The following is a 55,169-nucleotide window of genomic DNA, read 5'->3' on the forward strand; positions in this document are numbered from 1 at the left end:
CAGAGTAGTGATGAGGAATGGAAGTTTTCCCAGAATGTCTGCTTTTTGTACATTATTTACACAGTGGGCCCCACGTGATTGGCTAATTCCGGGATTCTCCTGTAGGCCAATCAGGTTGCGGATTCACTTCCACCTGGAGCTGGATTGGGTGGCTCCTGTGAACCAATCAGACTGCTGCATTCTGAATTCTATTGTTCTCGGACCAATCAGACTGCTGCCTTTTGGATCCTATTCAACTCAGTACATAACACCCTGGAAGCCAATCTTTTCTAAAAGTCAAAATTTCCTAAACATGTGTCGCATGGTTAACCCGTGGAACTCCTTCCCACAGGAGCAAGTGAGGGCCACCAACCTTCAAAAGAGGATGGGGCAAATTCGTGGAGGAGGAGAGCATCTGTGAGCTTTTATTTTTAGGAACATCTCCCCCAAAATTACATTTTTTCTTAGATTTTTAAAGCCTTCTCCCCCCCCCCAAATAAATCGCTCTACTTGCAATATGTCCAGGTTTTCCCAACCGACATCCACACAGCAAAATGCTCCCCTCGTTTTAATGCAGTTTAATGAAAAGCTCGTGATTCATAGACTCATAGAACTATAGAGCTGGAAGGGACCCAAAGGTCATCTAGTCCAACCCACGGCAGTGCAAGAATCACAGCTAATAATGGTTCCAGAAAAAAGCATCGTTGGACTGGTGTAGCATCCAGACCAGAATTGCCCACTCCAGTCTGTTAACGGAGAAATCCGAGGGCTCCCTTGGACAAAAAAAAAACACAAGGACACCAGCCAGGAATACCAGAGCAAAACAGCAGCCAGTAGGCTTGGTCTTTATTGAAGGCTGTCGTGACAGGACTCCCACCTGCCACAAGGTGGAAGAAGACAGAAGCCCAGAACAAAAGAAGACCCCAACTTTTATTAGTTGCTAATCCCCCAAACTACACCCCTAAGACTACATCACAAAAAAGGCTGAGGGAGGAGTTGTGGTGGTAACCTGAGTGTCTTGTCACCTGGTTGGTTCCTCCTTTCCCCCTCCACATGAGTCATTTCCAGAGGACAAAGGGGGGTTGGCAGTTTCCTGCCCCCAGAGGGAAGATCTGATCATTGTCCTTTGTTCCAGTCCGTGTTGAATCCACTCCCATATGCAAGTCCTTTGTGACCCTGATGGTCTTCGGTCTGGGACCATCACGGTTGGCATGCCAACTGGGTAGGGCTCCTGCGTATGTGTTGGTATGCTCAAGGGATTATGGCCGCCCTGTATCAAAGCTTCCCCCTTTGATAGTCCTTTCTTCATGGAGCAAAATAAAAGTGGACCGGTGTAAATCCGATGTACGGTTGATTTTCTATAAATTTATAACAGAAACGTCACGTATGTCATGTGTGAGTGTGTGTGTATGTGTCGTGTTTGTACAAACTGAATGATTGGGGGGGGGGTTTCTTGCAACAAGTTTTACCCAACCTTGGTGACACCCAGACATTGTTGGACCCCCAACTCCCAACACCCAGCATGACCAGAAATTATGGGAGTTGTAGTATGACAAAAAGCGGAGGGCGCCAAGTTGGGTAAGCCTGACCTGCTCTGACTGGCAGTATCCAGAAAGGTTTCCTGCTGCAATGAAAATTCAGACAGATATCTTCTCTGTGACCTGTGGTCCTTTCCCTCAGGGGTGGTAAATGGGGTTTTTTTTTCCCTAGCAGAAGGGCCACACTCCCTCCTGGGCAACTTTTGGGGGTCCACATGCTCGTGGAAGCAAAAGCAGGAAGAGCAAACCAATGTAAATCAGAGGCTGGTGGGAAACCCGCCATCAGGATTCGAACACAAGACCGCTCTCCTCTCCTGTGGTTTCCAGTAACCGGTAATTTCAGAAGCATTTCTGCCTCCCAACTGTGGAGGCAAAGCATAATAACAATAATAATAATAATATAATTTATTATTTATACCCCACCCATCTGGCTGGGCTTTCCCAGCCACTCTGGGCGGCTTCCAACAAACACTAAAATTAGTAACCTATTAAACATTAAAAGCTTCCCTAAACAGGGCTGCCTTCAGATGTCTTCTAAAAGTTTGGTAGTTATTTTTCTCTTTGACATCTGCTGGGAGGGCATTCCACAGGGAGGGCGCCACTACCGAGAAGGCCCTCTGCCTGGTTCCCTGTAACTTGGCTTCTTGCAGTGAGGGAACCGCCGGAAGGCCCTCGGCGATGGACCTCAGTGTCCGGGCTGAACAATGGGGGTGGAGATGCTCCTTCAGATACAGTGGTGCCCCGCAAGACGAACGCCTCGCAAGACGGAAAACCCGCTAGACGAAAGGGTTTTCCGTTTTGGAGGCGCTTCGCAAGACGAATTTCCCTATGGGCTTGCTTCGCAAGACGACAGCCCATAGGGAAATCTCCGGGACAGTGGGGAAGCGCAGCTCGTCTTCCCCGCTGTCCTCGGACCTCCTCCGAAGCCTGGCGGCGGGGCGGGGACACCTCCTCCCGCCGCCGGGCTTCGGAAGGATGCCCCGATGCCGGGCGGCGAGGCGGGAACGCCTCCCCCCGCCGCCCGGCATCGGAACGATGTCCCGAAGCCGAGCGGCGGGGCGGGAACGCCTCCCCCCGCCGCCCGGCTTCGGGGCATCGTCCCGATGCCGGGCGGCGGGGCAGGAACGCCTCCCCCCGCCGCCCGGCTTCGGGGCATCTTCCCGATGCCGGGCGGCGGGGCAGGAACGCCTCCCCCCGCCGCCCGGCTTCGGGGGATCGTCCCGATGCCGGGCGGCGGGGCAGGAACGCCTCCCCCCCGCCGCCCGGCTTCGGGGCATCTTCCCGATGCCGGGCGGCGGGGCAGGAACGCCTCCCCCCGCTGCCCGGCTTCGGGGGATCGTCCCGATGCCGGGCGGCGGGGCAGGAACGCCTCCCCCCCGCCGCCCGGCTTCGGGGGATCGTCCCGATGCCGGGCGGCGGGGCGAGAAAGCCTCCCCCCGCCGCCTGGCATCGGAACGATGTCCCGAAGCCGGGCGGCGGGGCCGCGAAGCCTGGGCGCGCTGGCAACTCTCCGCAAGGAGCGCTCCCGCTGCTTGCGGAGAGGTCCGCGAAGCCTGTCCTGGACCTCTTCTGAAGGCAGGCGGGGGGCAAAAGTCTTTGTCCCCCCTGCTTGCCTTCCCAGGGGCTTTTAAATCGCCCGGACAGAAGAGGTCGGGGGAAGGCGGTTTCCATAGGAACGCATTAATTGATTTTCAATGCATTCCTATGGAAAACCGTGCATCGCAAGACGAAAAACTCGCAAGACGAAGAGACTTGCGGAACGAATTAATTTCGTCTTGCGAGGCACCACTGTATACTGGACAGAGGCTGTTTAGGGCTTTCAAGGTCAGCACCAACACTTTGAATTGTGCTCGGAAACGTACTGGGAGCCAATGTAGGTCTTTCAAGACTGGTGTTATGTGGTCTCGGCGGCCACTCCCAGTCACCAGTCTAGCTGCCGCATTCTGGATTAGTTGTAGTTTCCGGGTCACCTTCAAAAGTAGCCCCACATGCAGCGCATTGCAGTAGTCCAAGCGGGAGATAACCAGAGCATGCACCACTCTGGCGAGACAGTCTGCGGGCAGGTAGCCTGAGCCTCTATTATTTGTCTAATCCAATATTCAAGATACTGGATTTTAAATCAGGCATGGCCAAACTTGGCCCTCCAGATGTTTTTTTGAGACTACAATTCCCATCATCCCTGACCACTGGTCCTGCTAGCTAGGGATGATGGGAGTTGTAGTCCCGAAACATCTGGAGGGCCAGGTTTGGCCATGACTGTTTTAAATTGTAGCAATCTGCTCCTGGGACCTGGTGTCAAAGGACCAATAATAAATCCAGTGTTGAATTGGCAAGATTTGAACTGGGGTCTTCTCGATCTGTAGCTCAGTCTCGTCTAAAGAGAGCCCCATCCTTACACGGGAGTAAATAATTGCCACAGATCAGGATAGGAAAGATGGCCACGAAAACATGCCCATGGCAAGACGACAGCCACAGCGGATATTTTATGTGAATTAGTTAGCAAAAAATCCAGATAATTTCCCCCAGGTTAGAAATATTGTGTTATTATCCAGGCCTCCTGCATGTTCGCTACAAATTCTTATTTGTTGCAAGGAAGTTTGATTCCACATGTGATTCCACACGTCTCGACGCATCTTCCTGTCACTTTCCTTTATGCAAAAAAAACCAACCTCTTAATCTTTCTAATTAGAATGCAATCTAATCAAAATCTCAAACAGGAATGGAAAGGTGTAGAAGAATACATAGCCAAAAGATGCTCCAACAAGAATTTATTGCTATGCATAGACTGATTTCACAAAGTTAAGTTAAGCTCAGCAGATATATAAGATTGAACGTTTAATTATTAAGATGCAAAAATTACAATCTCAATAATAAAGTTACAAAATAATAACAAGGAAGTCACGCACAGGGCAAGGAATAAGAAATGGATCAATGTTAGTACATAATGAAATGTTAAATTTACGAATATAATGTAGATGTATCATTATGTAAAGATTTCATATATTGCATTGCAACATTAAAAATAAATAAATAAACTCTTAATCTTTTGGAGAAGCGGGTTTGTTGCACAAGCCTCCCTAATCAACTTTAATTGCACAACCTGAATTTGCCGGCAAGCGATTGGATCGTGGCCAAAAGGGGAGGCCGGCCATAAATGATTGCCCCCGGGTGATCTGCACTGGTAAATCTGGATTTTCAGAAAAGGTAATTGCATTTGTGGTTTCAACTTGTCTTCTCCTTTGCCTAGTCGGAGTTCAAAAAGTAGGGCTCGTCCGGGATTTGAACCCGGGACCTCTCGCACCCTAAGCGAGAATCATACCCCTAGACCAACGAGCCAGTTGCTTGCAGTCCTTCCAGATGTTCTTTTCAGGCCGGCTGGTAATTTGCAGGCTCAAATTACCTTCTCTCTGCATGTGGCAGGCAAGGAACAGGGTGATGCGCCACATTCCCATATGGCACTCACATGCTCATGTCCACGTTGCTCAGGAGCAAAGCTCTTAACCCCTTTGGCGCCGGGGAGAATTGGGCAGACTGGATTCTGCGAAGTAAATGGGAATTTAACACGCAGAGGAGCATCTTAAGCTACATTTACTCCTCTGCCCTTAAAGGGGGAAAAGTCCAATATATTCGGGGTGGGGAAAAGGGGTGGAGGAATAAGCAGAGCATGAGGCCAAAATCCCAAGCAAGCTTGCTACCACTTGGGTTGCCAACTTTCTAACCAGCCTCTGTTGCTGTGCTTTTAATGAGGCAGTTTAGTACGCCAACATTCATTTGGTTCACAGTGGTACCTCGGTTCTCAAACTTAATCCGTTCCGAAACCAAAGCTTTCCAAAACCTAGGCACGCTTTCCCACAGAAAGTAATGCAAGACGGATTAATCCATTCCGGACTTTTAAAAACAACCCCTAAAACAGCAATTAAACATGGATTTTACTTTCTAACGAGACCACTGATCCATAAAATGAAAGCGATAAATGATGTACTGCAGTCACACAATCAATCTGTCAGAAGCTGAACTGGGTTCCACACAGTCACAAAAAGAGAAAAAAAGAGCCGCAAAAACAAAAATGCAAAATAAATAGCAAAAACAGACAGACTTTAGCATAACACTCAAACAGAAGTGTGGCACTCAAAACGGAAGCATAACACTCAAAAAAGAGCGTGTTCAGCTTCTGAAAAAAAGTTCACAAACCAGAACACTTACTTCCAGGTTTGCAGTGTTTGGGTTCCAAGTTGTTTGAGTACCAAGGCATTTGAGAACCAGGGTACCACTGTAATAATAATAATAATAATAATAATAATAATAATAATAATAATAATTTATTTATACCCCACCCATCTGACTGGGTTTCCCCAGCCACTCTGGGTGGCTCCCAACAGAATAAAAAAGCGATAAAATATCAAGCATTAAAAACTTCCCTAAACACTTTATAAAATTATTCCACTTTATTTGTAGTTCTGCAGTGCTACCCCCAATGTTAACTCGTTCTTGCCGTCTAGAGGGACTCTCATGAGCTACAGAGAATCTAAAGGGGAACAGGGGAAAACATTTGTGGTAGAAATAGCTACAGGATTTCAACAGGAAACTGCAGGTCATGGACTGGTTGAATCTAAAGCAGTCTGCCTGCCCTGAAATTTTCGCAGGTACAAACTGTATTAAAAGTGGAGTCGCGTATAACCAGCCCAGTTGCATCCTGGGCACAAATCGTCATAGAATCATAGAATCCTAGAGTTGGAAGAGACCACAAGGGCCATCGAGTCCAACCCCCTGCCAAGCAGGAAACACCATCAGAGCACTCCTGACATATGGTTGTCAAGCCTCTGCTTAAAGACCTCCAAAGAAGGAGACTCCACCACACTCCTTGGCAGCAAATTCCACTGTCGAACAGCTCTTACTGTGAGGAAGTTCTTCCTAATGTTTAGGTGGAATCTTCTTTCTTGTAGTTTGGAACCATTGCTCCGTGTCCGCTTCTCTGGAGCAGCAGAAAACAACCTTTCTCCCTCCTCTATGTGACATCCTTTTATATATTTGAACATGGCTATCATATCACCCCTTATCATATCACCCCTTATGAAGCACACCATTCCCTGCAAAGAATGCTGGGAACTGTAGTCCGCCTGAGCTACAGTTCCCAGCACCCTTAGGCAACTACACTTCCTGGGATTACAGTGGATGCTTGGGTCGTGAACGTGATCTGTGCGGGAGGCACATTCGCAACCCGCAGCGTTCGCAACCTGCGAGCCATGCGTCTGCGCACACGCAGGTTGCAATTCGGCACTTCTGCGCATGAATAAAGCACAATTCGGCACTTCTGTGCATACGCAAAGCGCGATTTAGCGCTTCTGCAAATGCACAAACGCCCAAACCCGGAAGTAACCATTCCAGTACTTCCGGGTTCGGCATGGTGCGCAACCCAAAATCACACAACGCAAAGCGTCTGTAACCCGAGGTATGACTGTACTCGGAGGGAAATAATGTGTGCTTCAAATGTACGACGTGTGCATTGATAAAGTCGAGGGAATTCAGTTTCCAGTAGTGGAGTGGAGAGTGAATGGGGAGAGAGAGCAAGGACCGTTGAGGGAGTTGGGTTTATTTGGCCTGGAGAAGAGAAGGGGATACGAAAGCAAAAAACACAACTGTCCCGTTTTGAGCGGGACACCCCAAATTTACAGAAGCCGCCCCAGCTTCTGATCCCAATTCTGGATGTCCCATTTGGGTTCCTATGCTATAGCTGCTATTCTCTCTCTCTCTCTCTCTCTCAAATTCAGATTTACATATAACAATTAAAATCACATGTAAATCATAATAAAATATACATAGGATTCTCTGAATCCCTTGACTTCCCTCCATGGGCTCCATAGTTATTTTTTGCCAACTGCATCGTATAACATTCTCCATATTTCCTGAACGCTCAGTTCTCACCATAGTTCTTGTCACACTGCAAGCGGTTTTTTAAAAAATCCTGCCAACGTTTTTAATTGTTTACAGTGTTCTTTTTTTAGTTAGAACCATCCTTTACTAAATTTATTATCGTCTTGGTTTCTGATTTTCCCGGTCATTGCTGCTACAGCTGCGATTCTCCACATCGCAAGGGGGTTGGGATAGATGACTGCTGAGTGTCCCCGACTCTACGATTCTACAAAGTGCTTTTGAGAGAGGCTTCCTGGGAAGCGAACGGGGGAAATACGGCTCTGCGTCGCCTTGCCCTCTGCCATCCCGAAGAGTCCCTCGCAATCGGCTCCGATCTGGACAGCAAACGAGATTATCCCCTGAGAGGGGCTTAAGGGACAGCAGGTAAGAGTCTTAGATGCCCTCAATCCTCCAGTTTGCCTCTGGGATGATCAGGATTAGTGCCTGATCCCAGGCCGAGCCTCTAAGTGGATTGCCCCCTCTGTCCTCCTATAACAGGAGGGCAGGGGCCCCTCGGGCAGATCTCGGTCCCCGCGGCGCCACCAGGGACGATGTCCGGCGAAGAAGACTTCTACCTCTTTGAGAACATCTCCAAGGTGGGTCCTTGGGATGGTCCCCAGTACCACATCGCCCCAATGTGGGCCTTCTACTTCCAGACGGCCTTCATGGGCTTCGTCTTCTTCGCCGGGACGCCCCTCAACGCCATCATCCTGGTTGTCACCGTCAAATACAAGAAGCTCCGCCAGCCGCTGAACTACATCCTAGTCAACATCTCCTTTGCCGGGTTCCTCTTCTGTGTCTTCTCTGTCTTCACCGTCTTCCTGGCCAGCTCGCAGGGCTACTTCTTCTTCGGCAGGCACATCTGCGCCCTGGAGGCCTTCCTGGGCTCGGTGGCAGGTAAAAGCCCCGGAGGAGGAGCGGAGTAGAATACAGTTGCAGTGTCGGGTGGGTCCCCCTAAGGTCATCCAGCCTAACCTGCAGGGAATGGCAGCGGAAGAACGCCTGGCCTTTGTTGGGGATTCTGGTTCACGTCTCCTCTTCCTTGCCTTTTCAGTACACTTAAAGGACTCCCAATCGCAGAATAATAATAATAATAATAATAATAATAATAATAATAATAATAATTTATTGTTCATACCCTGTCCATCTGGCTGGGTTTAGCCAGCCACTCTGGGCAGCTCCCAACAAAAGATTAAAAATACATTAAAACATCAGACATTAAAAACTGCCTTCAGATGTCTTCTAAATGTCAGATAGTTGTTTATTTCCCATCTGCTGGGAGGGCGTTCCACAGGGTGGGCCCCACCACCGAGAAGGCCCTCTGCCTGGTTCCCTGTAACTTGGCTTCTCGCAGTAAGGGAACCACCAGAAGGCCCTCGGAGCTGGATCTCAGTGTCCAGGCTGAATGATGGGGGTGGAGACGCTCCTTCAGGTATATCAGAATAATAGACTTGGAGACTTGTGAGGGAACTCCAAGGTTCATCTAGTCCAGCCCAGAGAATCCCCGAATAACCCCTGACAGCACTACGCTGCAACCAACTGGAATGCACAAGGACTGTAATTCCTCCCCTTACATTTCTCCTTCTCCCTCCCCATCCCTTTTTCCTTGCGTGTCGTGCCCTTGGGGGCCTGGCTGGCTGCCGATCTTCGCCAACCCTTGTCCGTTTCTGTCTCCCCACCCACCCCAGGGCTGGTCACCGGCTGGTCCTTGGCCTTCCTCGCGTTCGAACGCTACATCGTCATCTGCAAGCCCTTCGGGAATTTCCGCTTCAACTCCAAGCATGCCCTTCTGGTGGTGGCAGCGACTTGGTTCATTGGCATTGGAGTCTCAATCCCACCCTTTTTTGGGTGGAGCAGGTGAGGTGGAAAAGGAGGGAGTCTTCCGAAGCCCAGATTGGGGGGAAGGTCCATAGACTGGAAACCTGTGTGTGTGTGTGTGTGTGTGTGTGTGTGTGTGTGTGTGTGTGTGTGATTTTTATTGGTTTTACATATAACCACATTCAAAATAAATTATAATATTTTAAAAAATTGTAAAGTAATAATGATAAATAATAATAATTTATTATTTCTACCCCGACAATCTGGCTGGGTTTCCCCAGCCACTCTTGGCGGCTTCTAACAGAACACTAAAATACAGTAACCTATTATACATTAAAAGCTTCCCTAAATAGGGCTGCCTTCAGATGTCTTCTAAAAGTATGGTAGTTGTTTTTCTCTTTGACATCTGGTGGGAGGGCGTTCCACAGGGGAGGCGCCACCACCGAGAAGGCCCTCTGCCTGGTTCCCTGTAACTTGGCTTCTCGCATGAGGGAACCGCCAGAAGGCCCTCAACGCTGGACCTCAGTGTCCAGGCTGAACGATGGGGGTGGAGACGCTCCTTCAGGTATACTGGGCTGAGACCGTTTAGGGCTTTAAAGGTCAGCACCAACACTTTGAATTGTGCTCGGAAACGGAGCCAATGTAGGTCTTTCAAGACCGGTGTTATATGGTCTCGGCGGCCGCTCCCAGTCACCTGTCTAGCTGCCACATTCTGGATTAGTTGTAGTTTCTGGGTCACCTTCAAAGGTAGCCCCACGTAGAGCACGTTGCAGTAGTCCAAGCCGGAGATAACCAGAGCATGCACCACTCTGGCCAGACAGTCCGCGGGCAGGTAGGGTCTCATCCTGCGTACCAGATGGAGCTGGTAGACAGCTGCCCTGGACACAGAATTGACCTGCGCCTCCATGGACAGCTGTGAGTCCAGAATGACTCCCAGGCTGCGCACCTGGTCCTTCAGGGGCACAGTTACCCCATTCAGGACCAGGGAGTCCCCCACACCCACCTGTCTCCTGTCCCCCAAAAACTGTACCCCCAAAAACAGTACCAGCTAAGTTTGCTACTGGACAGTTTTTTGATTTATTTATTTATTTCGACTGCATCAGACCAACACGGCTACCTACCTGAATATAATCACATTGCGTAACATCGTACCCTATTATTTTCTCTCTTTGGCTCTTCTTAGCCTAATGACTTCCGTCCCTCCCATCTGACGGTTCACAAAACTAAACTTTGCATCTTTACATTTTGCTTCATTTCCTACCCTTGTTACACCATTGCCTTTAAACACTATATTACTCCACCTGAATAGGTAGCAATTTCATCTCACAAATCTTCAGATCACCCTGCTAATGATGTTAATTGCTTACAGTTGTCTTTCAAATATAATATAAATTTGTTCCAGTCCTTTTGGATTGCTTGATATCGCTGGTTCCAGATTCTTCCTGTCAGTTTTGCCAGTTCTGCAAAATCCATCAGCCTCATCTGCCTCTCTTCTTTTGCTGGTAACTCCTGTCGTTTCCATCTTTGGGCTAACAAAATTCTTGCTGCAGTTGTTGCACATAAGAACAATTTTTTATCTTGTCTCAGTATCTCTCTACCCACTATCCCCAATAAAAAACACTTCTGGTTTTTTAACAAAAGTGTTTTTGAACATTTTCTTTAGCTCATTATATATCATTTCCCAGAAAGCTTTTACCTCTTTACATATCCACCACATATGGTAAAAAGTACCCTCCTTTTCTTTTATCAGATCTAAATGATCACACAACAGCAAAGGTTGCTAGGTTTATCGAGGGTGCAATGAGATTAAGGGCCACTATCTGAACAATAATATTGGTCATTTGATTGCCCTTTTTACCCATTTCTGTCTTTTTATTTGTATATATTGCTTGTTTTATGTTGCCATGGCCGTTGGCTAATGCGAATAAAGTCTATTATTATTAAAATTACCCTCCTTTTCCTTACATTTCCAACATGTTGTTGTTGTTGTTTAGTCATTTGGTCGTATCCAACTCTTTGTGACCCCCTGGACCAGAGCACTCCTGTCTTCCACTGCCTCCTGCAGTTTGGTCAAACTCATGCTGGTAGCTCCTTTAACACTGTCCTACCATCTCGTCCTCTGTCGCCCCCTTCTCCTTGTGCCCTCCATCTTTCCCAACATCAGGGTCTTTTCTAGGGAGTCTTCTCTTCTCGTGAGGTGGCCAAAGTCTTGGAGCCTCAGCTTCAGGATCTGTCCTTCCAGTGAGCACTCAGGGCTGATTTCCTTCAGAATGGAGAGGTTGGATCTTCTTGCAGTCCATGGGGCTCTCAAGAGTCTCCTCCAGCACCAGAATTCAAAAGCATCCATTCTTCGGCGATCAGCCTTCTTTATGGTCCAGCTCTCACTTCCATACAGCACTACTGGGAAAACCATATTTTGGAAATATGCTCCTACAGAGCCAATGTCCTCCTCTGACCCCTTCTCCTCTGCCTTTCAGGTTCATCCCCGAAGGCCTGCAGTGCTCCTGTGGCCCCGACTGGTACACAGTTGGCACCAAGTACAAGAGCGAATACTACACCTGGTTCCTCTTCATCTTCTGCTTCATCGTGCCCCTCACCCTCATCGTCTTCTCCTACTCGCAGCTCCTGGGCGCCCTCCGTGCCGTAAGTACCTCCTGCCCAGCTCCTCTGACCCCTTTCACAACAACCTTGTGAGGTAGGGTAAGGTGGACAGGGAGCGGCGAGCGCCCGAGGTCGCCTAGGGAGCTGGCCGTGTCGAGATTCGAACCCCGGTCTCTCTCAGGTCCTAGTCCGGAACTTTAACCACTATACCCCACTTCCCCAGAGTTGCCAGATATATCAGGAAAGCCCTGCTGGACCTCAAGTTGATGTTGGCATCCCAGGGGCGCCATTTCTTAAGAGACGCTAAAAAGACAAGGGTCCCTGCGGCTGGATCAAACCCAGTACAGTGGTACCTCGGGTTACAGACGATTCAGGTTACAGACTCTCCTAACCCAGAAATAGTACCTTGGGTTAAGAACTTTGCTTCAGGATGAGAACAGAAATCGTGCGGCGGCGGCAGCAGGAGGCCCCATTAGCTAAAGTGGTGCTTCAGGTTAAGAACAGTTTCAGGTTAAGAACGGACCTCCAGAACGAATTAAGTTCTTAACCCGAGTTACCACTGTTCTCGCTGTGTGCAAACAACCATCTAAATGGGAAGCCTGTAAGTAATAATAATAATAATAATAATAATAATAATAATAATAATAATTTATTATTTATACCCAGCCCATCTGGCTGAGTTTCCCCAGCCACCCTGGGCGGCTCCCAATCGAGTGTTAAAAACAGTACAGCGTTAAATATTAAAAACGTCCCTGAAGAGGGCTGCCTTCAGATGTCTTTTAAAGATAGGATAGCTGCTTATTTCCTTAACATCTGAAGGGAGGGCGTTCCTCAGGGCAGGGGCCACCACCGAGAAGGCCCTCCGCCTGGTTCCCTGTAACTTGGCTTCTCGCAGGGAGGGAACCACCAGAAGGCCCTCGGAGCTGGACCTCAGTGTCTGAGCTGAACGATGGGGGTGGAGACGCTCCTTCTGGTATACTGGACCGAGGCCATTTAGGGCTTTAAAGGTTAGCACCAACACTTTGAATTGTGCTCGGAAACGTACTGGGAGCCAATGTAGGTCTTTCAAGAGTTATGTGGTCTCGGAGGCCACTCCCAGTCACCAGTCTAGCTGCCACATTCTGGATTAATTGCAGTTTCCGGGTCACCTTCAAAGGTAGCCCCACGTAGAGCGCATGACAGTAGTCTAAGCGGGAGATAACTAGCAAGCAAATGATGAAATTGTATAAATGCATGGGGAATAGAAATTTTTTCGGGATGAGCATTGCAGATACGTTTCCTCAAGTCTCCAATTCACCCAGCCTCTGTTGGCATCATGCTTTCAGCTGATTAGGAAATCAAACTAATCCCGTTTTGACAACACACCAGTAACTACCAGGATAGCTTTTTTTTTTGCCGCCATTTCCAGAAGCCCTCTACTCTTCCCGAATATCTAATCCTCTTTCAAAGCCAGATAGGTTGGTGGCCACTCCTGTGGCAGGGAGTTCCGCCGTCAGCTGTGCTGATGGAACCACCCCCACGGCGCTAGGCCACACCCCACCCTACAGTGCTCCCACCCGGCCACCGATAGCCGCCGAGTGAACGCCTCTGCGTAGTTCTGGGGGCATCGGTCACTCATTCACTGCCGAGCGAGCATTACAGCGGGTCAGGCTGGATGGCCTTTGGGGAGCCCCCTTCCAATTGCTACAGTGCTACAGCTCTGGGAAAACGACACGTTCCGGGCCCCTGCCCTCCTTCTCCAGGTAGCCGCTCAGCAGCAGGAGTCAGCCACGACCCAGAAGGCCGAGCGGGAGGTCTCTCGGATGGTGGTGGTGATGGTGGGGTCGTTCTGCCTCTGCTATGTCCCCTACGCCGCGCTCGCCATGTACATGGTCAACAACCGGGACCACGGCCTGGACCTGCGATTGGTCACCATCCCCGCCTTCTTCTCCAAGTCCGCCTGTGTCTACAACCCCATCATTTATTGCTTCATGAACAAGCAGGTGAGTCGACAGCCAGCCGCTCTGCAGGCGGGGAAAGGGGCGCAAAACGTGGTGGGGCTACAAGATTGCGATTCACTGCCGGCATCCCATTTGTCTCGAGAGGCAATGGAGTGGGCTTTCAGGGGTCAAACCGCTGGGGAATCACAGCTCTGTTTATACCCCATCCATCTGACTGGCTTGCCCCAGCCACTCTGGGAAGCTTCCAACATTAATAGTAATATTTATTTATTTATTTATTTGTTTGTTTGTTTATTTGTTTATTTATTTATTTATTTATACCCCGCCCATCTGGCTGGGTTTCCCCAGCCACTCTGGGCAGCTTCCAACATATATAAGAATAAGAATAAGAATAAGAATAAGAATAAGAATAAGAATAAGAATAAGAATAAGAATAAGAATAATTTATTATTTATACCCAGCCCATCTGGCTGGGTTTCCCCAGCCACTCTGGGTGGCTTCCAACATATATAAGAATCAGAATCAGAATCAGAATCAGAATCAGAATCAGAATCAGAATCAGAATCAGAATCAGAATCAGAATCAGAATCAGAATCAGAATCAGAATCATTTGTTATTTATACCCCGCCCATCTGGCTGGGCTTCCCCAGCCACTCTGGGTGGCTTCCAACAGAACACTAAAATACAATAACCTATTAAACATTAAAAGCTTCCCTAAACAGGGCTGCCTTCAGATGTCTTCTAAAAGTCAGATAGTTGATTATTTCCTTGACATCTGATGGGAGGGCGTTCCACAGGGCGGGGGCCACTACCGAGAAGGCCCTCTGCCTGGTTCCCTGTAACCTCACTTCTTGCAGGGAGGGAACCGCCAGAAGGCCCTCAGCGCTGGACCTCAGTGTCCGGGCTGAACTATGGGGGTGGAGATGCTCCTTGAGGTTTCCTGGTCTGAGACCATTTAGGGCTTTAAAGGTCAGCACCAACACTTTGAATGGTGCTCGGAAACGTACTGGGAGCCAATATAGGTCTTTCAGGACCGGTGTTATGTGTTCCCGGCGGCCGCTCGCAGTCCCCAGTCTAGCTGCCGCATTCTGGATTAATTGCAGTTTCCGCGTCACCTTCAAAGGTAGCCCCACGTAGAGCGCATGGCAGTAGTCCAAGCGGGAGATAGCCAGAGCATGCACCACTCTGGCCAGACAGTCTGCAGGCAGATGGGGTCTCAGCCTGCGTACCAGATGGAGCTGGCATAAAAACACAATAAAATGTTAAACATTAAAAAAAAAAAAACTTCACAGTTCAGGACTGCTTTCAGATGTCTTCTAAGTTGTCTCTTTGACTTGGGGATCGCATAACTCCATACCCTCCAATATTTTCTGATATTTCCCACTTAAGGAAAAGTGGGACATTCCAGGATGAAATCCCTGGAAAATAGGGACACACACACACACACACAAACACACACACACAATATTTTCTGTTTTACAATTTAGAATATTCATTTAAACAACCTTAAAATATCAATGATTTCCCTTCTTCTCTTCCCATGGTTCATTTTGCATAACATAAATCCCTGCATGTTTTACAAAAACTATACCATTCAGTATTCCATTATTACATCCATCAAAACTGACTTACACTGTTGAATTTATCTGAATGCTGCCAACGTTTTCAAGCGTACACAGTTTGCTCCCATATATTCAATAAACGTTTTCCAATCTCCTTTAAACGTATTTCCTTCTTGCTCTCTTATTCTATATGTTGGATCCGCAAGCTGCGCATAGTCCATCAGTTTAAGCTGCCATTATTCTTTGTTTAGGGACACGGGTGGCGCTGTGGGTTAAACCACAGAGCCTAGGACTTGCTGATCAGAAGGTCGGCAGTTCAAATCCCCGTGACGACGGGGTGAGCTCCTGTTGCTCGGTCCCTGCTCCTGCCAACCTAGCAGTTTGAAAGCACATCAAGTGCAAGTAGATAAATAGGTACCGCTCCGGCGGGAATTTCTGTGCACTGCTCTGGTTCGCCAGAAGTGGCTTAGTCATGCTGGCCACATGACTCGGAAGCTGTACGCTGGCTCCCTCGGCCAATAAAGCGAGATGAGCGCCGCAACCCCAGAGTCGGCCACGACTGGACCTAATGGTCGGGGTCCCTTTACCTTTATTCTTTGTTTGATACCTCGCTCATTTTCCATTTTTGAGCTAACAACAACTCCCTTTCCTTGCCAGTTCCGGGCTTGCATCATGGAGACCGTTTGTGGCAAACCCATGACCGATGAGTCTGACGTCTCCAGCTCAGCCCAGAAGACAGAGGTGTCCTCGGTTTCCTCCAGCCAGGTCAGCCCCAGCTAAGGAGAGCGTGCCGGGGGTCCCGAGAAGGCGAGAGACCCTCCCCAGCCGCCCAAAGCCGGGCCCAGGATGTCCAGGGGAGAGAGAGGGCCAAAAGGGTTCCTCCACGGTTCGGACCCAGGGCAAAGGCCCGGGACTTCAATACCCAGATAATTTGGTCTCTCGTAGTTTCACACGGACAAAACGGACCGGCTCAATCAAGCGAAAAAAGGACAGCAACGGTCAGATCGAGTCTCCAGGGGTTACTGGTGCAGAGTCGTCGGGCAGAACCATGCTCATTTCCTTCTGAATTTGGAGTTGTTCAAGAAGCTAAACCACCAGATTTATTTAAGACGATTTTAACCCTTTAAAAATTACAGTTGCGCTCAGGTTGAGTTGTGGGAAACGGCACGTTCAAAGAGCCAACTTGGGGAGGGGGGTAGCAGGAAGATGGCGGGCATTAAAAGTTAAGAGGGGCCAGCCATGGGAATTAATCCGAAGGAATTAAAACTAGGAAGCAGAAGGCGCTGTGAAGCCAGCCTGCTGAAACCCTCATGGAATTGCCATGTCCCCTTCAGGGTTTTTTGGCAGCACCTTTCAAAGCAGCAAGCATGAGGCCTAGAAACTTGATTTTGCAAAGCGAGTTGCTGCACGGAAGCAGAGAGCCCTGAAGTGTACAGTCAACTCACAAACTGCCCTGCGTGTAATGACCGCAACTCCTGTCTACTACCGCTATTTTAATACGTATCTAGGGCCAGAATGTTTAGACGCCGGACCCAGGGCCTCACAAATGACAACTGGGAGGATAGACAGAAAGAAGTTTGGGAATGAGCGGTGGTGAGGATAGGGATTGAAGAGGGTCAGACTAGATGACCCACAGGGTCCCTCTACGATTCTGTGATAAGGGCAGATAGCAGCGAAGTAGCTGGGAAGACTTTAAGAACTGGAGCTGGGGGGCAAGAGCTGCTCGATGGCTGTTTTCAGGACAGGCTAAGGCAATATTGGCAGCAAGAGTCCTCCTTAAGCCATAATCAGGGGGTACAATCATATTGTCACCCCCAGGAGCTGTGAAAACTGGCCGTCCTTTAGTTTATTGCGATATTGTGCCAGGGTGGGGGAGAGCTTTTGGATCCCCTCCTTCAGGGACCAAAGCATTCCTTAGGAGCATCCATGCGCTCTGTTCCAGAAGGAAAATGGGACCAGTTTTATCTGATGGGGGAGGCAAAATGACTGATGGGATGACAAGGAAAGCCCAGTAGAAACAAAGGAGGAGGAGATGAGGACCAGAAGCTCGAAACTGCTTGTTTGGGAAGAGTATTTGCAGAGAGGCTGTGCGTGTTGAGCATCCCAGCTTGAATCTCTAGCCCACCTAATTAAAACTTTCTAATTAAAAGCGGAAGGGCTGCAAAGAAACTCTCACTGCCTGAGCTCTCTCCCAGTCGGAGTAGGTAGCATCTCTCTATCACACACAAACGCACTCATCACTTTTGCAAAGGATCTGTAGAAAGAGCCCATGGAATTCAAGCAGATCCGCTTGGAAGCGCGTTCTTTTTTAATAGATGTGAGCTGCGATTTGACAGTGGTTTGGGGCTCGCTTGCTCAAGATGATGATCCGTAGGGAGGCTCAGTGGCTCAGTGGCAGAAGCCCTCAAGAACGCAGTGGCACCACGTTGGCAAACCTAATAATAATAATAATAATAATAATAATAATAATAATAATAATAATAATTTATTATTTATACCACACCCATCTGGCTGGGCTTCCCCAGCCACTCTGGGCGGCTTCCCAAAAAATATTAAAATACTGTAATACATCAAACATTAAAAGCTTCCCTAAACAGGGCTGCCTTCAGATGTCTTCTAAAAGTCTGGTAGTTGTTGTTCTCTTTGACATCTGATGGGAGGGCGTTCCACAGGGCGGGTGCCACCACCGAGAAGGCCCTCTGCTTGGTCCCCTGTAACTTGGCTTCTCACAGTGAGGGAACTGCCAGAAGGCCCTCGGAGCTGGACCTCAGTGTCCGGGTAGAACGATGGGGGTGGAGACGCTCCTCCAGATATACTGGACCAAGGCCGTTTAGGGTTTTAAAGGTCAGCACCAACACTTTGAATTGTGCTCGGAAACGGACTGGGAGCCAATTTATGGTCTCGGTGGCTGCTCCCAGTCACCAGTCTGGCTGCCGCGTTCTGGATTAGTTGTAGTTTCCGGGTCACCTTCAAAGGTAGCCCCACGTAGAGTGCATTGCAGCAGTCCAAGCGGGAGATAACCAGAGCATGCACCACTCTGGCGAGACAGCCTGCAGGCAGGGAGGGTCTCACCCTGCGTACCAGATGGAGCTGGTAGACAGGTGCCCTGGACACAGAACTGACCTGCGCCTCCATGGACAGCTGTGAGTCCAAAATGACTCCCAGGCTGCGCACCTGGTCCTTCAGGGGCACAGTTACCCCATTCAGGACCAGGGAGTCCTCCACACCTGCCCGCCTCCTGTCCCCCAAAAACACTACTTCTATCTTGTCAGGATTCAATCTCAATCTGTTAGCCACCATCCATCCTCCAACCGCCTCCAAACCCAACTCTGTGTCCCGACTCTTTTCCGTTAAACTTGGAGCTCCTTTCCCGCCAGGGTCCTCAGCTCTCAAGTCCCATTTCCGCACTGGCAGAGCCCTCCTAAAATTGCACGTTCTCAGCTAGAAAGCAGGCTGGTTGTTACGCCAGCCAGTGCAAGCCCTGTGGCTTCACCTTCTCCAAATACCGCCGTGACTTTTCCGGAGCAAAGGGGGGCAGTCGTTGGGTTCTCAACACTCCTTGTGTGAGCTTTGCAAAAGGATCAGTTCATCAGAAGCTGCCTTGCACGGACTGGCAGCAATGTCCAGGCAACACAATGACCATGTAAATACGCAATAGACAATCTTTATAGAATTCCTTCAAACCATAACAAGGACAAAATAAAATCTTTAGCCTCGAAGTCTCTGGAAATCTTTAAATGAAGCAAGGCACCAGACTTTGTACGATGAAAGACAAGCTGTGAAGCTTTGTGCAAATACGGTGTCCAACACTGAACAGTGATTCTGGATACAGTGGTACCTCGGGCTAAGTACTTAATTCGTACATAACCTGAAACTGTTCTTAACCTGAAGCACCACTTTAGCTAATGGGGCCCCCTGCTGCTGCCGGGCCACCGGAGCACGATTTCTGTTCTCATCCTGAAGCAAAGTTCTTAACCCAAGGTAATATTTCTGGGTTAGCAGAGTCTGTAACCTGAAGTGTATGTAACCTGAAGTGTCTGTAACCTGAGGTACCACTGTATTGACTACTGTTTTGTAGAATTCTTCATCAGCGTGGCGGGAGGATATAGAATTGCTTCATAAGCCTATCTTATTTCGAATGAATGTACGTAAATGAAAATATCAAATGCAGTGACTACATTATTACATAATTAGTGCTCCACGTAGAATTCTACGAAACCGTTGTCAATATTCAGAATCACTGTTCAGTGTTGGACATCGTATTTGCTGAATACACAAAGCTTCACTGCTTATCTTTCATCGTACGAATTCTGGTACTTCGCTTCATTTAAAGATTTCCAGAGACTTTGAGACTAAAGATTTCATTTTGGACTTGTTATGGTTTGAAGGAATTCTGTAAAGATTGTCTGTTGTGTATGTATGTAGTCATTGCTGACGTTCCCTTGCAACACAGGGGTTTGTTTGGTTACTTATTGTTGCACAGACTGGCAGCATCCGTTCAGGCGAGCGTTGCTCCCAGCCCTACATTGGAAGTGTTGGGGACTGAGGCTGCGCCCTTCTGCATGCAGTGCAGCTGTTCTGCCACTGAACTTTGACCCACAAGTAGAAACCCAGGAAGCTTGCCTCTGTCGAGTCAGACCAAGTGGTCCATCTCGACCCAGCGTTGTCTGCACAGACTGGCAGCATCTCTCCCAAGATTTCAGGGGAAGTTTCTCTCTACCTGGAGTTGCCTTCAGGGATCAAACCTGTGACCTTCTGCATGCAGAGCAAATGCTCTCCTCCGCTGAGCCACACCCCTACTCGCAAGGAATACTGGCAATACCCGCTCTGCACATGGCTGGGGTAGGAATATGACGCGCAGAGGAAAATCTTAGGAGAAGGGTCCAGGGCAAGGAAAGAGTTGGACACAGACTTGGGTTCGAATCCCAGCTCTGGCATAACATTGGGCACATCAGGTTCCCCTTTGTAAAGAGGGCACTATCCTGGTCTACCTCGCAGGGATGTAAGGAGGGCTAGCAGCTCTGTGTTGAGAGAGTTGAATCCCAAGCACTAACAAGATCGATACACCTTGTTTCCAGAAAACTTTCAACTCTTGAAATTATCTGGCAGCTTGGTGGGCGGGAGCGTCTAAAGGGGCATGCAAGATTTGGTAACAATGCTTTTATTACTGTCAGTAACCCCGTCACTTATCCTGCGTTGCAAGGGTTTGGACTAGACAATTCTGTGATTCGAACCCAGCACAACGTCTTGCGTGTTATTATCCTGGTACCCAGGATGCAAAGTAGACGAGTAAATTACAAAAGACTGACGAATCCGAGGCCTCGGTTATAATCTCCCGACAATGGGACAGAATCTGTTCTTTCCTCCCAATGCAGAAGGTATTTTTTTAAAAAATATAAATATACAAAGCATGTATAAAATTCACAACAGAACCTACCACGGCTTGTATATCTGCCTTTCCACTTCTGTGACTTTGCTTTGAAATAGAAGAACCAAGGACCTGAGACAATAAATCCAATGCAAACGTTTCAACGCAGTGAAACTTGGGAAAGGAGTTGTGGTGTCCTTCACAAGGTGGTTGAAAGTGAGACACACACACACACACACACACACACACACACACACACACGACCTGCAAAGGGGAGGGAAATGGCCGGGTTTATGCTTTCCGATAATCAGGGCGCTGCAGTTACGGTACATATTCTCAGGCTCCAAATTTCACAGGACAAAAGTTTCTTTTTCAAGTATTGAAATTTAGTGGGGTTACAAAGCAGCAGACGAGTTAATGGATAGCTCAATTGGTTAGAGGGTGGTGTTGACAACGCCAAGGTTGCGGGTTCGATCCCTGCATGGGGCAGTTGCATATTTTGGGATTATTATTATTATTATTATTAGAATTTATATACCGCCCTATAACCAGAGGTCTCAGGGCGGTTCACATAACATAGTTGTTCCTCTTTAGGAGTTATTAACAAATTTACCGGTACATGCCTACAACAAAAATGAAGAGATCTGACAACCATCATGAACAAGAGTCTTGGGTAATGTACCGGTAAATGGTACACAAGTAATAAATTTCTCTAGCCTCCCCAAAAAAAGCTCAGCAACTTAGGGTCACCCCCCAAAAAAGGTAAAAACCTAGGGTCTTCCTCCCCAAAGAAATCTCAACAACTTTGGTCAAACTGAAGTTCCCTGCCCTGGGTAGATCACTGCCAGTTTTTTTATAATGGGAGAAGATTGCAGTTTCTTGGGAGCTGGACATGTGTGGACTAGATGATCCCCAGAGTGCCTCCCCTTGTATAATTCTACGACTTAAAAATAGAGGACTAGTTGTGTTTAAAGGGACACGGGTGGTGCTGTGGGTTAAACCACAGAGCCTAGGGCTTGCCAATCAGAAGGTCAGCAGTTCGAATCCCTGCAATGGGGTGAGCTCCCGTTGCTCGGTCCCTGCTCCTGCCAACCTAGCAGTTCGAAAGCACGTCAAAGTGCAAGTAGATAATTAGGTACCGCTCCGGCGGGAAGGTAAACGGTGTTTCCGTGCGCTGCTCTGGTTCGCCAGAAGCGGCTTAGTCATGCTGGCCACATAACCCGGAAGCTGTACGCCGGCTCCCTCGGCCAGTAAAGCGAGATGAGCGCCGCAACCCCAGAGTTGGCCACGACTGGACCCAATGGTCAGCGGTCCCTTTACCATTTCAGTTGTGTTTAAAGAAGAGGGGGTCTGTCAACCACCAGGAACCATGCTAGTTAAAGAGAACCTCTCGTAGTTGGGAGAGGAACGTAGATGTGCTTCTTCAAGCCCCGTTTTGTCACCTTCCTGGAGGTGCCACTCAATGCCACACTGGGAGAGGGATTTCGAGCGAGAAGAGACGTTGGGGCTGAATCGCAGGCCAGGGTTCGTAAGCAAAGGAGGGAAGACTCTCAAAGCCCACATGACAGCACGAGCAAACATACAGAGCCGCGAGGGATGTAAACAGTTTTTATTAAGACACCATCTTTATGTTGTACATTATATAAAACTCCATTTACACTCTACCAAAAAAAAAAGTCTCCTAAAAAGGTGGACCATGAAGAGCTTTGGGGCATGCGAGTAACGAGTTTCTGTGGCCACCAGGTTCATATCTGCTTTGATAATAAAGATTGTGCAAGGAGGTAACACAGCGGAGTATAAAAATCAAGATACATGTGGCAGAAAGCCCCGACTTAGAATTCTGCTTCGGCCATTTTTTTCCTGCAGCAGGGATGAAGTTTGTTTTGTTTAGTTTTTTACAGCACACATCTGCATAGCAGCACCCCTGAAACTTTGGCTCATCAGTGCTAAAAAGAAGCATCACAGGCGTACATCCCCGAAGGTACCTGCTCCCGGTATCGGTCACGCCAACAGAGCCAGCTAGGTTGCATGCGCACACAAGCAAACACCCCCCCCCCTTCTCGCTGCCAAATCTGGAATTTCCTGGGGTTGGGGGTGGGATATAGGCTACAGGGGAGAGGAGGGGGCTTTTGCTTCAGAGTGAAAAAATGCAAGCGTGGGAAGGAAAATGCAATTGTGGTGCAGATGCACCTTCGTTAGTGTTCAACAAAGAAGCTGGGAAGCCAACAATGGCAACAGCTCCCTTTTCCCACTCAAGTCTTCACATCTGGGCAAGGAGAAGCAATGTTTCATTAACTCACCGCCCCTCTCCATTCTCTGTGGCTAAGCAAATGGGACCGAGGTTCTCTAGACGGGTGTTTTGTTCTCCCACCATCTGGCACCTTGCTCAACCAGGATGCACCTCCTTTCCTGAAACTGGGAAATGAGGAATGCCCTGCTGTTTTGTTATGAGTGGAAGCCCAGGCTCACGACACACTCATCTTACGAAATCCTGGATTATTTTAACGCCTGGTTTCATGAGCATTGCTTTCCTGTCCCCTGCACCAAGTTTGTTAACTAAAAGGAAGAGGTTAGTTGGAATTGACAGGTGTAGGTAGTGTTTTGAAGATTTCTGCCCTGTCCTGGCTCAAAGGAAATTTGGGGGCAGGGGGAACTTTACCAAACCACTCATGATTATGACAGCTATTTAGTGCAGGCTAGAGGGAGAGGTTGGCCTTTAGTGTTCAAGAGGCTCACAGGGAGAGGTGTCTTAAGCGCATAAAAGCAGCCTATCTTAGCCTGCTGCGCTCCAGACATTTTGGCTCTGGGACCGCCAGACAAAACCTTTGGAGAGCGGCAGGCTGAGGAAGACAGGCCTGAAACCCTGGGACCAGGTCCCAGCAGTCGTGCTGAGCACTGATCACATTCTCATTCAATGGGCTTGCGGGGGGAGCCATTCCTGGTGGGCTGGACCCACAAAACCTGCATGAGCAAACCCAGCAAACTAGTCCTAGAATGGGAACTTGAGAGCGTCAGCTTCAAAAGGCCAAGATCCCACATTGCACCTTGGGACCCGAGAGGAAGAAGAGAGGGCGTGTGGTTTGTCTTTTTTTTGAGGTAAGGAGAAGGCCCTCGCCCAGGCAGACTAGGCAGCTGGGGGCTTAGAAGCCCACTGGGAGATCAGAACACTGCTTGGGGAAGGTCTTTAATACTGCACACTGCTGCTGAATTTGCCATGCATTTTGCATAAAGGACACAGATTCCCTCTCTACTTTTAGACGCATGTTTTTGCACCGGGGTTCCTTTTTGGCAGGGAAGCCTGATTTTAAAAAAAGAAAAGGTAAAGGCACTTCAAAAATGAAGGACTTGTGTGTGTCCAACTGCCACATTATTCTCCTGGCCTGCTTGACGCCCGTACGGCATCCGCCCACTATGCCCTGTCTTGAGGCACCAGCTGCTCACTGCTCTAAGCAGAGGCAGGCCCAGGCGAGCAGCAAACTGAACCAGGAGGATAAAAGGTGGAGATGATTTGGCTTTCATAACCAAGTCCTTGGGGAGGGGGGTGAATGCCCTGAATGGAGGGTTGTAGCAGCACTGGCCAAAGTCCTCTACCCTATCTGCAACGGGGCTGGATGATCCCAGCTCCTGGGGGCAGCAGAAATACCAGGAATTAATACTTGGGGTGAAGCAGGGATGCCACAACTCCTCTTGTTGAAGGGTGCCATAATGTACAGCCTTTGGCGAACCTTCCTAACTCAGGTGTGGGAGGTGCATTGTGGGAAAATCCTCTTTCACTGAAAAGGATAACAGTAGTAGGTTGAACTGGAAGCATCTGCTGTTGAAATTCTCTGCTAGGCCCTTTGAAATGGGCTGGAGGCAATCGCCCCAGTTCAAAACAATAATGGGGGAAGAAACTAGAACACGGAAGCTTTCTCGTGTGTTTTTCCATGGCCCTCCTTGTTCTCTGGCATTTTGCGATTGGATTTTGTAGCTAGACACACACACACTCACAGGGGGAGGTCAGTTAGGGGGAGCTAGTGTTGCTCTAGGGCTAATGTTTCAGGATAAGCATTCTTCATCTCACACGGGACCAAAAATAAAATACAAAAATAAAACAGAACTTGTTAGACAAAAAAAAATTAAATCCAAAAATGCAAATCTATAAAACAAAACAACCCATTTGTTGCAAGTTAAAAGTTGCTTGTCAAAACACTGAGCTCCCGTCCCCACGGGAACAAGTAGCAAAGGAAGGACGGGAGAGGTTTATTCTCGTTTTTCCACGTTGTTGCCTGAAACCGCCAGTCTCAGTAGTGAGAGAGAGTTCTTCGCGTTATTCCGGAAACCGTAAAAAATAAATTACTTTCTTCCTCTTTTCCTCCTCCCTGGCTTAGAACTCGTCGTGTCGTACCAAGGCTTCCCCAAAGTCCGTAGCCTGGCTGCCCACAAACAAGTCGTACTTGTCCACAATTTCTTCTTTGCTGAGTTTGCCATCCTAAAGAACAAAAGGAGAACTCAGGCGCTTGGGCAACAATTCCTAATGAGTCCTAATGAATGTTTAAGAGGGACAATTGCCCGAGACATTCCCACAAGCAAAACCTGTTGAAATAAATGGAAGCTCTTGTGTGGCTTCCATTCATTTCAACCGGAGCTGATCAGGAAAACGTCTCAGAGGACTGGGTTTCTATTTAGCTGCAGCAGCCTGATAGTTGACATACAGAACAGGGAAGGAGCAGGTCCCTGCCCCAACAAGTATACAGTACGAAGTGTACAAGAGAGGGCTGGGATTTTCTCCAAGGAGGAGATATGAGCTTCCATCCCTGGCAACTCCAGGTAGGGCTGGGAGAAACCCTGTCTAAAATCCTGCAGAATGTGTGTCGGTCCATGCAGACAGTACTGAGCTGGATGGACCAATGGAATGAGTCAGAACAAGGCAGCTACCTAGGAACTGCGGCCTGGTCCCCTGGGATCTGCTGAGACAGGCCTCTCGGCACCTGGGCCTCAACGACACCCAGCGATGTGGAATTCCAAAGCCAGTCGCTCTGCAAAAGGGAGCCTGTCTGGGACCGTGCTAAGGAGGGCTGCACTGAGGAAGAATGGTGGGAGCCACCCCCTTCCCCCTGCTCCTGCATCTTCTCAGGAGCAGGAAGACAGTATAGATTTGAAACAGTGGCTTGCAGAGGGGCATAGTTCAGAAGGCAGAAGCTGGGAAATACTGGATGGGGAACAGCTAGGAGAAGAAACACTGGAAGGGAGAGGGTTAACAGATTCACAGTCTCTGGACAGCCTCCCTCCACTCTCCCCAAGGTCAAGAAGAGCTCAGAAAGTTTCAGAACAGAAAGCACAGAGGGTGCTACAAGCTCAGATTACAAGACGTAGGAGTGACGTAGATTAACAGGGTTGTAAGCTTAATTGGGAGCACTGCCATTCTGGGTGGACGTTTTCTTTTGTCCTTAGCTGTGTTTATTAAAGAAACAAACTCAGGGGTCAGCAACCTATGGCCCACGTGGGTCGTTTAAACGGCCATGAGCCGCCCCCAAACTGAGCCACCCGCTTGGCAAGTCTCTGCGCGCTGCGCTGCTTTAGAGTGGGGACTTGCTTCCATGGCACCGGAAATCGTGTCTGGACCGGAAATCGCGTATGTGCAGACGCGATCCAGCCCACGGAGCGATCTCTGCGGGAGTGAACCGGCCCTGGTGAGGTAAACCTTGCCGACCCCTTAATTACCATATTTTTTGCTCTGTAAGACGCACTTTTCCCCTCCTAAAAAGTAAGGGGAAATGTGTGTGTGCGTCCTATGGAGCGAATGCAGGCGGGAGGCTCTGCTCAGCGCTCCCTTTAAAGAGCCGCGTGGAGTGTGTGTGCAGCTCTTGGGGGCTTTTCCCTGAGGAGGGAGAAGGGCTGCCCTTCTCCCTCTTTGGGGAAAAGCCCCCAAGAGGGAACCCCACACACACACACACGCTCCGCACGCTCTTTAAAGGGAGTGCGGCTCTTGGGGGAGCCTTTATCCCGCTGCCCGGGAGAGACTTCGCACAGCTATCCCATAAGCAAAAGGGATCGCTGCGCAGCGATCCCGCTCGCTGTCCTGGCTTATGGGATAGCCGCGCGCAGCCTCTTCCGGGCAAGGGGAGCCTTCATCCTGCTGCCCTGAAGAGGCTTTGCGTGGCTATCCCAGAAGCCAGATCCCTCTTGCTGTTCTGGCTTCTGGGATTCTGAGTATTTTTTTCCCTGGTTTTCCTCCTCCAAAAACTAGGTGCGTCTTATAGAGCGAAAAATACGGTTAACTGGTAAGAATTCCTTTCGTTTGATCTGCTCACTTATGGCCATGGGGGAGGAAGCCAATTCCCTGAATCCTGACAGAGCCTCCTCACCTTGTTCTGATCCGACTCGTAAACGAGGTGCCGTGCTTCTGCCTCGGCATGATCATAGTCCGAGGGCAGGATCCAGTCCTTAGTCTCCTCCTTGTCCATCTTCCCGTCGCGGTTCTTGTCCCGGAACTCTACAAATTGCTCTCGCTCCGTCTTCACCCACTCAGGCTCTTCGGCGTCGCCGTCGTGGCTGTACATGTCGCCTGTGGCGAAGGGGGAGAGAGGCAGAGAGACAGGCAGACAGACACTGGGTCAGGCTTGAGAACCACGTGTCCATTGGACTCGGTTGCAAATTTTAACCTAAGGCCCCAAATTCAATAGATTATAAAAATAAATAATATTGCAGCAATCACACAAAAAGAGAAAAAATCTATTGCGGAATGCAACATAGAGGCCCCAAAGCATATATACCGTATTTTTGGCACCAAAGGTCGCACCGGACAATAGGACGCACCTTGTTTTAGAGGGGGGAGAAAAAGAAGAAGAAAAATCTCCCCCTCTCTGCTCAGCGCCCCTTCAGCGAAGCGACAGGAGACGCTGCACAGAGAAGGGGAGAATTTCCCCCCTCTTGTTTCCCCCCTCTAAAACAAGGTGCCGTTTAAGGTGCATTCAGTCGCCTTCAGGTGGCTACCTTGGAAGCCTGGAGAGCGAGAGGGGTCGGTGTGCTCTCCAGGCTTCAGGTTCCTTTCGACCTGCTCTTTGGGGCTGGCAGGGGGAAGCCCACCACCAGCCCCAAAGAGCAGGTCGGGGAGCAGCGCAAAGGTGCGCGGCTAAAGAGGCTGCTGCAATAGCTGTGTGTCACCTCTCCAGCTGGGAGAGGGTCGCGGGGGGCTTCTTTAGCCCCCCGCGCACTCTCCTGGCTGGAGAGGTGGCGCAGCTATAGAGGCTCCTGCCATAGCCGCGCGTCACCTCTCCAGCCGGCAGAGGGTCGCGGGGCTATGCTGTCTTCGCTCCATAGGACGCACACACATTTCCCCTTCATTTTTGAAGGGGGAAAAGTGCATCCTATGGTGCGAAAAATACGGTAAATTCAATAGATAATAAAAATAAATAATATTGCAACAATCACTAAAAAAAAAAATTAAAATCTATCGCAGAATAGGGCTATGAGAGGCTAATAACAATAACGACTCTTAAATCACCTGGATCAGCAGCCGGCCTGGGAATGAGATTATGCAAGGTAAGGGGAGGCGAGTATCAAGAAGGGAGCACCTTTTTTATTTTAAATGGTCTAGCCAGGAATCTTTTCCCTTTTGCCAAGATGCTGAGGAACACAAACTTGAAAGACACATCAGTATAAATGAAAGTGGGAGGGAGTGGGCAGCCAAGCCCACTGTTCCTCTGGGGTGTGACTGCCTCTCCCACAGTTACCCTAATAATGGGGAGGATTTCTTAATTTAATTCACTACCCACCCTTCATTCCAAAGGTGGGCTGCAGCCATTTTGAATACAGCATTTTAATAGTAACTTTGAGGAATGACAACGAGAATCTGAACTAAAGGAGGAGGAGGGGAGAAGGAAGTGATATCTGGCTCACCTATGTATTCTTCCAAGTCGATGAAGCCATCCCCATTCTTGTCAATGTCCTCCATTGTTTCCTGTTGAGAAAAACCAACGTCAGCATCGCAGCTTAAGCTCAGGTGGGACCTATGGTGCCCCTTCTTTGCCAGAGAGCAAAGAGAAGCGAGCATAAGAAATGCTTTCCAGCAGGCAAGAAGAGAACCTTAGGATCAATATAGAACATACAGAGATCCCTAGAAGGGAGAACAGAAACCACCCACCCACAGAACAAGTTCAGAAACCTCGCCTTCCACATATGACCCAGAGGTGGCAATGATAAGCTGACTGGAAACAGGGTGGATATGATTAAAATCAAATCAATTTAAATCACGATTTACCGTATTTTTCGTCCTATAGGGCACACCAGCCCATAGGACGCACCTCGGGTTTTTTTTTGGGGGGGGGAATGAATTTTTAAAAAATTATTCCCCCCCCCCCAGCCGCAGCTGCCGCCCCAAGCCTTGCGCACACCTGCCCGAAGCACGGGGGACCCTCCGGAGGGCTCCACGTGCTTCGGGATGCAGGCTGCCGCCCCAAGCCTCGCACGCTCGGCAGTACCTCCCGCCAGGCGCGCAAGGCTTGCGGACACTCACCCGAAGCACGGGGAGCCCTCCAGAGGGCTCCGCGTGCTTCGGGCGGCAGGTTGCCGCCCCAAGCCTCGCGCGCTCGGCAGTACCTCCCGCCGGGGGCGCAAGGCTTGCGGACACTCGCCGGGGCTTCAGGCTGCTGCCCGCAAGCCTTGTGAGCCCGCGGGAACTCCCGCCAGGCTTGCAAGGCTTGCGGATAGCTTCCTGAAGCCTGGAGAGCGAGAGGGGTTGGTGCGCACCGATGCCTCTCGCTCTCCAGGCTTCAGCGAAAGCCTGTATTCGCCCCATAGGACGCACACACATTTCCCCTTCATTTTTGGAGGGGAAAAAGTGCGTCCTATGGGGCAAAAAATACGGTGAATCACTAGTCGGTAAGACTTGATTTAAATCATTTTTTTACAGGAGGACTCATTCTTGCTGGTATAATCTCAATATTTGCAACCAAATGAAGGTTTCGTTTTTGGAATAATAAATTTTCAGAGCAGTTAATCAAAAATGACTGATTTGGTTGTACTATTAGAAATACATAGAAAGATAATTATGAAATTATGGTGAGGTTTAATAAGTTCACTGTTTATACTTGGACAGCTTTGCTGCTGTACTTTATCGGAAGGAGAAAAATAATCATTTCCTTAATAACAATTTATTTAACTAAAACAGTAACATTATGACATATGTATCCATGTTTGTTAACTGATGTGGTTAAATAATTTTTTTTAAAAAAACTTGGACTGAGTTTTAGCACACATGAGAAACTTAAAACAAATCCTTATTTTCTGATGAATAGCCTTTGGACTAGAATGTAACTTAAATAGAAAACTATCTTTAGAAAGATTTTTCCTCCAAAAGCATTTTATTTTAAAAATCCAATTTAAATCTAAAAAAATCCAATATAAATTTTATAAAAATCTGATTTAAATAAATTTAAAAATCTGATTTTTTTAAAAAAATCATTAATATTATCCACCCTGACCAGAACACATTTCAGAAGTAGCATTAAAATGGTTTCATAAGCCTTTTGCAGGTGGGATACGGGTGGCAATGTGTCACTTAAATACAGTTCTACTTGCTCCCTGGCTTAAGTTAACCCATGTGGTCCCTGCGTGGTACCCACCTGCACAACTATATCCTTCATGTATTCATATTCTTCAGGATGCAGGAAAGCAGTGAACTCTTCCTTGGTAGCAATCAGGTCGCCGTCCTTGTCGGCCATCTTGAACCTCCGTTCATCTCTCACCATCATCTGCTTGTAGTTAAAGCCATCGTCGGGGTCGGGGTCGTCTGGGTGGCAAGAGAAAGGTTGTGTCTGCTTCAGCACCGGGAAGCCGCTTGAGGGGTAACAAACCTCACCGGTGTTATCATTACTACTGCCGGAAGTGCAGTCTGCACATGTTTACTGAACATGTCACAGGGCACACTGTTCAGGAAAAACAATCCAGGCAGCCCAGCAAGTTCTGCAGCACCCTTTCCAAGAACAAAACATTGCTCAGGGCACACTGGAGTGCTTCAGCCACAGAACGGCCAAACCAGGCTCCAGGTGACCGTAATTTCTCACTAGCAAAAATGGTTGACTCTTTGGTCACCCTCCTGCTTTAAGGTACCGTATTTTTCGTTCCGTAAGACGCACCTAGTTTTTAAAGGAGGAGAACAAGGGGGGGGGAAATATTCTGAACGCAACAGTGGATGTATGATTTTTGTGGTTCATGCTGTGGCCACAGACATGTGATCTGATGGTGAATTTGGGGTGACCCAATGCAAAAATCCTGAGGGTCCATGTGGATCCGTGCTTTGTAACCACGTTTTTGCGTCATTGCGGCCCCAAGAAACAGTGGATGTGTGATTTTTTTGGTGCAGGCTGTAGCCATGGACATGCTATGTGATCTGATGGTGAATTTGGGGTGACCCAATGCAAAAAATCCAGAGGATCCATGGGCTTTTACCTCCCCCCTCCCAGGCAGCCTCCTTTATCTCTAGTGTCCCTTATCTCCCTCCTGATTGCTTACCGACCAGCTGCTTCCTTTCAACACCCCCTTCCCTCTTGTTTGCCTTAGTGTCTTTTCCTTAGCTGGAGCAGTTTTTTGCTCCTCCTTTTATTCTAATTTCTCTCCTCATTGCTTTAGTATTCCTGTCTCCTCTCCTTGCAAGTTCACTGTCTTTACCTCCCCCCCTCCCCTGGCAACCTCCTTTATCAGCAGCCTTATCTCTCTGATCGCTTGCCGATCAGCGTTTTGTTTCAACACCCCCTTCCCTCTTTCGGAAAAAAAAAGCATGATCTGCTTTTCTCCCCTGGGCAATTTGGCTCCAGGGACCACATATTTGCGGCATAAGACACACAGACATTTCCCCTTACTTTTTAGGATGAAAAAAGTGCGTCTTATGGACTGAAAAATACGGTATATTTTAACCACAGCAATTATTTCATTTCGAACCAACTGCTAGAGATACATTAAAGAAAATTTATTATCTAGGTATCAAAATTAAAGTAAAAGCAAAGCAACACACTGTATTGCAACAGGAATGGCTCTTTTCTCAAGTCAAGTCAGGGAGTGAAGGATAAGCAGGAAGGTGTGTTTGCAATAGGCTCAGAGCTTTACACACTAGCTCCCCCCCCCCCAACCTGGTGCCGTCCAGACAGTGCGGACTACAACTTCCATTAGCCATAGGCAGCATGGACATGCTTGCAAGGGCTGATGGAAGTTGTAGTCCCAAAGATCTGGAGGGTACCAGCCTGGAGAAGACTGGTTTGGGTCAATGCTAGTGAAGAGATTTTTGGAAAGACCCCCTTCCCACAATGCAGAGTGGTGAGTTCCTGGGCACTGCAGCTGAACCCAGAAGTTAGCCTTCCTTGCACTGAGTGACATTTCTCTGCAGACGGGACATTCTCCTCTGCAGACGGGAACGGTGGGCTCCCGGGCCAGAGGTGGCGAGCCGTGAGTCCAATGCAACCTCTAGGGGGCTTCTCTCCACCCCCATCGTTCTGCCCGGACACTGAGGTCCAGCACCGAGGGCCTTCTGGCGGTTCCCTCCCTGCGAGAATCCAAGTTACAGGGAACCAGGCAGAAGGCCTTCTCGGTGGTGGCACCCGCCCTGTGGAACGCCCTCCCACCAGATGTCAAAGAGAAGAACAACTACCAGATTTTTAGAAGACATCTGAAGGCAGCCCTGTTTAGGGAAGCTTTTAATGTTTAACAGACTACTGTATTTTAATACTTTGTTGGAAGTCGCCCAGAGTGGCTGGGGAAACCCAGCCAGATGGGCGGGGTATAAATAATAAATTCTATTCTATTCTATTCTATTCTATTCTATTCTATTCTATTCTATTCTATTCTATTCTATTCCCAGGATTCTCCCCTCCTTTCTTAGCCAAAGGTCTTGAAGAGCTCAAACGCAACAGGAGATTTAACGTTAACATACAGCCTATGGTAGCACTCAGGAGAGTTACCATTAAGATCATGTCGCTACGCTGTATTTATCAATGAAGCAGAGGTGAGAAGATGCATCTCCAGTCAAGGTCCAAGACTTCCAGGGCTTTTCGTGCTTCCTCAATGTAAGTTGGCAAGGGACCATTTTCACAGGAGACAACTGCTACCTCTCCCATAACATGGGATTCTATCCCATGTTAGAAACTCAGATATATAAAGCTAGGCGCCAAACAACTCCTTAAATCAGGATTACGGTCGGCCAAACCAAACGCCTGGTTGCCATTTTGGGGCCAGATGGCTCAAAAGTCGTATTTCTCAATGTGACTTTTGGTTCCTGAAATTCATTCTGATTGTGCAGATAAAGTATAACGGACAGAATTCTGCAAGGTGTGTTGCTCGTGTGTGAAAACTGCCAAGATCCAAAGATCTCCAGGCACACACCTACAGATGGTGGAAACGTCAGGCGCTATCCGGGCATTTTTACTGATAGCCATGTACAAAATGTGCGTGGCGAGTTTCGAACGCTGATTCTATCAGCAGAGGCGCATCAGGCCCCGGCTCTAAATCATCAGGCATTTCAGACTTCCCATGGCCTGCAAGACCACCCATGCCCACCCACCCCCTTCCTGCTTTATCGGCAGGAGATCAGGATGACTGCGGCTCTGGCAACTTGCCCCTTACCCAGGTAAGTGCCATAGGTCACGTTTCTGTACTCATCCCAGGAGATTAAGCCATCTTGGTTCATGTCATACTCCTGCCACTGGTGCTCTACATTGTCATACACGTACTTCTTCTGCGCCTTCTTAATCCAGGCCTTCAGCTCCCCCTCGGTCACAAACCCATCCTTATCCGTGTCTATTTTACTTACAATCATTCTACAAGACAAAACAAGCAAGTTTCAAGACGCCGGGCTCCAGAAAGCGGTTGCCCCAAGAGCGGGGGACCTACCTAAGATGTAGCCGTAGGTGGCATTTTTATACTCTTCCCAGGAAATGAGCCCGTCCTCATTGAGGTCGTGCCCCTTCCACTGGCGCTCTACATCCTCGTAAATCCAGCGCTTTTGGGCAAATTTAATCCAGTCTTTTAGCTCTTCGGGAGTTACAAACCCGTCCTTGTCTTCATCTATTTTACTTACAATCTTTCTGTAGGAAATGCAGAAAAAGCCGGCAAGAGTTAAAAGAGACAAAAGTAAATAAATACCTGGGCCTACCCATGGGGGGGGGGTCACGTGCCCTGTTTGGAAACGGCTATGGGGCAACCCAGTAGGGACGCGGGTGGCGCTGTGGTCTAAACCACTGAGCCTAGGGCTTGCCGATCAGAAGGTCGGCAGTTCGAATCCCCGCGATGGGGTGAGCTCCCGTTGCTCGGTCCCTGCTCCTGCCAACCTAGCAGTTCGAAAGCACATCAAAGTGCAAGTAGATAAATAGGTACCACTCCAGCAGGAAGGTAAACAGTGTTTCCGTGCGCTGCTCCGGTTCGCCAGAAGCGGCTTAGTCATGCAGGCCACATGACCCGGAAGCTGTATGCCGGCTCCCTCGGCCAATAAAGCGAGATGAGCACTACAACCCCAGAGTCATCCGCAACTGGACCTAATGGTCAGGGGTCCCTTTACCTTTATGGGGCAGCCCAACAGTGGGAGAAGCAAGAGCCCTTATGCCACCAGGGAGAGGGCACCTCTTGTTGCTGGGACTCCCTTCAACCACAGCCAGTATGGTCAACTGTTAGGGAGGATGGGGGGCTGCAGCCCAACAGCAGGTGGAGAACAACCAACACCCCTTTCCTACCCTCTTCTGCAGAGTGGTACCTCAGTTTTTGAACAGCTTAGTTCCCAAACAACTCAGAACCCAAATGCTGCAAACCCGGAAGTAGGTGTTCCGGTTTTCGAACTTTGCCTCGGAAGCCGAACGTGCTCCTGAGCTTCCGTTTTTACTGTTGCGCAGCTTATTTGAGTCCCCCACATAGTAATTGAGGCTTCCTTCCTTCAGTTTTACCCTTAAGCAGCAAATTTAAGTCACCCTTCCATCATAAATAAGGCTTTTTTTGTCCCATTTTTACCCTTAAGCAGCAAATTTAAGTCCCCCCCCCCCAATCGTAATTAAAGCCTTCTGTTTCTGATTGCAGTGTTCTGAGGTGATATTTGGTGCTTTTGCTATTTTTTTGCATTTTTGTTTGTGTGGCTTTTTCATTTTTGTGTCTGTGACTTGTTTTTCGTTTTATGATTGATTGATAGTGTGACTGCGGAAATGGATAAAAGCCCCACCATCCAAACAAACAATGACTATCATCTGTGCAGGAACGGAAAAAAATAAATTTTAATTTTTATCATCTACAATACTGTTTTATTTATTTACAATGTACAGTACATTGATTATTGCTTTCATTTTATGGATCAACAGTCTCATTAGATAGTAAAATTCATGTTAAATTGCTGTTTTGGGGGTAGTTTTTAAAAGTCTGGAACGGATTAATCCATTTTGCTTTCTATGGGAAAGCGCCCCTTGGTTTTGGAACACTTTGGTTTTGGAATGGACTTCCGGAACGGATTAAGTTTGAGAACCAAGGTACCACTGTATTAGGAAGGAACAGACTGAAGCTCTAGTGTTTGACAACCTTGTTCAACAGCAGGGTGGCAGCTGGTCATCTTTGAGGCCCAGCGGCCTCTGAAACCCTCCGCAGTTTACACGGATCTCTCACGACAGCCCACATCCAGTGGAAACCAAGGACCTGTTTGTAACGCCATGCAAGCACGGCACCAGATCCTACCAGATGCAACCCATTATTTGGCACAATTAAATCGACTTTAAACATTAACTTGCATTTAACAGCCCTGGTCTCGGGAGCCCTGAGGCAAGGAAAGCCACTCAAGACACACACACAAAGGCTTCCTCCTTGCTCCAGGCAGCTGCCCCAGGGATCGCCAGTCACAGCAGCAGCTGCCAGGAATCAATAAAGCAAGCGGGATCCGGGGAGGAACTCGGGGAGAACAGAGCTATGGAAAAGGAGGGAAAGGGCTGCAGCTGCCACCTCTGCTGAGAAGCTCAAAAAGTAGCCAAGATGGAGGCAAGGGTGGTGGTGGTAGCGGCTGGTTTTGAGCTTCCAAGGTAAACGCATGCTACCTTTGTACTGTGTTAAAAACACATTTTCTCTGCAGAGTGCCAGATTCTTTTCCTTGACACCTGACCCACTTACAGGGCCAGGCGTTACAGTTGGGCTGTTCTCCACCCCTTCGCTATCCTCCACTTACATCAAAGCGTGCTGGTGAGGGATTTAACTGAAACCCGACCTACAAGGAAAGGTCGGACGAGGTGGCAATTCTGGGCAAGAGGCGAGAGTCCTAGAAAAGTCACCTGCAACTAGACGACGACTCGCCTGAACAGCAGGACACACATCCTGCTACTCTAGAGAAGCTTTCCCCAGCCTGACTACAATTCCCATCAGCCCTTGCCAGCGCAGACAGCTGCTCTGGAGAGTGTTCCTGTGATGCAACGTGAACTGGAGTGCTTGGCCCAAATTTCTGCTAGAGCTACTGGCTTTGCTCGAACCCTGCTTGTGTGTTGTGTGTGTGTGTGTAGGGTGCCTCATGCACTAGTGGGTGACAGTCTGGATACCCTTCTTCTTGCCCTGACCCTAATGGGCACCTGCCTGTTGGAACAACACAGCAGCACCCTACTCACAGCTGCCAGAGAAAGGGAAAAAATTATTGAATCAATTCTCTGGCGCAAACGTGAATGTCACAGAAGTGATGCAAGCCTGTGCTACTTTGCTGGGCTGGACAAACAACCAGGCTCTTTGGCCAGGGCCCCCACAGCGGTGCGGCATGTTCAGAAAGTCTCGACAGTGAGGGGCTAACGGGGCAAACTTGCATGATTTATTTCCCAAGGAGAGTTTTCCCCAAGTGTGCAGCAGCAGGAGCATAAGAATGCTCAGCCAAATATAACCACAGCTGTCACTCCTGTTACTTGACACTTGGGCCACAGGGTGGGGGGGGTTGCAAGGTGGGGGGGGGGAGAGATTTCCCACTGCACTGCCGACGGGGAGCCATTAGCTCCATCAAGGTCACAGCCTTCTGGAGGAGCTAATTTGAACATATGCAATGAAGCAGTTACTGTATTAGCACTGCTATTCTCCTCGGCATGAACTCCAGGGCCCTAGTCAAGACTCTCGCCATGGGCACAAATTTATTAACAGTGGTACCTTGGAAGCTGAACGGAATCCGTTCTGGAAGTCTCTTCGACTTCCAAAACGTTTGGAAACCGAGGCACGGCTTCCAATTGGCTGCAGGAAGCTCCGTTTACCCATTTATCTACTTGCACTTTGACGTGCTTTTGAACTGCTAGGTTGGCAGGAGCAGGGACCGAGCAACAGGAGCTCACCCCGTTGCAAGGATTCGAACCGCTGACCTTCTGATCGGCAACTCCTAGGCTTGTGGTTTAACCCACAGCGCCACCCGCGTCCCAATCGGCAACTTAAGGGGCACTTAATAACAAGATGCACCTGCACAGCTTTTAATGAAATCTTTGGGAAATCTTTGGCCTTCTAGGTGTTACTAAACTACAACTCCCATCAGTACCAGAAAGCGTGGCTGATGGGCAAGGATGATGGGAGTTGTTGTTCGGCAACATCTAGGTCAAAGGCTCCTCACACCTGCCATAACTCTATACAGTGGTGCCTCGCAAGACGAAAAGAATCCGTTCCGCGATTCTCTTCGTCTAGCGGTTTTTTCGTCTTGCGAAGCAAGCCCATTGACAGCTTAGCGGATTAGCGCTATTAGCGGTCTAGCGGCTTTTAGCGATCAGCTGTTAAGCGGCTTATCGGCTTAGGAAAGGGGGGGGGGAGCGAAAAAACCCCGCGGGAACTCGCAAGATTTTTTCGTCTTGCGAAGCAAGCCCATAGGGAAATTCGTTTAGCGAAGCGCCTCCAAAACAGAAAACCCTTTCGTCTAGCGGGTTTTCTGTCTTGCGAGGCGTTCGTCTTGCAGGGCACCACTGTAGATACTAATCTGGGAATAATTTCCGTTTAATTCATGCCAGCTTACTTCTGAGAAAAAGTCGCTAGCTTTGGGCTGCAAGTCTGTCTAAAGGAGGAATGGGTAACTTGAGGATTTTCAGGTGCGGTTGGGCTCCAACATCTACCAGCTGCAGGTAGCATGGTAAATGGTGGGAATCCCACAATACCTGGAAGGCTACAGGCTCCCTACCCATGGTCTAAAGGCAAGGACAGTTGCTTAGCCGGACTGTGCATCAGAGCCCCATGGGAGCTGGCTTGTGGGGAAGGCACACAACAGGCTGCAGTGGATTTGAGTCACCCCCCAAGCAGCCTTCCTATGTGAAAACCATCAAGGTTTCCTTACCCCAGCCTCTCCTTGCTCTCTTCTGGCGTCAGCTGGTCAAAGGTCTTGGCCTCATCTGCACCCAGGAAGGCATCGTGGTCATAGTCGAAGTTCTGTGCATCATCATGGACCTTGTCGCTGAGCTGAGGTTCGTGGTGGATGCGATCCTTCTTCTCGGTGGGTTTGCTCAGAACACAGGCGGTCCACAGGGACAGGTACAAAACGACCTGCCGAACAGCCACAACCATGGTGATAACCTTGGGAAATGAAATACAGGAGCAACAGTTAGCTTGTTTTAAGCTGAAGGTCTTCAGGCTTCCCGTGGGGACCATCAGTCACGCCACACAATTGCCCTCCTGCTAGACGCTTCCAACTGCAGAAAAAGGACGTTATAATTAGCTGGTTGGCTGATACCACTTGTCTTAATTAGCAAGAAGGGATGGCACTTGTGATCACCATGTTGAATGAACCCCCAAGGCTATTATTTTCTCATGGCGTAGAGGCATGCACATGGCGTAGCCAGGCACACAATAATACGTTGGGTTAAGCTAAATGTAACTGACCACACTGCCCTCCTGCAAACAGGCTATTTCGAAACTGCAAAGAAGCCGTGACTTACTGGCTGTTTAGAACTAGAGAACTGCAGCCAAAGACTTTGCTAGTTCATTCTGACCAATGTGAATTTCATTCCTCACATGCCACACACCTCTTTTGACAGTGCTGTCCCCAAAGCTTTTTTTTATTATTATTATTATTATTATTATTATTATTATTATTATTATTATTATTTATACCCTGCCCATCTGGCTGGGCCTCCCCAGCCACTCTAGGCGGCTTCCATAGAAACCAAAAATACAGTAAAATATCACACGTTAAAAACTTCCCTGATGTCTTCTGAATGTCAGGTAGTTGTTTATCGCTTTGACATCTGGTGGGAGGGCGTTCCACAGGGCGGGCGCCACCACTTAGAAGGCCCTCTGCCTGGTTCTCTGTGTTCCTTCTCGCAGGGAGGGAACCACCAGAAGGCCCTCGGCGCTGGACCTCAGCGTCCGGGCAGAATGATGGGGGTGGAGACGCTTCTTCAGGTATACTGGACCGAGGCCGTTTAGGGCTTTAAAGGTCAGCACCAACACTTTGAATTGTGCTCGGAAACGTACTGGGAGCCAATGTAGGTCTTTCAAGACCGGTGTTATATGGTCTCGGCGGCCGCCCCCAGTCACCAGTCTAGCTGCCGCATTCTGGATTAGTTGTAGTTTCCGAGTCACCTTCAAATGTAGCCCCACGTAGAGTGTATTGCAGTAGTCCAAGCGGGACTACTCCAGAAGCCTCCAGAAGCTCCCTTATTAATCCACCCCTCTGCTGCGAACTGCACACAGCTCCTCTGTCCCAGGGTCCCAAGGGACCCTCCACTGGGACAAGGGGAACAGGAAGGAGGAAGATACTTGCAAAAGCAGCCTTCGCCATCAGCTGGCTGGAGTTGATAGATGTTGTAGTCCAAAACACCTGGAGGTCACTAGATTGGCAAAGGCTGAGCGGAGGGGAGGAAGGTAGCTCCGTTGGCAGAGCATGTGGCTCCTTAATTTCAGTGTTGTGGGTTCGAGCCCCATGTTGGGCAAAAGAGCCATGTATTGCAGGGGGTTGAACTAGATGACCCTGTGGACCCTTCCAACTCTATGGTGCTATGATTTTAAGGATACAGCACTGGCTGACAGGTGGAAACTAAGGGAGGCAGAGGGCAAAAGGAAGTAGGGACACAGAGTAAAGACACTGGTGCTTTTTTATTGGCCCCTCCTTCCCTCAACTCCTCCTCCTCCACAATCCATTCATTGCCTCAGTTTCCTTTCCAGTCAGCTGCCAGTTCTGCCTTCCTTCTGCTAAACCTGCATCTGGACTCCCTGTATCCTAGCTATATCTATATATCTCTGTCTCTCTCTCTCTCTCTCTCTCTCTCTGTGTGTGTGTGTGTGTGTGTGTGTGTTTTCACATGGTTACAAGTACACCTTACAAACACATATTTCGAATACAATTACATATCTGACTTCCCTCCCCCCCTTTTGTGTTTCCTTTTCTACTTTAGATTTTTAACGCTTTACTCCATTTTTTTCTTCCTTTTATCTTAGTTATATTTTTAACTGTTTGATTTAAGTTAATCCTACTAATGAACTTATTTGAATCCCCGAACCTTTCAGATATTCTACAAATTTTCCCATTCTTTAATCATCCCCCCCCCCCTTGGTTTCATATTACACCCATCAGTTTTGCCATTTGGCATAGTCCATCAATTTAATCAGCCACTCTTCCTTAGTTGGTATAGCATCTTCTTTCCATTTCTGGGCAAACACCATTCTGACTGCGGTTGTGGCATACAAAAGCAAATTTTTAAGGTCCTTCAGAATCTCTATATTCATAATCCCTAAAAGAAAAGCTTCTGGTCTTTTACTAAAAATGATCTTAAACATTTTCTTCAGTTCATTATAAATCATTTCCCAGAAGACTTATGTTATTTTACAGGACCACCGAAGTGCCTTTTTTTTTTTTTTTTACGCCATGGGTAGGCAACCTAAGGCCCAGGGGCCGGATCCGGCTCCGGCCAATCGCCTTCTCAATCTGGCCCACGGACAGTCCGGGAATCAGCGTGTTTTTACATGAGTAGAATGTGTGCTTTTATTTAAAATGCATCTCTGAGTTATTTGTGGGGCACAGGAATTAGTTCATTTCCCCAAAAAAAACTATCGTCTGGCCCCCCACAAGGTCTGAGGGACAATGGACTGGCCCCCTGCTGAAAAAGTTTGCTGACCCCTGTTTTACACTTTCAGCATGTGTTTGAGTGGACTCGCTGTATCCTTGGCCCACACCTAGTAAGAATGTTTTCAGCATCTAGACTAGCCTGTGACTTCTCCGCACATGGCATGCTGCTGTTTAATGCTCATTTCTTTAATCTACCATAGCATCATAGGTGTACAGCCTACGGAGGGTTTGCTTGCAGATTCGTAAGCTTCAGGAAAGTATTCAGCACAACTGAGTAAGCCCTTTTGGAATTCAATGCTGGTGCTATGTTACGTTCTTTTTTAGGCTTAATTAGACCTGTCTCTGCAATGTTGTGAAATTCCATCTTGAAGGAAGATTCCACAATGAAGAACACTAATAATAACAATCTCCTCTTTTTGTGACATACTTACAGCAGCTAGGAAATGCTCACCTAACCTAAAATGATAATAAAAATGTCATCAGGCAAGAGCCACCTGAGAACTGAAGGGGAGTGTTTTCCTGCCAACTACAAAACACTGTGGCAGTACAGAATTTGCTCACTGTTATGGAATTTCAACAGCTTCATACATAAAGAGATACACAATTTATAGTCTCACCCAGCCCAGGGAGAAAAATCACATCACAGGGAAAAGAGAGGAGGGGATCAGAGCCACCAAGCTGTTTTGGCAAATGCTTAAGATTCTGGGGGAGAGATTCAAGCCTCTCCCTGCCGCCAAAGCCATCGTATATATTATATGTACGCAATGCGCTCGAAGTGGTTCTGTGCAACTTGCATTCCAGCAGCAAGACTTTTAACTATTTATAGCACATCATCTTCCACCACCACCACCACCCTTCGGATAGCTGCGGAGCTAGCTCTGCATAGGCCACAGCGCTCCCTATAGCTCCCCTGTTCCAAAAGGAGCCACCACGATACCTCATGAAGGCCTGTATGGAATTGACGCAAGGAAAACTAACGTGAGAAACCTCTGCACATGCCTCACTGCAACCCAAGCAGTCTTTTAATCTGAAAGAAACAGGGCCGGAAGGTCTCAGGGGGCTGGCTCCCTAGTAATGTAAAATATTTTTCAAAGTCCAATTTCAGTTTTATCTGGCCCTGTGAGCTAAGCATTCCAGCGACACATTATGTAAGATGTCTCTTCTGCCTTATGTACAGAGTCAGTTTGCTGCTCCTGTTCAGTACTGCCAACATTGGCTTAGCAGTGGCTCTCCAGAATCTCAGGCAAAGGTGCCTTTCCCTGTGACTTAAAGGTAAAGGGACCCCTGACCATTAGGTCCAGTCGTGGCCGACTCTGGGATTGCGGCGCTCATCTCGCTTTACTGGCCGAGGGAGCCGGCGTACAGCTTCCGGGTCATGTGGCCAGCAAGACTAAGCCACTTCTGGTGAACCAGAGCAGCGCACGGAAACGCCGTTTACCTTCCCGCCGGAGCGGTACCTATTTATCTACTTGCACTTGGACGTGCTTTCGAACTGCTAGGTTGGCAGAAGCAGGGACCAAGCAACGGGAGCTCACCCCGTCATGGGGATTCGAACCGCCGACCTTCTGATCGGCAAGTCCTAGGCTCTGCGGTTTAACCCACAGCACCACCCGCGTCCCTTTTCCCTGCGACTTACAATTCTGCAATTGGAAAGGCCAGGGATTGAACCTAGGACCAGGTATGCATCCTCCATTTCTGAATATGGTTGCTGAGGTAGTGGGAGAGCGGTTTGTCCCTGCACGCGCATTGGACTTCAGAGGAAGAACCTCCTCAGCGCCATGTGACTTACAGAGAGATGGCTCCACTCTCCTGATGGACAGCACAAATTATGCCCAGAAACCAAGACCAACCAAAATGCATGGAGCACACCATTCACAACTTTCGCTGACCTGGAGCTCTGCAGAGCTCAAAACTCTGCTGCCCTGCCTTTCCTTGGGCCACAGTCCCCACCTTACAAGCACTCTATCATCATCATCATCATCATCATCATCACCCCCCACCTTTTTCCCTAACAGGACTCAAGGTAGCTTACAGATAAAAACAAGAACTGCTAAAAACATAGAACAGATTTAATGGAAACAATGAAATTTCTCCTTACCTGACACAAAAATGGCTTGTGTCTACTTAAGAGCAGTGGACCCATTAAATCAGTGATGGCCAAACTTGGCCCTCCAGCTGTTTTGGGACTACAAATCCCATCATCCCTGACCACTGGTCCTGCTAGATGGGATGATGGGAGCTGTAGTCCCAAAACAGCTGGAAGGCCAAGTTTGGCCATCAGTGCATTAAATTTAATGGACCCAAGTAAATATTTCAATGGGTTTACTCAGAGTAGAATACCCAAACATTTTAGTGTTCCCATTTCCTCCAGGCATTTCTGGTTATCTCTTTGTGACCCTGATCCTGTGACATACCCTTTCTGATGCAAACCCACGCTCATTTTGATAAACACACTTTCTCCCTTAGTTCATAAAATCTCATGAAAGTTACACTGGTCAAGACTTTTCAGCCTTCTACAAGCCCAGGCAAGCTCCCATGACACACACAAACTCTTGCTTTTACCAATGCTCTTTTTTTGAGAGAGGGGCCAAGTGTGTTATGGCATTGCCTGGGGATAGAAAGCAGAATCAGCCAGGAACTTTTCTGGCAAAACAGCCAGGCCTATTCCTACGCATACTGAAGTCAGTGATATTTTGCCAACAATGAAAGTCTCTTGTTAAACTTGCCTTCCAGGCATATGCCACTGGCGCCAGCCTGCAATCGAACGTGCCCCAAACACCTCTCCAAACATAATTTCCTCGTGAATTAGCTACTCGCATCCAAGCGAGCTTTGCTTTCCCATTAATGACAACTTAAAGTCAAGGTGTTGCACAGAAGTCAATTTATAATTAGCCGACTTTATTGCAAGGAGCACAACAATTATATATAGAATTAATCGTAACACCTCTAACCTTGGCTGGCAGGAATGAAATTTACATGGCTCCCTAGTACAAACGGGGTGGTTTTGCCCAAAGATTATTCCCTTTGGGAAAAAGGGTTTTCAAACAATTAATCAAATGGTGGGACAATTGCTACAACCAGACCCAAAAGTAGCTCTGCTATCTTATTTTACTCCTCATATTAAGAACATAACCAATCAATACCCAATCTTCCATTTATTAACTGCAGCTAGATTAGTGAATGCTAAATTCTTTTAGGAACTTTAAATGCAAGTCTTTTAGAAGCCTGTATTTTGAAAGTCTGGGACACTGTGCTTATGGACAAATTGACCATTTCACCAAAGAAATATTGATCCGGGAGGCAAAAGATTCACAACTGTACAATATGATATCCTTTTGTACAGTAATGCTCACGAGCTTGTCAAGCTGCATCAGAGTTACATTCATTTGCATCATGCATACAGCCCCCCCCCATCTATTTTTATGAAACAAATGACTTCATAAGAGGGTCATAGGAAGTCGAGTTCAAAAGGTTTAGGAGCTCCGCTGGCACAACTGACTTCCCTGCGCACAACAAAAGCTTCCTCTCCCTCCCCTTTCCTACCCACCCTCAAAATCAGCTACAAAGGGTTGAGGGAGCAGATTTGGGGGGGGGGCGCAGAGGGAGGAGAGGGAATGGAAGTTCCCACAGAACTATGTGCACGGGGCATTGGATACAACCCCATTATGCTCACATTAAGGCCAGATTTCATTTTTAAAACATTATATTATTAAAAGCAATGACAAACCTAGACAGCATCTTAAAAAGCAGAGACATCACCTTGCCAACAAAGGTCCGTATAGTTAAAGTTATGGTTTTCCCAGTAGTGATGTATGGAAGTGAGAGCTGGACCGTAAAGAAGACTGATCGCCGAAGAATGGATGCTTTTGAATTCTGGTGCTGGAGGAGACTCTTGAGAGTCCCATGGACTGCAAGAAGATCAAACCTCTCCATTCTGAAGGAAATCAGCCCTGAGTGCTCACTGGAAGGACAGATCCTGAAGCTGAGGCTCCAAGACTTTGGCCACCTCAGGAGAAGAGAAGACTCCCTGGAAAAGACCCTGATGTTGGGAAAGATGGAGGACACAAGAAGAAGGGGACGGCAGAGGACGAGGTGGTTGGACAGTGTTCTCAAAGCTCCCAGCATGAGTTTGACCAAACTGCAGGAGGCAGTGGAAGATAGGAGTGCCTGGCGTGCTCTGGTCCAGGGAGTCACGAAGAGCCGGACACGACTAAACGACTAAACAACAACATTATTAAAAACTGGCATGGATCTGTAAATCCAATTTTAGATTTATTTATTCTGAAAAGTCAGTTGTTTTGTTAAAAAAAATCAAAATCTATGCTGCATAAAACCGGCTGAGGACTCCAAATGACTTACTCCCATTTCCAATTCTTTTTTTCCAAGGTATTAGGACTATTCTGGCTGTTAAAACCACATTAGACCAGCACACAAACACACGCCTTAAGCAAATTGCCTTTTTCTCCAAGTATCTCACACAATGAGCTGTTTATATCCATGAGCTATGAAGCACAGTGAAGAACAGGAGCCAGCAATCTCAATCGCACATCCAATTTGTAATGTGCCTGCACCTCGAATTTTCTGTCCCCCAAACCCATCATTTTGAGCTATGACACAAAAAGGAGGGGATTCTAAGGGACATGGACAGTAGGTGGTTGCTAGTGAGTTTTTTTTGGGGGGGGAAGCAGAGTGATTGGAGGAGAATCACTATACAAAGCAAAATTCAGAAGCTGTTTGCATCTCTTATCTCAGAGATGGGCAGACATGCTGTGTCAATTGTCATGTTACATGCTCCAAACTCATTGTGACATAGTAGATTGGAGGCTTGCACAGTATTTAAAGAAACAGTTTTGACAGGCAGCACACATAAACCTGGCTTGCGGGAGAGTTGCAGCGTGGTAATCCTCTCAGTGAGCACACATAACAGCATACAAAAACTGGTGCAATTTAAGGATGGGAAATTGGCCCACTCAACTAAAATTGGTGTGCATTGCCGGAGGTCAAGCTTTCAGAGTCCAGCTAATAGTGCCTTATCCAGCAGCCATATAGATATTGATCTCTTGTAGCCTTCCCTGAAGCATCTAATTAGAACTGTGAGAACTGAACGAGTCTTTGGTCTATCTGATCCGGAAGGGCTCTTCTGGTGTACTGAAAGAGTCCACCAGGCAGCGATACAAATTTGCCAGGAGCCAGGCACATTTTACACCCAGTTGTTAGCCACTTGCGACCAAGTGAAGATGCCCAGGTGCCAGGATGGCGCCTGACGTCTCCACCATCTGGAGGGACATGCCTGGGGATCTTTGGATCTGTTACAGTATAGTTTTTCTGCACAATCAGAATGAATTTCAGGAACCAAAAAGTTGTATTGGAAAATACAACTTTCAAGCCATCTGGGCCAAAAAAATGGCAACTAGGCATTCGGTTTTGGTGACTTTAACCCTGGTTTAAGGAGCTATTTGGTGCCTAGCTTATGTATCTGAGTTTCTAACAACGTCATCAGCTAAGCTATCTATGTGTCGCATGACACTCCAGACACTTAAAAAGGGCTCTGCCCGAGAGAAGCTGGCTTCCTGCCTGGGGCTGGAAAACCATCTCAGATAGCTAAGCACCAGGAGGATGCATATATAATTTTAAAGAACCAGTATCAAATACTTTAGCTTTAGCTTCACACAAAAATCCTGTATACTATTACCACTCAGATTTTTTAGCTGCTCCACAACCAGAGGCAACTGAAGTGTTGTACAATAAAATAAAATGGGACAAAATACCAACAACACAGACTCTGAAAATCATAAAACCGTTTCTGATCAATTAATATTCCATTAATGACTGGGCGACATTTCAAGGAAAGTATTCTTAAACAAACTTTCAATAACTTCATTCAAATAAATGCTGAAGTAAATTCATTTACTTCATTCAAGTAAAGTTACCAGAGTACAGGAAGCCCCCAACAGCACTCAAAATACTACCATCAAGCAAGCTGCTTCTCCCATCTTGAATGAAATACACCTAAGCAACAGCCTGATTGCCCAACATATATCCAGATGTGGTAGTCATTCACTATTGCCAACAATGTGTACAATGTACAGTGGCCTGAGAGTGACCTTAAAATAGCAAGCAATGCTATCATACCCTGCAAATACGGACAACTGCTAAACATAATTCAGGGCAACCACTTTTGAAACAGCTTAGAGCACAAAGAGTCACTTAACATAAACAAGCTACCTTTATCAAAGAGTGGATTTTTACGCCCACTGATTGCACATTTATGGATGAAAATAGCCTTATAACCTCTTAGTGACTCAGAGTACAAAACCAGAGAATTTGTTACATCAGACTAATACAGAGTATGGGATCTCATATACATGGTGTTAGAGAGCAGCCTTTCCCATCCAGGTGTTTTGGACTACAACTTCCATCAGCCTCAGTCAATGGAAGTTGAAGTCCATAACATCTGGGGAAGGCGATGTTACAGTGTCCTTGATTGCGTAGCAAGTACGAATGTGTTGCTGTTTTTAATCTTAAATCTACTGTGAATGAATGCTAGAGAAGACCATTACCTTCACACCCAGATAAACAGCTGGCTACTGTGAGAGAAAGAATGACAAAGGTTTGTGCAGGTGATCAATCCATGCCAGCCAGTCAGTCCAGGTGAAAACTGAACACAGTTGTCAGGGACGCAGCGAGAGCGCAGGGAGGGGAGGAGATGGAGAGCGAGGGGGAGCAATCCGAGGGCAGCATAGGAGAAGATGACAGTAGCCCGAGAGATTCCATGAGCCTCTCCAGCGAATCGGAAGATTCACAGAAGGGGGCGCCGGTGGCCAGGGCGAGGGGGGCCCCAAGGGGGAAACCCCAGAAGCAAGGGGCCAGCGGGGACTCCCAGAGCAGCAGTTGGAAATCAGGACCAGCTTCCCCACCAGAGCGTAGTGGGGGGGGAGGAGTCCCAGGTATTGGGGCCAGCGTATTCACCACCAGCGAGAGAAGATGAGTCAGGATTGACCACGCCTCCATCGGAGAGCGAGGGAACGGTCAAGAGGAAGGTTGCCGGCTGGGCGCGCGCGCCAAGTTCAAATGTACAGGCGAGCAGCACAGCAGGTAGCCCAGATAGGGAACCAGGTCCTAAAGCCCGCCGGAAGGAGGGGCAAGAATCAGGGGGGTCAGCGTCAGAAGAGTCCAGAAAGGATGAAACCCCAGCGGGCAGGAAGGCCCAGAGGAGGAAGGAGCTAAGGAAGAGGTGGAGCAAGGCTAGAGTCTTAAACTGGTGTGGAAGGGGAGGAGAGTCAGACGGAACTTCGCCGGTCTAGGCTTTAAGACGTAGAGTTGCACGCTGCGGCTTTGAAATGGAAACTGAACTTCAATAAAGACTTTTGTACATAACTACAGCCGGGCGTTGGTCCTTTGTGAGCTGGGACCTAGGGGCGGCTCTGACAACAGTGTATTACGATGAGCAGAGCACCAGTGTTAAACCACAACACAAGTGCTTTGGAAATGTTGCTGCGTCCAGTGGCACTTCCTCTGTCATTCCCTGTTTCCCATGCCAGGGACACAGCAGGCATGAAAGTGTTTAAAATGTGCGAATTGAATTTAAGTTCTTTTTAACTCAGGAGTGGAGATCCCCAAGCTCTCTCAATTATCTTGTTGCACACCAGTTCCTATGAATCAAAGCCGGAATGGTCAATGATGAAAGATCACAGGTTGATCACTCCAGTTCCAAAAGATCACACCCACCCACACACCCCACCACCTGGTGTTTCCAGAGTGGAAGTCACAGAATAAAAACCGCAAAACAACAGTACCCCAGGATCAGCATCTTCCAATGCACAGTACCGTATTTTTCATCCCATAGGACGCTCCGTCCCATAGGACGCACCTAGTTTTTTTGGGGGGGAAATAAAGGGGGGGAAATTTCCTTTATTTCCCCCCAAAAACCAGGTTGGGGAAACCGAACCAGGTCGAGGAACAGTGGGACGGCGGCGCTGTGCCTCCCTGCTGTCCCCCAAGCTTGTGGGGCTGGCCGATGCCTGCCTGGCGCGCGGGGCACTCTGCTTCAGGGTGTTCCTCGCGCCGGGCGGCAGGCTGCTATCCGCAGCGTGGGGAGCCCTGCGGGGAACTCCCGCAGGGCTGCCTAGGCTGCGGATGTGTTCCTGAAGCCTGGAGAGCGAGAGGGGTCGGTGCACATTTTTCCCCCTTCATTTTTGGAGGGGGAAAAGTGCGTCCTATAGGGCGAAAAATACGGTATATGTTCTAGAAGAGCAGCCATGTTAGCTATAACTAATAAATAAATATAATTATTTATTATTTATTTATACTCTGTACATCTGGCTAGGTTTCCCCAGCCACTCTGGGCGCCTCCCAACCGAATATTAAAAACACAATACAGTATTAAACCTTAAAAACTTCCCTAAACAGGGTTGCCTTCAGCGGTCTTCTAAAAGTCAGGTAGTTGTTCATCTCCTTGACATCTGACGAGAGGGCGTTCCACAGGGCGGGCGCCACCACTGAGAAGGCCCTCTGCCTGGTTCCCTGTAACCTTACTTCTCGCAGGGAGGGAACCGCCAGAAGGTCCTCAGAGCTTAATAAAAAAACCAACCAACATTCGGTAGCTGTAACTTTCACATTGTGTCCAAACAAAAATGTGAACTAGATGGACAATTAGCAAAAACCTGGTAAGAGAAGTTCCTATATGCTTACTGTATACTTCAAAACAAACTGTCCTTGAATTCCAAGTTATCACTGGGTTGTTCCTTGTCTAATTCGTCAACTGTTCTGTATCTTTCGAAATACCCCAAACCATCAGGGAAGAGCTTGTACCTCAATGACAGAGTACACTGAGTGCCCAGGGTCCAAGATTCAATGCCCAATTAGGGAGTATCTCAGGGAAGGAGGGCCAGAAAGTCCCTGCCATTCATAGTGAGCAATACTGTACACAGGACTACATGAGCCAATGGTCTGTAATTACACAATGAAGGTTAAACATAAGAAAATCCAGTTTAATAGATGAGGCTAAAGTCCAGCATCCCATTCTCACCGAGATGGACTAGATGCAAATCAACAGTTAGGGCTTATCCACACTTAACTTTTACCCCGTTCTTTCCAGGTACAGAACACATTTTCCCGCAAAAACGCACACCCTTTTTAATGCCCCATGAGATCAGTTTGGGTTTTCTGTGTATTGCTGTTTGCTGCAATTGAGCTTTAAAGAGTGGGTTTCCTTAGGGGGAAAACTGTGGCAAAAAGGGACTGGGTGGGCTCAGATACAGAACTTTAAAGCGTGGACCTGCCTGGAAAGAGCAAAGGAAAAGTAAGTGTGGGCAAGCCTGAACGCTCGTCACTTTTTAATTGCAGCAACTGGTATTCAGAGGCATACTGCCTGCAACAGTGCAAGCAGAACATAGCCACTGTGGCTAGTAAGAGTTGATATAACCTCATGGAGGATAAGGTTCCTTTATTTATATTAATTTGTTTATTTACTACATGTATCTCTCTTTCTTCCTGTTTGAATACATATGTATGTTAGAGATTTTTTTAACGCACAGGGGAAGAAAACACTCTGTGAAGTCACGATCAAACTGATCAACAGGAGGTTCTGAACCAAGAAAAGGGCACTTCATAAATCGTAATCAACTTAATAAATTTGCTGTGCTTTACCTTAAAAAGAAAAGCCCTTTTAAAAATGGTTAGTAAAGACTACTTGAGTCAGGTCTGGCACAATTGCGCAGCCCAGAGGCAGAATGAACCTGAGCACCAAATTAGAGGGTGGCATGAATCCTGACTGATGGGCAAATTGACAGGCAGACAAAAGAATTGACACCTAACGGTAGAGCAGCCGTAGAGCAGCTTCCCCAGCCTGGCGCCCTCCAGTCGTTCTGGGCTACAACTTCCATCGCGTGGTGAAAACGTCAAGGGAGGCCCAGCTGGCGGACTGCCCAGTTATTGCTTTTTATTAAATGTATATGCTGCCCTTCATCCGAAGATCACAGCGTGGTTTGCAGAATAAATAATAATAATAATTCATTTTATTTATACCCCGCCCTCCCCAGCCAAGGCCGGGCTCAGGGCGGCTAACAAGCAATAATAATAATAATAATAATAATAATAATAATAATAATAATAATAATAATAAATAATAATAATAACAACACAAATACAGAACAAAACGGGACACAGCAGCTGACCACCAGAGAGAGAGAGAGAGAGATGACCACTGGATAGGAAAACAAGACGTTGGCCTGAGTGGCCCCCGGGTCTTTCCCTACTTCCGTGCCCCTGCGCTTAAACACGCAAGTCCCCAGGCCGTCGGGAGGGACCGAAGGAGGCAGGTCTGGACTCCTCGGCACTGGGAGCCTTTTGTTTCCCCGGAAGAATCCCTCTCGCTTTCCTAGACCATCCCCGGTCGCATTCACACGTGAATCTGAACCCGGGTCAGAAGCGGCTCCGGGTCAGAACAGCGACACCCCCCTCTTCTGGAGAAGCACGTGCTCGTGTGAGCGCGCCTCCCCGCTTTCGCCGCTCCCGAGCTGGCCCCGTTACCTTCCCCCTCCTGCCGCCGTGGCCGCCGCCGCCGCCGCCTCCTCGGCTCCCTCCGCTTCTCCCCCTCACGACGACCGGAAACGGCCGCGCCAAAGGCCAACCCTCCTCGCCCCAAGCCCCGCCTCCTCCTGGCCCTGCACACCAATCAGAAGCCGCCGCCCTTCCCTCGCGGCTTTACCATTGGCCTTCGCGGCTTCTTACGCCCCGCCTTCCCCATCCCTCTTACCTTCCCTTAGCAGCGGACCGAAGCTGGGCAGGGCGGAGTGGGTGGGAGGAGCCGAAGGGGAAGCGGCTGGGAGCGGATTGGCTGGAAAGCGCCACGTCCTCACGCCGCGCGCGCTCCGGCTCCTCAGGGAGACGCGCGAGCCGCCCTCTTCCGAAGCCGGCCCTCCGCGCGCGCATGCGCCGAGCGGGAAACGGGCGCGTGAGGGAGGCGAGCGAGCGGCGGCCGTTGGAAAAGGCGGGAAAAGAGGGAGGCGCTGAGGCGAGTTGGTTTTTCCAGTCAGGAAAGGGGAAAGGGATCCTCAAGAGTAGTTTCCCAAATGTGGGTCTCTTTTGGCAGTGCAGTTGCCATCGTGGTAAATACAGATTTCAAGTAAAAATGGAAAGCTGAGGGTGGTGAGGTATAATAATAATAATTTAATAATAATTTATTATTTATACCCCGCCCATCTGGGGAACTCCTGAGTGAACAACAACAACGCCATAACTCTTTATATATATATATATATATATATATATATATATATATATATATGCAGGTTTTGGTGTCCTCGGGTGTCTTCCCGTGTAAAAGTTGGGGTGTCTAGGCGACGTTTCGACGAGGTCTCACTCGTCATCTTCAGGCTGGTGCTTTCGGCTTCTTGTTACTGGAACAGAGCAGGATCTCAGTGTTTGAGTTCCTATAAATACTGTAGAGGGGGTGTGGTGTATAGCCTCCAATGTTCTGGGCAGAGAGGAAGTTCCCAGGCTAGTGTGCCTTTTCTTCTTTTGTTCCTTAATTACTTGAGAGATATCTTGAGTGATTTCTTGAGTGATATCCTGAGTACCACTTAGGTGGGTCATTAGGTGTGGATTAGTTGTTAAAGTCTTTGTGTCTTGACCTCTTGAACTTTGTGAAGAGTTTTCCTGAGAAGATGGCTGTACTGTACTTAGTTGTGCTCTGGCTTGGCTTCGTGTATAGGGGCGAGCTGTGGTTTTGTGGCTTGTGTCACGAAGCCAAGCCAGAGCACAACTAAGTACAGTACAGCCATCTTCTCAGGAAAACTCTTCACAAAGTTCAAGAGGTCAAGACACAAAGACTTTAGCAACTAATCCACACCTAATGACCCACCTAAGTGGTACTCAGGATATCACTCAAGAAATCACTCAAGATATCTCTCAAGTAATTAAGGAACAAAAGAAGAAAAGGCACACTAGCCTGGGAACTTCCTCTCTGCCCAGAACATTGGAGGCTATACACCACACCCCCTCTACAGTAGTTATAGGAACTCAAACACTGAGATCCTGCTCTGTTCCAGTAACAAGAAGCCGAAAGCACCAGCCTGAAGATGACGAGTGAGACCTCGTCGAAACGTCGCCTAGACACCCCAACTTTTACACGGGAAGACACCCGAGGACACCAAAACCTGCATTCCTGTACCCGTGAAAATCTACGAAAGCAAATATCTTACCTCTACGGGGAGGAAACCTTCCAGCTGACAAGAACCTACGAGAAACTAGAAGTCCGAAGAGCCACCATCTTATGTGATCTCTTGTTCCTACGCAACTGCCGAGACAACAACTTAATTATATCTCTCAAGTAATTAAGGAACAAAAGAAGAAAAGGCACACTAGCCTGGGAACTTCCTCTCTGCCCAGAACATTGGAGGCTATACACCACACCCCCTCTACAGTATTTATAGGAACTCAAACACTGAGATCCTGCTCTGTTCCAGTAACAAGAAGCCGAAAGCACCAGCCTGAAGATGACGAGTGAGACCTCGTCGAAACGTCGCCTAGACACCCCAACTTTTACACGGGAAGACACCCGAGGACACCAAAACCTGCATTCCTGTACCCGTGAAAATCTACGAAAACATATATATATATATGTATATATATATATATATCAGATTTTTTTAAACATATCATTTTCAACAGTAATGATGAGCAAAGCCTGAAAAGGCTACACTGAAACATACTTTGACATCTTATTCAAATTTTTGACTTCTTTTTTTTTAATGAATATTTACTGGCATTTTCAAAAACCACACAAAGACAAAATTAGACAAAAATAATTAACAAAGATACTAAAATCCAAAACTTAAAAAACAATTTTAAAAAACATATAAAATTCCAATTACTTATTTTCATTTAACTTGTTTCTCAGACCTCCTCACACCTCCCTTTCTTGTATTCCAATTTAAATTATTAATTCAGCAAATCCTTAACCTTATTTTATTTAATTTAAACCATTTTGAAAACCAATTTAACTTATCCAAATTTAAACATCAATACTTATACATCGTTACTCATTCTTAAACATTTTTCCTAAAGTCGACCAAAATTTTTGACTTCCATCAATCCTGTCTGAAAATTTTCCAACCTAATCTCTCAGTATGCATTTCTTATCTTCCCTATTACATTTCAAACTCATAACCAATATCTCTGTCTTTTTCTACTTTGTAACACTTTGTATATTTCTCCTTACAAAACTTCTTGTAGTCCTACTAGCGTAATTTGTTGATTACAGTTGCTCTTCAAATAATTCATAGACTTCTTCCAATCTTCTGTAAATCTCTGGTCCTGCACAATGCCATAACTCAATGGCAGTACAGTGGTGCCTCGCAAGACGAAATTAATTCGTTCCGCAAGTTTTTTCTTCTTGCGAGTTTTTCGTCTTGCGAAGCACGGTTTCCCATAGGAATGCATTGAAAATCAATCAATGCGTTCCTATGGAGACCGTCCGGGGACAGAGGGGAAGCACCGCGCGCCTTCCCCTCTGTCCCCGGACCTGTTTAAAGCAAGGGGCGGCGGGGAGAAGATCGCTTCTCCCCGTTGCCGCCCCTTGGTTCAAAAGGGGTCTGGGGAGAGAGGGGAAGGCGCACGCCTTCCCCTCTGTCCCCGGAGATTGCGGGGCTGGCAACGGGGAGAAGAGATCTTCTCCCCGCCTCCCCTTGCTTCAGAAGAGGTCCGGGGACAGCGGGGAAGACGCGCTGCGCTTCCCCGCTATCCCCGGAGCTTGCGGGGCAAGCTTCGTTTTGCGAAGCAAGCCCATAGGGAAATGCGTCTTGCAAAGCGGCTAAGAAAACGAAAAACTCCTTCGTCTAGCGAGTTTTTCGTCTTCCGAGGCGTTCATCTTGCGGGGTACCACTGTAATTTAGCAATCGCAATAATTTAGGCTCCTCTTCTAGGAAGCATCACTAAACTGAAGGGGACTTACTCCTGAGTAGACCTGCCTAGGATTGCCCTTGCTATCTTACGTTTTTAAACAAGCGATGGGGAACCTGCTGTGGCCCTTAAAAATTATTGTTGGGGAGGAAATATATTATTACGTAGTTTTCTATTACAATAATCCAATAGTAGCCTCATTATAACAATGCCAAATTATAATACAATTGCTAATCCCAATCATTCAGATGCCAAATTATATAATTCAGGTGGCCTCATGCGTGCTAGAATTGGTTTGATGGTTTACTTTGTTTCTGTGTTCCAAAATCTTAATCATCTCAATTACCGTATTTTTCACCCTATAGGACGCACCGGCCCATAGGGCGCACCTAGTTTTTTGGGGAGGAAATGAAGAAAAAAAAATTATTCCCCCCCCCCCCCAGGAGTGGGGCTGGAGCAGGGGAAGCCCGAGCTTCCCCCGACCCCAGCCCCACAACAGGCAGCTCTCTGCAAGCCGGGGGTTGGAATTGTAATTATGTGTGGGATAAACAACAGTGAATT

The 55,169-nt window shown here is 48.0% G+C and overlaps 2 protein-coding genes across 3 annotated transcripts; one reads left to right on the forward strand and one right to left on the reverse strand.

Moving 5' to 3' along the window:
- Positions 1 to 7,972: 7,972 nt before the first annotated feature.
- On the forward strand, positions 7,973 to 17,792 carry OPN1SW (opsin 1, short wave sensitive). The gene is made up of 5 exons (XM_081880136.1): positions 7,973 to 8,324; positions 9,116 to 9,284; positions 11,723 to 11,888; positions 13,589 to 13,828; positions 16,006 to 17,792. Exons 1-5 carry the CDS (start codon positions 7,979 to 7,981, stop codon positions 16,126 to 16,128), a joined length of 1,044 nt encoding a protein of 347 aa, XP_081736262.1. The 5' UTR covers positions 7,973 to 7,978; the 3' UTR covers positions 16,129 to 17,792.
- A 4,518-nt stretch (positions 17,793 to 22,310) lies between these two features.
- CALU (calumenin) lies at positions 22,311 to 51,336 on the reverse strand. 2 transcript variants are annotated; one of them, XM_081880162.1, is made up of 7 exons: positions 51,237 to 51,336; positions 37,980 to 38,215; positions 33,311 to 33,504; positions 30,322 to 30,488; positions 28,598 to 28,658; positions 27,064 to 27,263; positions 22,311 to 25,187 (listed from the first exon to the last, which is right to left on the reverse strand). In XM_081880162.1, the coding sequence occupies exons 2-7, from the start codon at positions 38,204 to 38,206 to the stop codon at positions 25,083 to 25,085; spliced, it is 954 nt and encodes a 317-aa protein (XP_081736288.1). In that variant the 5' UTR covers positions 38,207 to 38,215; positions 51,237 to 51,336; the 3' UTR covers positions 22,311 to 25,082. The 2 variants fall into 2 exon arrangements, with proteins under 2 accessions (XP_081736288.1, XP_081736287.1); XM_081880161.1 differs by lacking the exon at positions 33,311 to 33,504 and adding an exon at positions 33,578 to 33,771.
- Between the last annotated feature and the right edge of the window lie 3,833 nt (positions 51,337 to 55,169).

The sequence above is a fragment of the Podarcis erhardii genome (assembly GCF_964252035.2).
Source record: "Podarcis erhardii genome assembly, chromosome: 10".
In the NCBI taxonomy this organism is placed as follows: Eukaryota; Metazoa; Chordata; class Lepidosauria; order Squamata; family Lacertidae; genus Podarcis; species Podarcis erhardii.

Bases quoted from the DNA above. Each gene is read 5' to 3' on its own strand.
- OPN1SW (XM_081880136.1), top strand. From the start codon at position 7,979: ATGTCCGGCGAAGAAGACTTCTACCTCTTTGAGAACATCTCCAAGGTG. The intron at 8,325-9,115 runs GTAAAAGCCCCG...CACCCACCCCAG, and splicing joins CTTCCTGGGCTCGGTGGCAG to GGCTGGTCACCGGCTGGTCC. The intron at 9,285-11,722 runs GTGAGGTGGAAA...TCTGCCTTTCAG, and splicing joins CCCTTTTTTGGGTGGAGCAG to GTTCATCCCCGAAGGCCTGC.
- CALU (XM_081880162.1), bottom strand. From the start codon at position 38,206: ATGGTTGTGGCTGTTCGGCAGGTCGTTTTGTACCTGTCCCTGTGGACC. The intron at 30,489-33,310 runs GTAAGGGGCAAG...CTTGCCACCCAG, and splicing joins GACCTATGGCACTTACCTGG to ACGACCCCGACCCCGACGAT. The intron at 25,188-27,063 runs GTGAGGAGGCTC...TTTGTTCTTTAG, and splicing joins ACGAGTCGGATCAGAACAAG to GATGGCAAACTCAGCAAAGA.